Source organism: Acinonyx jubatus, chromosome D4, assembly GCF_027475565.1.
Source record: "Acinonyx jubatus isolate Ajub_Pintada_27869175 chromosome D4, VMU_Ajub_asm_v1.0, whole genome shotgun sequence".
In the NCBI taxonomy this organism is placed as follows: domain Eukaryota; kingdom Metazoa; phylum Chordata; class Mammalia; order Carnivora; family Felidae; genus Acinonyx; species Acinonyx jubatus.
In genome coordinates this window covers 30,176,991-30,249,079 of record NC_069391.1, presented here as the reverse complement: position 1 = coordinate 30,249,079, position 72,089 = coordinate 30,176,991, and positions in this window count along the sequence as shown.

Below are 72,089 nucleotides of genomic sequence, written 5' to 3'. Positions count from 1 at the left end.
TCCGACTTCGGCTCAGGTCATGATATCGTGGTTCGTGACTTCGAGCCCCACATTGGGCTCTTTGCTGACAGCTCAGAGCCTGGAGCCTGCTTCAGATTCTGTGTCTCCCTTTCTCTCTGTCCCTCCCCTGCTTGTGGGCTCTCTCTTTCTCACACACACACACACACACACACACACACACACACACACAAATTAACATTAAAAAAAAAAGAAGAAGAAGACATGAATCAGGATGTCCAGAACACAGATTAAGGATACCTAATCCATACAGTATGTATCAAGAAATTCTTCCTACAGAAGGCACATCTGAAATGAATCTTGAAGGATGAACTGGAGTTAACAGGATGAGAAGGGAGGAGCAGATAGGTTCCTGGAACTAGATAAGATGTACCTAAATATCTGGGTAAAAGGAGAAAATGGGAACATTTTGGCATATTATTACATAGCAGACGGGAAAGTAGAAAATAAAATGAGCTTTCCTGCCATATCTATTTTCCTAGCCCAGAAAGACTTGTTGGGAACTGAATACTAAAAGCATCAGGATATTCAGAATTTTAATTGACTTTAATCAAAGCATATGATTTGTATTATAGTACCCACTAATTGTTTGGAGGTAGATGTATCTTATTTTCCCGAATAGACTAAGTTGAGACAGTGTTAAATGCTATTTTGTGTCCATCCACCACCACCTTACAAAAGTACACATAAAAACTTAACAGATGCATATGGCATAAATAAATGAAAAAGAATAAATGAAACCTCTAAAATAACATTACGTGTCATGAAAATGGGTCACTGAGACCAGTAGTCTATCTTGGAGAACACCATGTTTTTTCCCTTTTATGACGTTGATCTCAAAAAGTAAGGAATAAATCTACAATTCCCAGGGTTTCCCTATAATACCTTCTTAACAAAATATGAATTTAGGTCATGATGGGGTCAGGAATGATTTTTCAAATACAACTGGAAGACAGTTTTTTTCTGGCTGTCATATAGGGGTTTGATTTATGGTAAAATAAAAAAAAATTTTGCCATTTGGGGGATGTTTGGCTTCCAGCATGCTTCGTAGTTGTACTCTTACATTAATTCAGAGACCCTTCCTTGAAGGCAGTGGTTACCTTCTACTGTATGAACTGAAGGAGATATGTCCCCTTTCTCTTTTTATCCCAGTAAAATCAGACAGTAAAGCTATGACATGCACTTGGCCAACAGGTGTTATCTGGTAGGACTTCCAATCTTGAGACAGTGATGGCACAATTCAGTGAGACTGTTAGAGTTGTGTGACCTTCCCTGGTTTTCTTCTGCATAGTTCTCTAGAACTCACTTGGTAACTGTCAAGTTTACAAGCCTGGTCCTCCAGTCTTTTGATATCATTCCAATAAATTCTTTTTGCTTCAGACTATATATGTCATTTTCTTTTGTTTGCAACCAAATGCCCAGGTGATATAGATGGTGTTGCTAAAATTGTAAGAAAACATATCACTCTTTATCCTCACTCAAAACGGATTGCTTTAAAGAGCAAATAAAGTGAAATTTTGACCCACAAAAGAGCATTTCTGTTCTAAATATCAACCATTTGCAAACAAGTTTCTCACTGGATACAAAGATTTTTGACAGGTATTGTAAATGTCTTCGAGTGACACACACATTTTTGGATAGAGATTTCAGGGTTTCCCCAGTGAATGTGATGAGTTGTCCAGATGGTGCCCTGATAGCCACTCAGCAGAGTCCTTTAACGATAACAATTAACAGCTAATTACATTTAATGCCTTGAAAGGAGTCCAGTAGCATTCATCTGATCAGAATCCATCCCTGGGTAGATCCAGAAGAGAGAAAAGACTTCCAGCATAGCCATCTGGATGCTCTTTTTTTCCATTGCTCTTGCCATTGAAGAGGCTTTAGTGATGTCCATGACTCCTTATGGAGTACATATTCTGCTTCTGGAAGCTGCTTAAAGGTGGGCCTTGCTGAATTAAATTGGCTTTTGTCCTATCAAAGGCAAGAATCAAGTTGGACGCAAATCCTCTGTTTGGATGGAGAGGACAAGAAAGAAAGCTTGGAAAACCTGCACCAGACCTTTGTGGTGGCTCTAGGAGTCAGGACATATGAACAACCATGCCAAAAAAAGTTGGAACGAAATGCCTCAATTTATTAATTCAAAGAAATGTATGTTGCTTCTCCTCATATTTTCTCCCTCAACATTATTTCTCTTTGTATAGTATGTACAGAAAATTAGCATTATTATACAACTTAATAAATTTGTAGATTCTCAGTTTAGAATTCATGACAATTCTGATAGAAACTGGCATGGAGCATACATTTTTCAAAATATGTTATTTACTTTCTAATTAAAGTGATAGCCTGTCCACCTGACAGGTATAACTAATGCTAAGTTCTTCTTCAGTGGGAGACTACTGGACATGATGTAGCAATCTTCCATCTAGCAACTATATCTTGGTGTCACTGTTTACAAAGTCCAGGATCTACATGGCTGAGTCACTGTAGGCAGCAGGTGGTCAAGCAGTGAAATGTAATAAAATAATAATTTTTCCCCTCTGGAAATGGCCTCAAAACACAATAGAGTGCCTCCTGCCTCTATGTCCATATATTCCATGGGAATTTTCTTGTCAAAAGCAGAACCAACCATCTACCTAGTTGTAAATATCAATTGGCATCTCATTAAACACTACTTATAATTTTGTTTGATGTTTTTGTGCAATCAAAAGGAAGAAGAAAATACATATGACAGTAAGAAACAATGTTAAAGTTTGATTATATTTTCTCCTTCTCTGGTATGGGATTTTCTTATTTCTTCTTTTGTATTTTCTTATTACATAGCTATTGGCTTTTTTGTCCATTTTGTGAACATTTTGCTCTCTTTGTGCTATTGAAATGTGATTATTTGCAATAACATATTCACGTAGATATATCCAAGTAAAATAAAATACTGGCCAAAGAAATATAATGAATATAATTAATTATGATATTAATAGTGATTTTCTTCTCAAGTGTTTTGTTATATGTGAAGTTATTTTGACTTCATCACAGTCTCATGAAACATTCTGGGCAAATGCTATCCTTTAGATTTTACAATGGAGGACACTGATGCCTAGAGACATTAAATGGCTTGTTAAAGGTCACAGTTTATTTATTTTTTTAACATACATTACAGTGAAGGCTGAGCACCCCATACTTCCCACTAAGAACTTCCATTTTCTTATTCAAGTGGATGCTGAAAACTTTCATTGGGTAGAATATTTTAATTTCTACAACAGAACAGAGTTTGACCTACTGAATTGGCCTTTATGAAAGCTAATGAAGAATTAAGCTGCCTGAGAGCCTTGAGATGAAAGATCTTCCCAGGTCCTTCATATATTATAAACATATAGCAGGCAGGGACCAGGACTTGCCTTTGTACATTGTGAGGTACAGGGAAGGGATTAATAAACAAGGAGGAATGAATTGTCTGCTGGACACTTTTAATATTGAAGAGCTTCCAGTAATTGTCACACTTCTGCCCTTACTTCAGTCAGGTACACAGGGTTCCTTTTAGTCTCTAATCATCCTGTCAGTGATTACACATCTGTGGTCTTGGGGGCCACACATATCCAACAGGAGGGAGAGAACAACATGAGCAGAGAATACCACTCACTGCCTTGGGCCCAGAGCCTCTTTACTGTTTCTACTCATGAATGCTACTGCTTCAGATTCTTGAAGCTGTTGGGATTCTGAACCTGCTGTGACCTTCAAGATTCTATTGATATCTCCAGTCTTTCCTCAAACTGTGGACTTAACCCCTTCTTGCTCTCTGCTGACTTCAGACTTCTGTTTTATGAGTCCCAGTTTGCAGGACATCTTGGATTCCTGGCTGGCCGCCTCTCCTGACTTCAGATTCATATTTGTTCAACTCTGGTTAGAATTCAAAACTTCTCATTTTGCTTCTGTCTGATGATTGCTACCCTCTTCAATGCTTGGGCCTGACTTCACGCTTTCATTTGGTTATTCTACAGTTTTCCTAATAATTCTTCATTGCTCTCTTCCAAAGTTATCTAAGTTGGTTACCTGAGGATGAATGTTCAATATACAGTAAAATCCAAGGTGACTGCAACAACAGGAGGTCTGGGATGATGTTTCTGAGCAATAAAAGCATAATAAAAATTTCTGCCTCTTAGAGATTGAACTTTTTTCCATGTTGAGTTCATACCGTGTTTGAATCTGGGAAGTACACTTATTTAACACAATTCAGACCCTTTCCTATTCCTCACCCAATGGATGTAGTAAGGGGAAGACCCTAAAGAACTTGGTAGGAGTGGCAAAAAGTCAGAGCAGTGCTTTAGCCTCACTGGGTAGCGAGGACAGTCTTTCTCTGACTAGTAATTTCTCAAATATGGCTGTGCTTTTGACTTCAGGGCTGGAGATCTTGCTAAAGTACAGTTTTGTAGGTTCACCTAGAATATTCTATGGAGATACGAATATTTAACAAATTCTCCAATTGATTCTGATGCACAGGGCCAAAACATTAGTATTCGAGAACCACTGCTTTTGGTAACTGGGGATAACAATTATGAAGATCATAACTGAGAAAAAGAAAAATCTTAAAAGACATAGTTGATAAAGACTCTATATTTTAATTAAGTCTGAGAAAAGAGCAATTGAGAGGAGATAGAATTCTCTGCGATTATTATGCAAGTTCTTGACACAAGAAGTTGAACAACCTCCAAAATTTTAGAGTTTGAAACATGGTAAAAGAGGATCGGTGAATCATTATGGTGAAATAAAAATAGAAGATAAAGTAAAGTAGAAGAGACACATTTCCCTTATCAACACCTGGCCGATGGTTTCACCAGTTGTGACTAGAGATGGACTGTGAGTTAATGTTAGTTCACAGTGTTTTGTAGTTTATGTTTATTGTGACATCTTTATAGTTCTTTTCTCATTGCAGGTGTTTTATTGTTCTCACTTAATGATGTCATTTCATCATAATTGCTTTTTTTCTAAAAAAATGAAGTCCCAAAGTAAACTATCACTCAGCTATTTTTATAAATGGGCAAGTTATCAGTGGGTAGGTCTTGAATGGCATCAGTAATTTGATGTCTAGAGTATGAAAAGTAGAAAAGCAGCTCTTCTTACAAAATTCTAACTTAATAAGACTTGTTCCTATCTGAGAATGATCAGGGATGATATTCAAAATATGAAACAACTGCCACGCTCCTTGTATCCTCTAAGTTAAATATCCACGTATATGTCTAAAGCCATATAACTATTTACCTAGTGACATAAATCATTCATCCAATTTAATACTTTTCAAATCAGTTGTTGATTTGTTTAGAAATTTGAGAGCATGATCTTTTATCTGTCATGTCACAGACTAAATGTTTCCCCTGGCTGAGTCATGATTTGATTTTGGGAAGCACATACGCTATTTCAGTGACTTCTTCATTAAATGGATAGTGAATACATTCCTGGTACTTGTACTTTTAGCATTTTGAAGGCAGCTGGCTGCCCTCCCTATATGTGAGGAGAGCCTGAATTTCAACCAGTCGGGATAATGTTGCCACAAGTGCTACCAGCTGCTCTGCCAACTTGCTTCTGCAAATGTTGGGCTCCCTCCAGACAGCAGGTGGGCCTAAGAACATGACACTGCACTGTTGCTTCTACCAGCTTTGTCCACTCAACATCCACCAGGTGTTGCCCATGTTGGTACTAGCAAGATTCACAGGTTCAATTTCCTGCCTCTGCTGTTGCTGAACAACATTTTTAGGTGGAGTTTATCCACATAACCCATATAAAAGAATTTCATAACTGCATGCTTAGCATGGCTATACTGACATAGACTGGTTGAAAAGTTCAGGGCTGGTACGGTGGCTTGATAGTCTTTAGGAATCTCAGTTCCTCCTCTTCTTTTCTGATGCTCTGTCATACTCAGCATTCTGTCTTACAGTTCAAAACAGTGATTCAAGCTCCAGTCATCATGCCATATTCCAGCCAGCAGGAAGGTAGGAGAATGGAGGGAAGAAAGGTATGGCACCTTTTTAAACAAAGACTTCCTTGAAGACCCATGCAACATTTTTCTTTACACTTCTTTGTCTAATATTTAGCTACAGCATCACATGTAGGAGCAAGCAAGCCTAGAAAATCTAGTCTGTCAACTGAGAGGCTATGTTTCTATCCCACAATCAAGATGATGGCTAAAGACTGGCTGCTGAAGCGAACTTGCATCCTGCCACAGCATGTTTTAATTTATTCCCTTGTTTCCTTAAGGATGAGAGCAAAAGCCCAAAAACAAAGAAACAGATGGAAAATATAGAATGCCTATTCAAATTATCATCTGAAGGTATTTTGCTTCAGGCTTAGTGTGTTGTTTAAAGGCTTTAGGGGAAGAAAACAGAGATTGGCAGCTCTGGATATTGCTGACTATGTCTTGGGTGCTGGAGAGAAACAAACTGAGAGCAGCCCTGAGTTCATAGTTGATGCTGTCCCACCACTCGGCTACATCCAGTTGCGAAGATTTTATGAGAAGAAACTACATCTTCCCAAGAACTCAAGTCTGAGGGGGAAAAAAAACCAAACTCACATACATGAGAATGGTAAACATTTTCAAGCGGTCCCTTTTTTGATATGTTTTAATTGCCTCCTGTTCATGCTGTTGGTGAGGGAAAGATTCCATCCCGGGGTGATGGAAACGGCCAAACACGTGACACCTGACACTGGACAAATGAGTTTGACAGCAGTTTACTAGTCACACAAGCCTATGGTCTGGTAGGAGTGGATACGGTATGCCATCGAGGGCCATACAGAGCAAACAGGCTGTATAGTAGTAAGAGGGTGAGATGCTCCTTGGTTCCTTTGGGAGGATGTGACTGGCTTGTTCGAATCATTCTGTAGGTTGGCAGGAAACTGAAACTCCCTACCCAGGGATGAGCAGGAACTGTGCTGGTTCCTTTGATAAGAAGAACTGTTTGGCTAGAGGACCTTATCTCAGGGAGTGGAGTTGAGAGGGGACTTTGTAGTCCATTAGACCATTCACAGCCCTTCTGATTTTTGCCAGATGTCAAGGCAGCATGTAATATTGAGCCTTAATTTTAGGCCTTACACCACATGTTGCAGATTTCCCTGGGCTGGGGGTTCCTTCTGCTCCTTATTGGAGACTTAAGCCTTTGTAATTTTACCCTCCATTTGCTCAAGTGCAGTGAATAGTCAATGCTCGACTGAAATTCCTTTTCTTTGAAAAGTGGTATTTTTTCAGAAAAAATACTTATAGGTTCATAGCCTTGGTACTACAACAAGTAAAGAGAAAATATATTGCTTCTTTCTTTCTCCTCTGCAGAGGACATGTCATCAATAGGACAGCCCCTGCCATGCAATTTGCAGAACGATAGTAGTATGGGTCTCTGCCAGAGGAAAGGGTAGACTGGGTTAGGGAATCTGACATAGGTCTGTAGCTGGTCCACAATGGGGATAGTCAGATAACTACGATATCCATCCATCTTCAAAGCTAGAATAATATCTTCAAATCTTTCTCTGGCTATGAACCTCTGCTTCCATTACCACATTTTCTCTATGACTCTTCTACCTGCCTCATACAAGGACTCCTATGATTACATTAGACAAAGCTGTGCAATTCAGGATAATCTCCTCACATCAAAATGCTTAATTTAATCATAGCTGCAAAGTCCCCTTTTGTCATGTAACATAACATATTCACAGGTTCCAGAGATTAGGGTATGGACTATGGGGAGGCCATCATTCTGCTTATCATACAAGGATAGGAAATAAATCAGTAAATAAATGCATGCATACATACATACATACATAAATACGTAAGTAAAAATTTGTGTTTACTAATTAGACAAAAAATATCTATTGTCTCTTTCTATGCATGATCTCTCGAAGCTATCTATTTCTAACTTTTCATTCCCATCGAACCACGCTTCACTTTGCCACTTTTGTATTTTTGCTAAGTGTTCACTTCATCTAACAATTACTTGCTATATCCTCTTCTGCTTTCCAAAATTTGCTAATTCATTGTCAAATTACATTTCATCTTGTGGGTAAACTGAGGTGAACAATATTTAGACTATTTTCTTCCCTGTCCTATGAGACTTCTTTTGAGTTTTTATTGTTTAGTTCAGTTAGTTTTCAGTATTAGGCTTTTCCACAAACATGGCAGGTGATTGGACTGAGTTTGTTCATTACAAACCATAGAGGAAATTCATCCAAGTGGCGCATTTTATTGAAAGAAAGAAAGAAAGGAAGAAAGAAAGAAAGAAAGAAAGAAAGCTAAAAGAGAGAAAGAAAGAAAGAAAGAAAGAAAGCTAAAAGAGAGAAAGAAAAAGAAAAACTCCAACTGAATAAATTTCCAAATCAGGCACTTCTGTACAATCTAAGCCCTAAATAATTTTCAGTTGCTCTGTCTCTTTCCTCTCCTCTAGTCAACAAGAATATTTTCATTAAAATAAATGAAAGAATCCAAAAGGACAGTTAGCTACATCATTTTAGAAAGGAGAATCTAGAGTTCAGAGAGATGTCATGATGAGGTCACCAAATTATTAGATGGCAATGTAATAGTATGTGAAACCCAGGCTCTGGAGTCATTTTTGTAACAAAGGTCTTGCTATTACACCACACTGCCTGAAGTCTAAATCACAGAAAATCAAACCTCTGTATATCCATCAAGGAACTGCTTCTTTCTTTTTTTTTTATTTTTAAAAAAATTTTTTTTCAACGTTTTTTATTTATTTTTGGGACAGAGAGAGACAGAGCACGAACGGGGGAGGGGCAGAGAGAGAGGGAGACACAGAATCGGAAACAGGCTCCAGGCTCTGAACCAACAGCCCAGAGCCTGACGCGGGGCTCGAACTCACGGACCGCGAGATCGTGACCTGGCTGAAGTCGGATGCTTAACCGACTGCGCCACCCAGGCACCCCATGGAACTGCTTCTTTCAAAGCTTTGTGAAAAGAAGAGAATTTATAATAATCTCTATTTTTTTTTTTTTTTTTTTTTTTTTTTTTACTTTCTAATCAGTTGCTCTGGTATAAATATAAGGCACAGTATCTAAAAATAGGGAGTGGAAACAAAGTTAAACCTTTCACTATCTAGTGAGCTTGTGTCCTGTACAAAGGGGCTGGTGAAAGTAATTTGACACCGTTCTTCCTCCTTCCCACCAAAATAAAGTAACAAACTGCGTATTTACTATTGAAAGAGGCAGAAGTTTAGGAGATTTATCAGAACAGACATTTCAGGTTGGTTGGACTCTGTGACGTTCCTTATCTGCCCCTGAAATCCAATGGTGCCTGGGTTCATGGGTCAGTCTGGTCCCTTCCACAAAGTGCAGTCAGATAAAAGGTCAGAAGATGAGTCTTTGCTGGTTGGCTGAGACGTGGATATTATTCCTCTCACTCATTAAAAAGATTTTACCAGATCCAATTTCATAGTGCTTTTAAAACTGCTAGTATGAGGTTGAGATAAGGTCAAGCCTTTAATTACAACATGTATGAGAAAGGGGCAGTAAAGTCAGGGGTTGGGTGAAAACAGGCTTAGTGGGAAGTCTAGGGTTGGCTGCCTTCTTTTTGAAGCAGCAGAAAGGCAACAAACAGCTTAAAGAGGGAGGCATAAGAGACCATGCATTCACAATTTGTTATTGGCGAATATCATCCAGGACATCTATCTGATCACAGACTGCATCTAACAGCTTTTTACCTTTATCTCTCTAATAACATACCCATTTTCTCTTGGTCTGGAATATGGAATATGGGCAGTGCCTGGTGACTAGGTTTCAGGTACAAGGAAAAAGCATAGAATGTTAATACACGTAGACCCTGAAACATGACTCTTGAATTATTATAGTGTGTTCCAGTCTTCACAGAAAAGACAGATTTCACACTATGTCACTTACTGTGAATGTACCAACACCGCAGAGTTCAAAAGTACAAATGTTACAGCCAGAAACAATGGGTTTCTTGGAAATGTATTTGGGAAATCTTTTAAGATTATAGCTGTCTAAAACTCTGCCTACAAGGAATTTTCACAAAGGCTCTGTCACACCCTGTAAAAGACTAGCTCGTCATAAACGGGGGAACAAGTGTTCTGATAAAGGGTGATTACATTTCAGTATTCAATGTGAGAACAGGAATAAACAGGTAAGGAACTAGCAAATCTTCTAGGACAGTGCTTTATTGCTACAAATACCTACCCTAGGCTAACTTCAACCTGAATCACTGTGGCAAATGACTGCAGAAAGTCAAAAGGAACAAAAACTTACTGAACAATTGGACACTTATAACTAACACAATATTTTAACCGATGAGAGGCTTAAGGGTGATGAAGTGTAATTGTGACAGCTTGACAACTTTGCTAACTCAAAAGTTCTAGTCAGTAAAATGCAGACCCACTCTATGAAATGAAAACACGAGGCAATTCCACCGTGAAAGATATAGTAAGCCAACAATAAAGTGATAACTTGTAGTGAGAAATGGAAAGCTGAAGGACACTTGGAAAAATCCATGACTCTGGGAGTCAGGAAAATCTAGGAAGGAAAGAAAAAAGGGACATAGTGATCACCTAACATAATTTAAATGTGGCCTGTGCTTTGCAGGGTATGAACCTATCACAATCCCTATGGAACTAAGAAGGGGGTCCAGTGCTTGTAGAAACAGGAACTGATAATCCATTTGAAATCAAGCTGAGATCAAATTTGTGGTTCTTTTAAACATTCTGTCCATGTGGAAGAATTCTAAATTATTTCAAGGTTAAACAAGCAAGCAAGTGTAACCAAAGCCTTGCTTGCCTAGTAAGAAAAAGGAATTAAATCAATGGTGCTAGGGACTGTTTCTGCCTTATTATTCTTATCTATGCTCTATATGTTGAAGAAAGAGTGATACAGAAAATATTTTTTGAATAAGCAGAAGGAATTTGATGCTTGTAAACTGAAATCGATTAGGAATTCTTAATGTTTATATATATTAGACACACCTAAAACTGTATGTGGGCATTGTATATAACTCTGGTAATAATTTCTAATTGGTGGTGGTTGTGTGTGCATATGTTATACATAATTATATAATTATATATTGTATATATAATTGATATAATTGGAGTTTTGAGTGGGAGAGACTATGCTTATTAAAAATCGTCATCTGGGGGCCCCTGGGTGACTCAGTCGGTTGGGTGTCCAACTTCGGCTCAGGTCATGATCTCACAGTTTGTGGGTTCAAGCCCTGCACTGGGCTCTGTGCTGACAGCTCAGAGCCTGGAGCCTGCTTCAGATTCTGTGTTTCCCTCTCTGTCTGTCCTTCCCCTACTTGCTCTCTCTCTCTCTCTCTCTCTGTTTCTCAAAAAGGAATAAACATAAAAAAAAAATCATCATCTGAGTTCACAGAATTAGAACAAATAACACTGAAATTTGTACATAACCACAGAAGACTCCAAATAGTCAAAGCAATCTTGAGAATGAAGAACAAAGCTGGAGGCATCCAACCCCAAATTTCAAGATATATTACAAAGCTGTAGTAATCAAGACAGTATGGTACAGATACAAAAATAGACACATAAATCAATGGAACAGAATAGAAAGCCCAGAAGTAAACCCACAATTATACACTCAATTAATCTATGACAAAGGAGGTAAGAATATACAATGGGGAAAAGACAGTCTCTTCAACAAATGGTGTTGAGAAAACTGCCCAGCTACATGCAAAAGAATAAAACTGGACCACTTCTTTACATCATACAAAACAATAAACTCACAGTGCATTAAATATCTAAATGGGAAATCTGAAACCATAAAACTACTAGAAGAAAACATAGGTAGTAATTTCTTTGACATCAGCTGTAGAAACATTTCTCTAGATATGGCTCTTCAGGAAAAGAAAACAAAAACAAAAATAAACTATTAGGACTACACCAAAATAAAAAGCTTCTGCAAAGTGAAGGAAAAAATCAACAAAACAAAAAGGAAACCTACTGAAAGGGAGACCATATTTGCAAATGATATATCCCATAAATTGTTAGTATCTGAAATATATAAAGAACTTTACAACTCGACACCAAAAAAAACCAAAACCAAAACCAAAAACAAATAGTCCTATTAAAGAGTTCCAGACAGAGGACCTGAATGGGTATTTTTCCAAAGAAGACATACAAATGGTCAACAGACATGTGAAAGATGCTCAACATAACTAATTATCAGGGAAATGCAAATCAAAACCACAGTGAGATATCACCTCACACCTGTCAGAATGGTTAGAATCAAAACGACAAGAAATAACAAGTGTTGGCGAGGATGTGAAGATAAAGGAAGCCTTGTGCACTCTTTGTGGGAATGCAAACTGATAAAGCCACTGTGGATAACAGTATGGAGGTTCCTCAAAAAATTAAAAATATAATTACCATTTGATCTAGTACTTCTACTACTGGGTATTTATGCAAAGACTAAAAAAATACTAATTTGGAAAGATATATGCACCTATGTTTATTCCAGTGTTGTTTATAGTAGCCAAGATTTGGAAGCAACCCCAGTATCCACCAATAGATGAATGGATAAAGATGATATGGCGTGGACGATATTCCACACACAATGGAATATTGCCCAGCCATTTAAAAGAATGAGATCTTGCCATTTGTTTTTTTTTTTTAATTTTTTTTTCAACGTTTTTTATTTATTTTTGGGACAGAGAGAGACAGAGCATGAATGGGGGAGGGGCAGAGAGAGAGGGAGACAGAATCGGAAACAGGCTCCAGGCTCTGAGCCATCAGCCCAGAGCCTGACGCGGGCTCGAACTCACGGACCGCGAGATCGTGACCTGGCTGAAGTCGGACGCTTAACCGACTGCGCCACCCAGGTGCCCCTGAGATCTTGCCATTTGTGATAATATGGATGGATATAGAGGGCATAATGCTAAGTGAAATGTCAGTCAGAGAAAGACAAATACCGTATGGTTTCACTCATATGTGGAATTTAAGAAACAAAAGAAAGAAAGAAATAGAAAAAAAGAGACAATCAAACAAAAGACCAAACTTAACTACAGAGAACAAACTAGTGGGTGCCAGAGGGGATTTGGTGGTGGGGGGTGAGGGGGGATAGGTGAAATAGATAAAGGGGATTAAGAGTACACTTATCATGATGAGCACTGAGTAATGTATAGAAATGTCGAATCATATTGTACACCTGAAACTAATATAACACTGTATATTAATTATACTTCAATTAAAAAATTGTCAAAAAATCATGTGAAGAAAGATAAAAATGTGTATATATAAATGTATTATTTGAAGAGCTAAGACAAAATTGTCATTATGCTGGTGGAGGATTGAGATGGAATTTGAAGAATTTAGTACCACTTGGTCAATAAAAAATTATTTTCTTTGAAGATTTAAGCAATGAAAAACTAATTAATACAAGCCTTCCATCTTGGTTGCCTTCCATTGTGTGGCTCCTTATAGAAGTTATTCTTGGTCACATTTTATATTATGAACTTCCTTCTAATATTTCAAATTTGAGTTAAATTAGTACAAATACAAGCTGGGTTAAGCAACTGACAAGTGACTATTTGCTTTGTCTCCATTAAATTTGTAATGGATTAAGGCATATTAGATAAAATTAGGCCAAAGACCAAAGAACGGCTCTATCCTGCTTCAAATCACTGCTTCTCCTCTTTGTACAGTTTTAAAAAGCTATAAAGACATAATGAACTATCTCTACATCATCAACTGGGTGTGTGGCCCAAATCCACTAATGCAGAAAACTGGGCTAGAGCATGGGCTTTTCAGCTTCTGCTGGCAGGACCCCTCCCTAGTCCAAAGCAGACTGGGTCTCACTACCTCCTGGCAAGTTGGAGAAAGGATAGAAGAAAGAGAGAAGTGACAGGGCGGTTTTCAGGGAAGGCAAGCTCTTAGGGAACCCTACGTTTCCAGCAGTGGGAGAATGGGGCTTTAACCGTACATGCATGAGACCTTTTAATATATAGTTATTTCTGCTAGCAATGATAGTCGGATCATTCTCTTTGTTTCTGATCAGAGTCATAACATTCTTCTTTCCAACATGTGCAGGACAGAGTAAGAAGGAGAAAGAATTTAAGCGAGGAAGAAGTCTGGAGCATGTCTCATTCTTAGTGGCTTACAGTGTTGATTAACTACAAATAATTACAAATTAATTTTTATTAAATATAGTCACAAATTCCAATTAATATTGCCACAGTCACAGAAATATATGCATTCGCAACAACATGCAGAATTAGGAATATGTGGCTAATTCTCTACCAGACACCAGGAAAGATTTCCAGTTATATTAGCATCATGGGCACTAGGGCACAATATAGTCAGACAAAGCATGAGTGATTTCCCTTCTCCTCACTGAATGCATCTATAACAAAGATATAAGATCTTAGACAACAAAATGTCAGAGGTAGCTGGGGCCAATTCACCCTACTATTACATCAATCTTCCCAGTGAGCTTCTCTTTTTATATCCGTTGAGGGTGTAAAATTCTTAATAATTTAACATTGGTTGGGGCAAAAAAGAAGTGTCAATGATGTTTTTCATTCTGAGACTGATGGTGTTAGTTACAAAGGGTGGCCATGGCAGGTTGCTCTTTGTCAGCACTGGGTTATTTTCCGCCACCGATTGTGCAGGAATATGTGTCCATCTACACATGTGGCTGACCAGGTACAGGAATGGTAGCCCCCTTCTTGATCCAGCTGAGACACTACATAAGTGATTGCTAAGTGCTAGAATGCACCGAGGAGATGTGCAGATCGGCTGGGGTTTCCAGATTGACACCATCTGAGATGGAGATTTTAAGAGCAAACAGGTGAATAGTAGGGAATCATGAAGACCTCCTGCCTCCATCCGCACTATGGGCAAATATTATGTCTGATTTCAAAGATGAGTACATAGGAAAATAATATATACCAGCATGAGATCTATGAACAGATTTTGTGGCACGAAAGGAAAAGAACATTCAAGATGACTGTGCAAATATGACAATAACACATTGTAGTACATGGAGGTAAAATTTAAAGCTATTGTTTCATAATTTCAATAATCCAAAATGTGAAGGCTATGAAGCAAAAAGAACATAGAGGAAATAAGGCAAGAGGCCGAGATGAGAACAGAGCAGACAAGGTAATTAAATATTAAAATGATAGTAAAAACTGCCATATGAGAAGCAAAAGGTGCATTGACTATAATCCAGATAAAAACCGACACCACAGAGAAGGGAATCAGTGATGTGAGACACACATTTGAGAAACTGCTCCAGGATACAGCATGAAAGAATTAAGATATGAAGATGATGACAGCAAAGACGGCATGTGAAAGATTCAGGAGAACCGACATTGCAGATAAATGAATGAGATAGCAGCACCCACGGTAAAAAATCAGCAACCAAAGTTGCAATTGTAGAAAACTTCCTAGAAGTTTTCTTTCCTAAAAGAAAAGTGCTGAGTTTGCAGAATGAAGAGTCTCCCTGAGAAGCAGGCAGCGCTAATGAAATGAAGCCAATACTTAGGTGCATCCTGCTGAGAGGTCGGAGTTTCAAAGGATGAAGAAAAAATATCTTACAAACATCCAAGTAGGAAAAATCAGATTATTTGTGTTGAAAAAAATTAAGTGGATCTAGGATGTTGCCACTGCTAGATGGCAATGCTAGAAGCAATATTTAAAGTGGTGAGGGAGACAATGACAATATTGTGACTAAAGATCCCACATGCGGGGAAATTGCCTTTCTTGCACAGTGACAACAAAAAGACATTGTATAATATGCACAAATCATGAGATGTAGTACGTAAGTTCCATCTCTGATGATATTGCTCAGAGATATTCTCTGACAAAAAGATGAATCTGAATAAAGAGCCACTGAGAATGGTGAAATTATATCGTAGGAGCACTGGCAGGGAGTAGTAACATCAGTTCAATGAATAATGCAAGTAATTATAATGATTACAATCATAATCAAAATATAAATTTCAAAGCAAATTTTAAAGGGAGGATTAATAGTATAAATTATTAAAATGTAATAATAAAAACCTGGGTATAAAATTCTGGAGTAGGCAGTGAGTGGGGGCAGTTGGTAGAAATAAACGCATTAACATTAGAAGGGTATTGATTTTTGTATGCATTTTTGTATCTAGCCATCCTGATGATGATCTTAGAAAGTTCACTTGCTTGTGTTTTTAACATACACAACCATTTCATCTGTAACTGTCCATAAAATCTACTCCTTTACAATGGTTTTGTCCCTTATTTCTGCTTTTCATTTCTCCCCAGGTTTTGCAGAAATAAACACAAAAACCCTCTGTTGCCACGGAAAGGAACAAGCAAGTCCTGCATTTCAGAACTTCCAGTTACCAAGATTGGCTTATTCTTTCCTTTAGCAAGATCGACTGGGTTGTTCAGTCCAGTCAGCCTCTTATAATTATCACTGGCGGCTGTTTCAGGCCTGAAGGATCCAGAGCAGATTCCTAATGATTGATTTCCTAGGACTGCCAAGGTGTTCAGATGCAGTCAGCTTTAGACTGCTCTCTGTGTGGCAAAAATATTCCCTTTGATTGTTAATTAGTTCTTTGATCTGTATTAACAATGTCAGTCTAGTGAGTGTCAATGTCATTTTGGGAATGCAACTCTATTCTTTCACATACACACTTGTTGGTAATTTTAGAAGCATATAATGGTCACTGTTATCCTGGTCTGTGAGTGACACATGGTCCTAATTAGGAACCGGACTGTGCATTCAAAACAGCAGAAAGAAAACTCAGGATGGTTCCCTCAAGGCAATTTTGCATTGGAGGCAAGCTGCCTTCCTAGTTCCAGCCTGTCCTCTCTGATCAGAGGATCTCACAGCCTCTGCCCAGCTGGGCTTACACTGTGCCTCTTCTCCATTCATGGCATTTAGGCCTCTTCCGTCCAGAGATGGCTGTTGTTGTCTCCTCCAAACCCAGACTTACTATGGTCACCAAGCTTTCTCCCTTCATCGATTGTATGATTTCCCCATTTCCCCCCACTATTCAGGTCCTCGTGTTTGGAACCACTTAGCTTCTAAGCTGCAGCGTTGGTCCTGCCCAATAATTCCTACAACTAACTCTGCTTAGAGACAGGAAGTACGTCATTCTATCTGCAGAAGTGTCCGTCTTGCTGTTGGTCTGTTCCTTACATGTGCCCAAGTTCTCTTAATTGGGGTCCTGTTTTGATGTTATGTTCCTCAGGTCCTGGGATGCTAGCATGCTCTCTCTCAGGCTTTTCTCAAGGTCAGAGCCTATTCTGCTGGTAGCTGAACCCTGACTTTCCTGACACTAACTGATGCCAGGTATCTGTGCTTTGCTAACCTACTGAGATACACTGCTTTTTCACTTTCAAGCTTTTTTGTTTAATGCACATATGGATTAGGGCCTGGCATTATAGTATACTTTGCTCTTCTTGAGTATTTTGTTCTTTGTCTTATAGCACAGCTCTTATGTGTAGCTTTTTAAGGTCTCAGGTGAATGCCCTTGATGCTTAGCAAGGTCTGTCAACTCTGTTTGGGTGAGAACTCAACATTTCCCACCACTGTACAATATTCTGACCTCTCAGTTCAGTTTTACCCCAGAGCCACTATTTTCCGTTAGTGCGGAATTTTGTTCTGCACATGTGCAGCCCAGCCCCCTCCAAGGATCTATGGGGACGCCAGACCTGCCTCTTCTAGCTCTGGCCCTTCTTGTGGCCTGCTCGGCAAAGTCTACCCATCTTTAGCCCTCCACTTTCCAATCTGTCTCTTCAGCTCAACGAGACCATTGCTTTCTGCTTGGGCCTCAACTCCCTGCTTCAGGAAGGGAAAATGCTCTCTGATAGAAAGCCAGGGCAAAAGGGGGATTCACCCCTAGTGCTTTCCTTCTCTCAAGAATTACAATCCTTATGGTAGTCTAATGCTTGAAAGCAGTTGTGTCACATATTTGTCCAGCTATATGGTTGTTTTTTATGACAAGGTGAGTCTGAAGCCAGTTACTCTGCCGTGACCAGAAGCACAGAATTTGGGTTTTTGTTTTTATTGATAACGTAGAAAAGTGTCTGTCACTTTCACAACTTGTTATTGGTTATGTTATGTACATTTTTAGTAGCTGTCAAATTTGGGAAAGTTCTATATCAAGTCTCCTTTATATATGAGCTAAATGTAACCACTAAATATCCCTTTAGTTGGAGCTCCAAAGTGGCCACAGCTGATCTAATATCACCAGATAAAAGGCAAAGTAGGGGGAAAGCCAGAGCAGAGAGACAGGGTCTTAATGACTACTTTTAAAATGTCTAACTTGTGAAAATTTTACAAAAATAGAGGAGCATGTGAATACTGTGCTGGGGATTTGCCTAGGCTTTGGATGGTTTTTGTGCAAAAAAGAGCCCTTCAGCCCTTTGATTGCATTCGCTTCATAGTATATCAGCTTCTTCTGACCAAGGATGTCTGCCTTTACTACTTGCCCTTTTTGTGGAGGCCACCCCCTGGCCACATCCTGAATCTTAAACTTCCCTGACTCAAAAGATCAATTATTTTTTCTGGATTTTTGACATACCATTTTTAGCCACCTCCTTCTCCCAAATAACCATATTCAGCTTCTGATTTCTTTTTATAATAGCAATCCAGGCAGACATTAAGCTGTCACCCATGGGTGTCTAGCCTTGCCTGATGAATTTATTCTCTGATTTGACTTCTTCATGTTGATCTCTGAGAGTCCAGACGTCTCAGAAGAGGTCCCACAATTTCTGGGACCCACAGATCTTAAAAGTAAAAGAAATTGTGTTGGAGCCCACAGAGTATTTTAATTAAAATAGTATGTATTTTAAAAACAGAGATTGTACATCCTGGCAAACACTCCTTTACAAATACGAAGTTATTTTGGCATATCTTTTTGATACCTATTTGTGAAATGAGCTAGTTATTCAAACTTATTTGATTTAAGAAATTGAGGGGCACCTGAGTGGCTCAGTCGGTTAAGCATCTGACTCTTGGTTTCAGCTCAGGTCATGATCTCACTGTCCATGGGTTCGAGCCCCACAGCAGGCTCTGTGCTGACAGCACAAAGCCTGCTTGGGATTCTCTTTCTCCCTCTCTCCCTCTGTCCTCCCCTCTCTCATTCTGTCTCTCTCTCAAAATAAATATATAAACTTAAAAAAAATAATTGGATATAATCTCTGGGATTAAAACCCTAAAATGGTGGGAGAAAGTGGGAAGACATAGAGTAAGAAAATCCTAAGCTCACCTCTTCCCACAGATACAGCTAGATAGTACACACGTCAGTGTAAATAAGCCAGAAAATGACGGGAGGATTGCCAGAACAAACTCTCCACAGGTAAATGTGGAGAGGGGCCACACTGAAGAGGGTAGGTAGAGCAGAGATGGGTTGAAAGTCCAACAGACCTGAGGGGCTGTCAAAGGAAGGGAGGGACACAGTGGATGTAGAGAGAGAAGAGAAGCAGATCCTCAAGCCACATACCCCAAGCAAGGGTATCCTACATGGACATGGGGAAGACAAACGCCCACAACGTTTGGCTTTGAAAACCAGAGAGAGGCAACAATCAGTGGGGCTTAATACCAGCAACTAGTATTGCTTAATCCAGGCTTAATACCTGGAACTTTAAAAATCAGCATGCTTGGCTCTGGGAGAGCTGGGACTACAATAGGAAACTGAGTCCCCACCTTTAAAGAGATAGCAAAACCAACAGTCCCAAAGAGATACAGCATAAAAGTGGCAGTTGGGAAAACACCTGGGGTATATGGAAGGGAGATTTGTTTACTAATCTAGGAGCATGTATTGGAGGGGCAGGGATTATTGGGAGACTTTCACAGGAACAAAGGAGCTACCATTTCCCATTCCCCATCCCCAGCATAAACACACACCCACCTGCCAAAAGCAGTGTTGCACCCACACTCTCCAGCTAACTTGCTAACAGTGTGCCTCACCTCCTTGCACTTCTGCAGGTTGCCCTCTACATCGTGGCCTTGGCTCCAAGTCTCCTTCCACCACAGACCTCTGCAAACCTTGCTACAACTGTATGCCCCAATCTGCATTCTTCTGCAGAAATGCCCTCTTCTCCATAGGAGTTTTCTCCAGCAGCTGCAGGTGTCCTCCCACCTCGCTGGCACCACAAACCCTGCCCTCATGTTCTCCTGTGGAAATGTCCCCTGCATCCCAGCCTGGGAAGGAGTTTTCCTGGGAAGCTATAGCTCCCTTCCCACAGCAGACCAGTGCTGCCCTGTTGTGCTCTCCTGAGGACTTGCCCCCTCCAATACACCCTTGGCCTGAGCATATCCAAAGCCATGCCACAAGCGTGGCAGTGTGCAATAAACTTTGGCAGGGCCGGAACACTCCAAAGTGATCCTTGCCCCAAGGACAGGGGAAGGTAATCACACATGCTTGTTTGACTGGACCTAGCAATGGGCTCAGGGCAGGGATCTGGTGTGACTGCAAGCCCCGTCCAGCAATGAAAGCTTCTCAAGGGATGACACAGGGAAAACACCTTGCAGTTTGATGCTACTGCATCTCTGGCACACCTGATATGACTCAACTCAAGCCCAAGGTGGCCCTTGACTGGCCCACTAACAACATGGGGACCAAACCCTGCCCACAACAGGCAAAGAGAGCCATTGCATACAACTGGATTGAAGGAGAACATGGCTCAGCCATAACAGTATGGCACATGCAATACACATAGGAGACACCTACGAAGTGCCAGGTTCTGGTGAACAGAGGACATTGCAATGCAGGGGCACTACATGACGCTTCTTTAAAAGGTCACTACTTTCAAGGGCAGGAGACATAGCTGACTTTCCCAATACACAGAAATAGATACAGATGGTAGACAAAATGAGGAGACAGAGGAAATATCCCCAAATGAAAGAATAGGACAAAATCACAGCAAGAGAGCTAAACAAAATCAAGATAAGTAATATGCTTGATAGAGAATTTAAAGTTACAGCCATAAGTATACTCACCAGACAAGAAAAGAGTAGAGGACCTCAGTGAGATCCTCAACAAAGATACAGAAACATAAAAAAAGAACCAATCAGAGATGAAGAACTCAATAACTGAGATTAAAAATACACTAGATGGAATAACAATAGACTAGAGGAAGCAGAAGAACAATTAGCGACCTGGAGGACAGAGTAATGGAAAGTGCCCAAACTGAACAGGAGAGAGAAAAAAAAAATAAATGAAAAATAGACTAAGGGGACTTAGTGGCACCATCAAGCATAACAACATTCACATTATAGGGATTTCAGAAGGAGAGCAGAGAGAAGAGGAGGCAGAAAATGTACCTGGGGAAATAATAGCTGAAAACTTCTCAAATCTGGGAAAAGAAACAGAAATCCAGATCTAGGGGGCATAGAGAGCCCTCAAGAAAGTCAACCCAAGGAGGTACACACCAAGACATCTAGTAATTAAAATGTGAAAAAGTAGTGATAAAGAAAGAATTTTAAAGCAGAAAGAGAAAAGAAAACAGTTATGTACAAGAGAAATCCCATAAGGTTATCAGGGAATTTTTCAGCTAAAACTTTGTAGGGCAGAAGGGAGTGGCATGATATATTCAAGTGCTGAAAGGAAAAAAAAAATCTGCAGCAGGGCTAGCATTCAGATCAGAAGGAGAGAAAAAGTTTTCCAGACCAAAAAAAAAAAAAAAAAAAAAAAGTTAAAGGAATTCATCACCATGACACCAGCCCTATAAGAAATGTAAAGGGGGCTCTTTGAGTAGAAAGGAAAGACCATAATAGTAAGAAAAGTAGGAAGCATGAAAGCAGTAAAATTAAGTTATATCTATAAATATCAGCCAAGGGATTCACAAAAAGAAGGATGTTAAGTATGACACCATATACCTAAAACATGGCGGGAAGTGTAGTAAAGAATTGATTCAAACTTAAACAACCATCAACTTAATATAGACTGCTCCCTGTATAAGAAAGACATTATGTATAAGCCTAATAATAACCACCATCAAAAATTGTAAATAAGTATGCAAAAAATAGAAAAAGTAATTCAAGTATATCACTAAAGAAAAAGATAGGGTGACAGAATGGCCCATCTATATGCTGCCTACAACAGACTAATTTCAGATTTAAAGACACCTGCAGATTGAAAGTGAAGGGAGAGAAAAGCATTTATCATGCAAATGGAAATGTAAAAAAAGTTGGGGTAGCAATACTTACAATAGACAAAATAGACTTTAAAACAAAGACTGTAACAAGAGACAAAGAAACAGTCATAAAGGGGACAATTGTAAATATTTATGCATCCATCACAGAAGCACCCAAATACATAAAGGAGCTAATAACAAACCTAAAAAAAGTAATCAATAGTAATACATAAATAGTAAGGGACCTTAACACCCTACTTACATCAATGGATAGATCATCCAAACAGAAAATCAACAAGGAAATGGTGGCTTTGAATGACACATTGGAGCAGATGGATTTAGCAGATATATTCAGAACAGCTTAAAATAGCAGAATACACATTCTTTTCAAATGTATAGGGAATATTTTCCAGAATAGATCACATATTAGGCCACAAGCAAGTCTCAGTAAATTGAAAAAGATTGAAGTAAAACCATGCATCTTTTCTGACCACAACACTATGAAACTAGAAATGAACCACAAGAAAAAATCCAGAAAAAGCAGAAATATGTGGAGGTTAAATAACATGCTACTAAACAATGAATGGGTCAACCAAGGAATCAAATTGGAAATAAAAAAATACATGAATATAAATGAAAGGAAAGCACACCAGTCCAAAATCTTTGGGATGCAGCAAAAGCAGTTCTAAAAGGGAAGTTTATAACAACACAGACCTACATCAAGAAGTAAGAAAGATCTCCAACAACCATAAGATTACACCTAAAGGAGCTAGAAAAAACAAACAAAACCCCAAACCAGTGAAGAAAGTAATAAATATTAGAGTGGAAATAAGCAAAATAGAAACTAAAAAAACCCAATAGAACTGATCAGTGAAACCAGGAACTGATTCTTTGAAAAAAAATCAATAAGATTAATAAACCTCTAGCCAGACTTACCAAGAAAAAAAGAAAGAAGACTCAAATCAATAAAATCACAAATGAGAAGAGAAATAACAACGAACACCACCAAATACACACCATTATAAGAGAATATTATGAAAAACTATATGTCAACAAACTGGACAACCTACAAGAAATGGACAAATTCCTGCAGACATACAAACTACCAAAACTGAAACAAGAAGAAATAGAAAACTTGAATAGACTGATAACCAGCAAAGAAATGGAATCAGTAATAAAAAAAACTCCTGACAAACAAAAGTCTAGGAGCAGACAGCTTTGTAGGTGAACTCTACTAAACATTTATTTGTTTATTATTATTTTTAAATGTTTATTTGGTTTTGAGAGGGAGAGAGAGAACGAGCAAAGGAGGGGCAGAGAGAGCTGGAGAGAGAGAGAGACAGAATCTGAAGCAGGATCCAGGTTCTGAGCTGTCAGCACAGAGCCTGGCATGGGCCTCAAACTCATGAACTGTGAGATCATGACCTGAGCCGAAGTCAGATGAGCAAAGTCAGTCATGACTGAGCCACCCAGGCTCCCTCTATCAAACATTTAAAGAAGAGTTAATACCTATTCTTTTCAAACTATTCCAAAAAATTGAAGAGGAAGGAAAGTTTCCAAATTTATCCTATGAGGTCAACATTACCCTGATACCAAAGCCACATAAAGACATGACAAAAAAAGAGAACTACAGTCCAATATTTCTGATGAACATAGATGCAGAAATCCTCAACAAGATACTAGCAAACCGAACCCAACAATATATTAAAAAAATCATTCATCATGATCAAGTGGGATTTATTCCCAGGATGCAAGTGTGGTTCAATAGTTGCAAATCAATCAATGTGATACATCACATCAACAAGAGAGAGTATAAAAACCATATGATCATTTCAACAGATGCAGAAAAAGTATCTGACAAAGTACAACATCCATTCATGATAAAACCCTCAACAAGGTAGATCTAGACGGAACATATGTCAACATAATAAAGGCCATATATGAAAAACTCACAGCTAATGTCATCTTCAATGGGGAAAAACAGAGCTTTTCCTCTATGGTCAGGAACAAGACAAGGATGCCTATTCTCACCACTTTTATTTAACATAGTCCCAGAAGTCCTAGCTACACTAATCAGACAGCAAAAAGAAATAAAAGGCAGGTAAAGAGGAAGTAAAACTTTCACTATTTACAGTTGACATGATACTCTATACAGAAAACCAGGAAGACTCCACCAAAAAACTGAAAGAACTGATAATGAATTCAGCAGGATACAAAATTTGTAGGATACAAAATCAATGTGCAGAAATCCACTGCATTTCTATACATTAATAATGAAGTAGTAGTAAGAGAAATTAAGGAAACAATCCCATTTACAATTGCACCAAAAGTAATGAAATACCTAGGAATAAACTTAACCAAGGAGGTGAAAGATCTGTACTCTGAAAGCTATAAAACACTAATGAAAGAAATTGAAGATGACACAAACAAACAAATGGAAAGATATTCATACTCATGGATTGGAAAAACATTGTTTAAAATGTTTATACTACCCAAAGCAATCTACATAATTAATACAATCTCTATCAAGATACCAACAGCATTTTTCATAGACCTGGAACAAACTAAAATCCTAAAATTTGTATGGAGTCACAAAGGAACCCAAAGAGCCAAAGCATTGTTGAAAAAGAACACAAGTGGAGGTATCATAATCTCAGATATCAAGATTTACTATAAAGTTGTAGTAATCAAAACAGTAGGTAATGGAACAAAAATAGAAACATAGATTAATAGAACAGAGAACCCAGAAAGATTATACATCCAATTAATCTTTGACAAAGGTTGCAAAATATGCAACAGGAAAAGGACAGTCTTTTTAACATATGTTGTTGGGAAAACTGGACAGGTATATACAAAAGAATGAAACTGGACCATTTTCTCATACCATATACAAAAATAAACTTGAAAAGGTTTAAAGACCTAAATGTGAGACCTGAAACCATCAAAATCCTAGAAGGGAGCCTAGAGAGTCAGTGATTTCTGACATTTTTCTAGATATGTCTCCTGAGGCAAGAGAAACAAAACCAAAAATAAACTATTGGGACCACATCAAAATAAAAAGCTTCTGCACAGTAAAGGAAAAACAACTTAACTAAAGACAGCCTACTAAATTGGAGAATTATTTGCAAGTGATATATCCCATAAAGTGATAGTATTTAACATATATAAAGAACTTATATAACTCAACACCAAATCACAAATAATCCAATTAAAAATGGACAAAAACAGACATTTCTCTAAAGAAGACATATAGATGGTCAACAGACAGTTGAAAAGATGCTCAACATCACTAGTCATCGGGAAAATGCAAATCAAAACCACAATGAGGTATTACCTCACACCTGTTAGAATATTTATAATCAAAAACAGAAGAAACAAGAAATGTTGGGAAGGATATGGAGAAAAAGGAATGCTTTTGCACTGTTGGTGGGAATGCAAACTGGTACAGCCACTGTGGAAAACAATATGGACCTTCCTCAAAAAATTAAAAATAGAATTACCGTATGATCCATTAATTCCACTACTGGGTATTTACCCAAAGAATAAAAAAATACTAATTCAAAAATATATGCACCCCTATGTTTATTGCAGCATTATTTACAATAGCCAAATTATGGAACCAATCCATGCATCCATCAATAGATGAATGGATAAGGAAGATATGGTGTGTATATATATATATATATATACACACACACACAACGGAATATTATTCAGCCATAAAAAAGAAGGAAAGCTTGCTATTTGCAGCAACATGGATGGATCTAGAGGGTATAATGCTAAGTGAAATAAGTCAGAGAAAGACAAATACCATATGATTTCCCCTACATGTGAATTTAAGAAACAAAACAACACAGAAAAAAAGAAACAAACTAAAAATCAGACTCTTAACTATAGAGAACAAACTAATGGTTATCAGAGGGGAGGTAGCTGGGGAGAAGGGTGAAGTAGGTAAAGGGGATTAAGAGTACACTTGTCATGATAAGCACTGAGTAATGTATAGAATTGTTGAATCACTGCATTGTACACCTGAAACTATTATAACACTGTATGTTAAGTACTGGAATTAAAATAAAAAAATCTAAAGATGGTATATGTTGAAATTAAAAAGTATCTTCTTCATTCATCATTTAGTACAAAGATTGCCATACAGAGATATTTTTCAAATTGAGAAGACACTATATGTACACACACATAAGGATTTTCTTATATACACTGTAAAGTCAATATGGTATACATCTCACACAGATTTTCATTTCCTTGGATTACCTAATACAAGCCTTCTTAGATAAAGATAAAAATATAAGCTGTGTTGTATTCTACCTGTATTCCTAGACTTAGGAATTCTACCTTTAACAGTGTGAAGAACTTGAAAGATCATTTAATTAGAAAGATACTAACTAGGGGTGTCTGGTTGGCTCAGTTGGTTGAGCATCTGACTCTTGATTTCAGGGTTGTGGGATTGAGTCCCATGTCAGCCTCTATGCTGAACATGGAGCCTGCTTGGGATTCTCTTACTCCTCTCTCTCTGCCCCTCTCCCCTACTCATACTCTCTCTCTCTCTAAACAAAAGCAAAACAAAAACAACAAAAGAAGGAAAGATACTAACTAGTAGATAACCCACTACATATATAAGAAAGATAGGTCAGAGTAACTTACATATAGTTTTAGTTCCCTGATAGAAATTCAGATTTATGGTGATTATTTCTAAATATATAGGTAAATCTTTCATGTATTACACTTGTTTATACATCAGAAAAAGTCTCTGGGGAGGCGCATGAGAAGCTAATTAGAACAGTAGGAAATCTCTTTATTTCAGTAAACATATTTAAAATAATTTTAAAAGAGAAAAATGAAAATTTTACATTCCAAAAGGAATTGACCTAGATAAGGCATTTTAGCATAGTAATTTACACTAATGAAAAGATAATTTTTATTCTCTAGCCTTTACAATCCATGAAAGCTTTGAGACATAATGTGGCTTTGATCATGCTTGTTGGAATGAACCTTTCTTATTTACATCATACTATCCATTGTCCACTTTGCAAAGACCCCATCTCTCATTTTTGTCACGTGATTCAGGGGGATTACCTCTACCACTGGCCATTTTGAGTTATGTCTTCTGTCACTTGCAACTGAAAGACTAACTGTTAATAAGACTTAATTTTGTTCCTTTTGTGGTAATAGGTGATATTCTCTTATATTTATACTTACATATCTGGATAAAAAGGAAATGTTGGAAAATACTGTATCAACATGCTTCTGAAAGGCACAACTTGGCAGGAAAATCATACCTTTTTATAAGAGAGTGAGGTTTCATTATAACATTCACAATACATCCCTGGCTCAACAAAGCATCTATTTTACTCATATTCCATAATTTTGTCAAACTTATATAAAAGCTCAGATCCATAAAATTTTGGTGCTTAACATATACGTTTAATTAAAACCATAAGGAATGTACCTTCATGCTTCCTCAAACTCTCACAGATCTTAAACGATCATTCATGCTGATTCTGCTTTATAATTGAAAAGTGCTTAAGTCATGTCTCAATTTAAGCATCTTGAGAACAAGTATTTTAGCTTAGCACTTACTGTGCTCCTCAGTGACTCCAAGAAACTCTTAGTTGAATTGTATATATGCTTTCTGTTACTGACATAAAAAGGGGTACATATATTTTATCTTTTCATAAGGTTTTATTAGTATAGGCTAGCAATTTTCTCAGTAGACAATGAGTCCTTTCTTTTAACTACTGACAGAAAAATGACCTAAGATCAACTGTTTTGAAACCAAAATGATCATTTTTTGGATATTCTTTTACAATTATTTGGCTAAATGGCAACAATTCTGTATGTCAGATCAAGTGATTCCATTACTTAAAAGTACATTTTGCAACTCATATATCTTGAAGGGATCATCAGAAAATTTCATTGCTAAAATTAGATATTCTTTGCTTAATAAATTTAATGAGCAACACGAATAAAGGAATCAAATGCATGAATGGCCCTTCTACTGCTAAGCGTTTCCAAAGAGTTCTCTAAGTGCTGTGTCAGGAGCTCTTCATTTGTCAAATCTGCTCCAATCTGGTTTCTGCCTCCAACATTTCTTCCAAAGCATTCTTGTTAGGACCTCTGACATCTCCATGTTGTGAAATCTAGTCTATGCTTCCTTTTACTTTGACACTGAGGATCCTCCTAGAACATCCTTCTCTCATTTGGTAACATCTGTCTTTCGTAGTTTTCTTCCTATCCCTTTGTTCTTCTCAGCCTTTCTTATTGATTCCTCCTGTCTGTACTGAGCTTTAAGTGTTTGAGCTTTTCAGTGTTTGGTAATAGACCCTGCCCCCACCCCCAGTACCGCCTCCCAAAGGCCTTATTCAGTAGTAGATCTTATATATGTCCACTATCCATACACTGGTGACTTATGATTTATACCTCTGAGTCCAACCTTTTCTTAGACCTCCAATACATACATGACTGCCCATTGGACATCTCCATTTGGATGCTTTAGAAACATCCCATATTTAGCATTATCTTGGGATTCTGTTCTATCCATAGTCTTCTTCATGTCAGTAAATGGTACATCCTTTCTCCTCAGCTGCTTATTCTTGAGACCTAGGAAAAATTCTTAGTTCTTTCTTCTTGCAACCCCCTCACTTCCAATCTATTAATAAGTCCTGCATACTTTACTCACAAATTACATCTCCTATTTTTCCACTCTCCACATGCACTACAAGCACTTCAATTTAAGCCATATAAATATATTCTTACTTGGAACTACTTCAAGAGTCTCCCAAGTTTCCCTTTTGTAATACTCTGTTTACTGACCCCTTCCCTGCAATCTATTGTTCTTGTAGCCTCCAGCATGATCTTTCAAAAATAAATTTTGCTACTTGTCTGCTTGAAAATATTTCAATAGATTTCCGTTGCACTTTGACTTAAATCCAAACTTCATATATTGGCCTAAAAGGCCTGGTATGGAATGATCCCTGCTTATTTCTAGAATTTTAATTTACATCTTTATGTTCTGGTGATATTGCCTTTTTTTTAAATTTTATTTTGTATTTTTAAAAATTTATATCCAAATTAGTTAGCATATAGTGCAACAATGATTTCAGGAGTAGATTCCTTACTGCCCCTTACCCATTTAGCCCATCCCACCTCCCACAACCCCTCCAGTAACCCTCAGTTTGTTCTCCATATTTATGTGTCTCTTCTGTTTTGTCCCTGCCCTGTTTTTACATTATTTATGTTTCCCTTCCATTATGTTCATCTGTTTTGTCTCCTAAAGTCCTCATATGAGTGAAGTCATATGATTTTTGTCTTTCTCTGACTGACTAATTTCACTTAGCTTAATGCCCTCCAGCTCCATCCACGTAGTTGCAGATGGCAAGATTTCATTCTTTTTGATTGCCAAGAAGTACTCCATTGTGTGGACATTTGTGATGGACATTTGGGCTCTTTCCATACTTTGGCTATTGTTGATAGTGCTGCTATAAACATGGGGGTTCATGTGTCCCTTCGAAACAGCACATCTGTATCCTATGGATAAATGCCTAGTAGTGCAATTGCTGGGTCTTAGGGTAGTTCTATTTTTAGTTTTTTGAGCAACCACCACACTGTTTTCCAGAGTGGCTGCACCAGCTTGCATTCCCATGGTGATATTGCCTTTTACTTTCACTCCCATTTTCTTCTTTAAAGTTCTAAGTTCTAAAGTTCACCCACTTCAGAATATTTTTTCATTCTATTCTTTCTTTATGAAATGCTCTTTCTCTGGAATTTCACATGGCTGGCTCCTTCTCAGTGGCTGGCTCCTTAATTATCACTTCCTAAGAGTGATATGAAGATTAATTACACTTTCTAAACAGGCTCCTTCTCCACCTTATTCTCTATCATAGTATTGCATTTGATTCTTTCATTGCATTTTGTATTTAATAATTTTAATTTATTAGTGGGGTTTGCTTGCTTATTATTTTATCTCCCCATTACATTGTAAACTCCATTAAGTTTTGCTCAGTGTCTCACAGATAATAAGTATTTTAAATATTCTAAAATATGTATTGTATAAACAGATGAATAGGTGATGTTTTCACCATCTGGCACATGTGTATGCAGTGTAAGCATCTCTTTTCTGAATACAGCATTAAGTAACTCTCAAGTGATCTTCACTGACATACAGATCTGATTGTTTGAATAGATGTTTGGCAAGAATTATCTGGTGTGTGAACAGTAATGTGAGGTTTTGTCTCCCTATATAACCAGCCTAAATGACCAAAATAGAGAGAGAGGCTGGCCAAGTACATTAGATACGGACACTTATGAAAAAAAATATGGAAGTATGTGGTGTGAAAACTGCATTCTTGACCTGGTTTTCTTTTCTATAAAATAAATGATATTTAGCATGATTTCAGCTACTGATCGGTTCCATATTTAAAGTAGAGTTATTAATACCTGTCTCTACTCATCTTTGAGGCCACTGGTGAAAATAACAGAAATATATGATGGCTCTTTGAGGAAAGGCACTGTGTAACACTAAGCATGTCCTAGTGTAAATAGCAAGTAAATGAAAGTTCATCCTCTGCCTGCTCTACATTCACTATTGAAGGTATGTTTTATGAAAATTTAAATGATATCTACCCTTATGGTTTTTAAACATTTAACTCTCTAAATACACATTGAATACCTGCTGTGTAGAAGGCAACATATCAGGGCCCAAGTAGCATGACAAGGTTTGTATCTTTAAGGTGTCTGTGAACTAATACAGGAAATAACGCATGCAAAAATAACTATCTTAAAAGAATAGTATGTGATAAATACTAGTACAAATATCAGAAACAACTGTAGAAACCTACAAGAAGGTGGGATAGGAGTGGGGGTTGAAAGGTTTCCAACTATATTACTTTCCTCTTCTCTAGTGGAGACAATAAAGCCATTCATCATATTTTCCTCGACCTAGAATAGCTTGGCACATTGCAAAGCCTTAGTAAATATTTGTTGAAGGAATAATGTGATGAAAGAATAAACTGGAGTTTCTACCAGACAGAGGGAAACATTGGTTCCTGTGGAAATCTCACACTTTATTACAGTCTATACTCCTTTGAGTCTTGTTTCCCAGTTAAGACTCTTTTCTTCTTTTTTAGTTTATCATCTCAGCTGAACAAGATCTATGAAAAATCTTGGTGTCATGAGCCAAAATCAATGTTGAAAAAATAACATTTTCCACTTTAAATATCTAAATCAAAGCTTAAAGTGAAAGCATATTTTTGCATTTTTTTCCTTTAGACTTTTAGCTCTTTATATATATATGTATAATATATGTAAATAAATATAATATATATGTATGCATGTATATAATATATATAATATATGTGTATATAATATATATGAATATTTTAATTCTTGTCCTTAGGAACTATAAAGACTACACATGATTTGGAAATGAGACTGTACCAAAAAATGGCCAAAGAAGGCCACTCTATGCCTTGTCTTTGGTCTGGTCACTTAGAAATATAATGTCAACAGCTACGATTGTGGTTGCTTGTCCTCTCACATTATTTTTATCTGTGTATTCACCATAGTCTACTTTCCCTTCTGCGTAAATTTGGGGCTCCCTTTTCACAGACTGATAACACCAAATCTCTGAGACCTGGTCAGAGTACTGAAATTCTGTGCCAATTCTGTGTCTTAACCGACATCACCCACTTGGTATGTTTCACTTTCCCTCGATTGCCACATCTCATTCATTACTAGAGAAAACATTGGCTGGGTTTTTCCCTTCCACCTGTCTCATGATGAGATCCTGACTCACTCACCCAAGTAGCTGTGAATGATTCAGAGATCTTTGAGAACCAAACTGCTAGCTATTTTAGATTCATGTCTTACAAACTGATGAATACATGTCTTCGAAACACAGCTTCTCTTTGATTTTCCTATATAGTTTTTTAGTCTTTCCCTGATGCGCTAGCCTGAACAGCTTTGAGAGAGGCCTGGACTTTTAGCTTTTATGTTCTTTTCCCTTTCCCTACAGCTTGATTTACTTTGCTAGTCTTCTTCAATTTTATCTCTGTTTCTTAGTATATTAAATTACTTAAAGATACAAATGTATTTTTTTTTTCTTGGTCTTTATTAGTCCCTTTTTCATTTTGAGGGTTGATTTATTTTTTTTTTTTAATTTTTTTTTTCAACGTTTTTTAATTTATTTTTGGGACAGAGAGAGACAGAGCATGAATGGGGGAGGGGCAGAGAGAGAGGGAGACAGAATCGGAAACAGGCTCCAGGCTCTGAGCCATCAGCCCAGAACCTGACGCGGGGCTCGAACTCACGGACCGCGAGATCGTGACCTGGCTGAAGTCGGACGCTTAACCGACTGCGCCACCCAGGCGCCCCTTGAGGGTTGATTTAAGTAGCCAGTTAAGTCTATACTAAAATTACGTTTTGGCTAGAATGTCAAAAGAAGTTAAAAAGATAAATGACTGACTTGACCTATTCTTTACTTTGACTATGAAATCGTCATTAAATTGTTAACAATAGTTTTACCAGTGGAACTCAGTTTTATCCCCTGTGAACCCCCAAGAAAGAACTTTCAGATGGAAAGACAACCTATAAAACAGACAAACATGGCACCACTTGGGTGGAAAGTAGTGGGAGACCTCGGATCCTTGAGCCTCTGACCTCCCTCTGCTGTCATCATAGTTGGTGATGTACTTCCACAGAACCCTACGCTTTCTCTCAACAGTTTGAAAACCATTGCATTTTATCACTGATCAGCTATTCAGATGCCCTATGGGCTTATCATGGGGAGCCCAATATACTGTAGAGTTGGAAAAGAACAGAAGACTTCCAGGGATTTTATTCCAGAGGCAAGCCTCAGAGATGATTTAACTATTTCTGTAACTGATCCCCTCTTTTCTATTTTCTAGAAAATAGAATTTGAAATTTAAGTCATGACAGAAGTATCATGCTCTACAGCATGATAAAACTATGATAGAGTATTTTGCTCTACAGATTATGAAAGCTATAGAACTTGAGAAATTATCTAACAGTAATATTTAATAGCTTCTAACTCACTTGTTATTGACCATCAACATTGATGTATTGATATTTTTATATTCAGAGGTTTTCACAGTATATTTCTATTTCTTACCTCCCAGCTGGTTACAATTCATGTTTAGTTGCTACACAAAATACAGTTGTGAGATAAGCAAATTTAAAGTTCATAATTAAATATTGAAAATGTTCAAAGTGGCAAAGACACAAATAGCCCTAAGACATAGGTTTTCTCAAGAACTCGGCTCATATTTTGCATCAAATAATGAAAGCTCCTGGCTGTGGCTGAGATGGATGAATATTTACCTCTATCCTGGCATCGACACTTTAACTCCAATTTTTTTTAACTTAATAATTTATTTTGGAATAAGACATTATGATGACCTTATTTTTTCTAAGTCAGAGTGCTTCCAGAAAAATATAACCCTGAGAAGAATGTATAAAAAATAGACCTTTGCAAAATATGTATTTTCAACCTATTTATGTAGTGAGATTAATCAAAAATAATTCTTTATCAACGCTGTGCAGAATATGTTACCTATCACTTTTTCAAGGTTATTTTTATTTTTAAAAATCAATATTTCACTTAGTGAAAATGTTATGGAATGAGAAAGGATAATTAGCATAAATAGATTACTTCTGCAATGCAATCCAAAGGACACAAAATCTCCCCATAATCATCAATCTTTCATTTTAGGGAAAGTGGTTGTTTGAGTTAAGTAACTGTAAAGCATAAGGCACACCTCCTGAGCAACATATGAAGACATCAATTAATACTTGCATACCAGCTATGTAAAAGGCCCACAATAAGACCCAACCAAGATATAGTTTCTGTTCCTAAGGGATTTATATTCTAGAAGATAGATGAGGCAAGACTTATAAGACCAAGACTTTGTCTTGGTGACAATATTAAGAGAGATGCCCAACTAATTACCGGGCATATGTGCTTTTGAGCCCAACCGGGCAGGCACAGTTAGGGCAGGTGCTGGGGGCTTCGGGCAATTCCAAGAAGTATGTTCCTATTCCCAGAGGTAGTATCAATCCAAAGCCCAGCCTTGACAATTATTCTTGAGATTCAGGCTTGGGTCCTTGCACAAAGAAGCCACAGGAAAGCTGGCACCAAAAAGGAGAAGGCCATGTTCCAGCTAATCGTAACTCTGCCACCAAATGGGTGGCACAGTTTGATTTGCTGAATGCCTCTGAAGGAGCTACAGAGCAGAAAAATCCAAATCTCTCCAGGCAGTTCACTTTACAGGGGCTACTGGGAAAGTGTCTATTGCTATTGCTGTCTGTAAGGAGATGATGCTCTGTTTTCTGCATAAGGTTGAATCATTGTTGGAAAATCAAACAAAATGAGAGATGCTGTTACATTGCCATTCCTGAAAGAAGAGTCTAAAAAAAAATTATATTGTACAGATTGTTTTATTGTGACATTTACTTGTAACAGCAGAAATATATTGTTAAAAAAAAACCCAAAATTCAGCCAGGGTGTTTTAGTACATTATGATTCATAACCTCAGGGTACTCCTGGGCTGCCAACACAATGATAATTATAAGAACCACCTAGTAACAAGGGAAAGTGCTTTTGAATTACATTATATGAATAAAATAGGAATATACAGATCATATGTTGTTTTTAAACTATGTTGAAAAAGTTGATTGCCAATAAGAGGCAGATAAAAAGGAATGTAAACAAAGAAGTACTGAACTTAAAGTCAGAAAATCTGGAGTTATCACCTGGATTTGTCATTTATGAACTGCCCTTGGGCAAACTAATCAGTCATCTTGAACCCCCAAATTGTAAATGGGCATAATGATGTCAACCTCGTTCACAGGCTGAATCAGCTAGGGTAAAGCGTCAATCATCTGTGCAGTGCAGTTAAGAGGGTGGGCTCAGGACCAGGTGGTCTGCTCAAACTCTGGTGCCACCACATATTGTTTAAGGAACTACTGGCAAGTTAATTACATGATGCCCCAGTTTCCTTACTGGTAAATGGGATGCTTGGTTCTGGGGTGAAAGCATGGGTGTTGGAGCCAAATGCTTGAGTTTGAATTGATTATTTACTGCCTTCTGTGAGTTACTTAACTTCTCTGGGCTTCTGTCCCCTCATGTGTAAATAAGGATAAAACAGTATCTACTTCATGAGCTGTTGTTTAGATGACATGATTTAATTTGTTTAAGTGTTTTTGGGACAGTGCCTGGCACACAGTAAGCACTTAATAAATGTTAGCTATTATTATTCAGAAAAGAATGGGAAACGCTTGAATTAAAGCTGATTTTTGAATTTGAATAGGAGCTGAAAGGGAACCCAGATAAAACAATTAGTACATTACTACAGTAGGAACATGGGGAGAATTTGGTCCTTGTTTTAGACTTTTTTTTATTGCTGCTGCAATTTTTGTTTATATAATAAATCATAATCTAAGATTGGGAAAAAGTAACAAATCTGCCCTACATACCATTCCCTGAGGCACTGCTTACCCAGTGGCTGACTGATACACTAATTTGTGTTGTTGTATTAATGGCTACTGATGGATTAATATGTTACTCCTCCAAGGTAACATATTTGAATTTAAACAGACACCTTACGCCGAGGCTGCCTGATGCCGGAACATCAGAGCCTTGGCACAGGCTGATATGAGGAAATTTTTGATTCAAAGGAAAGTTTGGGCACTGCTGCAGTCACCAAGTCATGGTATTTGAGAATCGCACCAAGGACAGCTCAATTCTGCAGGGCCCTGAGGCTGCCCACAGCCATTTCTTGTCTGATCAACGAAGTGGAAGGGAGACAAGAGAGCATCCTTCTAACATGTAAAAACGGAACTACTGCCCAGACTTCCTGGATTTGCCACTGCAGAAATCACACCCACCCTTTTTGCCCTAATTGCCTCTCTCCCCCTTCCCTATCCCAAGAGAAAAGCCTCTTGCACAGAGTGACCCAAACTAAATTGCTCTGTCCACAAAATAAATATCACCCACTCCTTCGTGTCTACAAAGTTATGTCACAAATATTTAAATGATCGAAGGATGCTAGCTTAAGTACTCATTGAACTGATTACTGGAAATCAGTTTCCTGAAAGCATCCTGAATGTGTTCCACAATAAACAAATATTTATGGAGTGCCAGACATGGGGGACTGAGAGAGAAAAAAAAAATCCAATTTCTTATTTATTTGTTTGTTTGTTTGTTTATTTATTTATTGAGAGAGAGAGCATGAGTCAGGGAGGGGCACAGAGAGAGGGAGCTCTCTGCTGTCAGTGCAGAGCCCAGCATGAGGCTTGAACCCATGAACCGTGAGATGGTGACCTGAGCAAAAACCAAGAGCTGGACGCTTAACTGACTGAGCCACCCAGACACCCCGAGAAAATCCGATTTCTTACACAGAGTTTTCATTCTGACAGGAGTTATTTCGAGAGTTTCTGAAAGTGGACTTGTTTGTGCCCATCATGAATTGGTTGCAGCCACCTGCATCCAGCAAACATGCTGGCTGTCCTTTCTTGTTCTGTATTCTGTTTCCTCACAGCTGTCACCCACTAATATTGTGGCCCAGAGAACCTACAATGTTGCCAGTTGCCTCACCCGGGAACCCCAGTGTACTTGCTAAGGACGTCCATTCCAGTTGTTTTTAAGATAATCCAGTCCTGAGGGGACCAGACTTGTTCTGAGTCCCATGCAAACTGATGAAGGAGGAAGATCTATTTGCTCCTTGACTATGACCTCCCTGAATAATCAGTGCCTTTAAAGCAGCTCTCCTTGTTTCTAGGTCTCATCTGAATGGATGAATACAATTCTGGCCAACCCTCTTGACTAAAACCTCATGAAGACAGGTCTGTGACAGTCAGTCTTCCACCCTTCCAATAATAGATAGTAAACTCAGGCCTAGGAGCCCCCTGGGGACTTCTTCTTTCCCTTGTCATTCTCCTCTCACTGCTTCTCTCTGAAGCAAACTCCTACATTCTCCAGTTACAAAGCAAAAATTTCCCATGTATCTTAGTAAGGAATGACATGCTGAAAGGAATAATGTGGTCATGATGTCTTCAGTCACCCTACATGTCTGTTATATCCGTAAAGAAACATGAAGGACTGGAGGTGAGAAAACCGAGGTCACTTTCACTAAGAGAACCCCAGCTCTGGCACTCAGGCAAAGGCTAAGTCTAGGGGTAGAAATGACAACTCCTCATTTCTGCCACAGGCCCACGGTGGCAACTGCTGGTAACACCATCGGGTGCTGATGCCATGTGGAACCTGTCAGTGCAAGGGAAGCATCTGTAAGCTTCCTGTCAAACGAATGAAAACTTTAGCACAATCCTGCAGGAAGTAACTTTCATTTTAAATGCTTTAAATGTTATTTATTTTTGAGAGAGAGAGAGAGAGAGAAAGAGAGAGAGAGAGAATGAGCAAAGTAGGGGCAGAGAGAGAGGGAGACAGAGTATCCGAAGCAGGCTCTGCACTGACAGCAGCGAGCCTGATGGGGGTCTCGAAGTCACAAACCATGAGATCATGACCTTAGCCGAAGTCGGAGGCCTAGCTGACTATTTTCAGGTGCCCCATTTTCAGTGTTTTAAGGAGCATGGTGATTCTGGGTCTTCTGTTTGGCTCTCAGCCCCAAACTCATGTTTTGGGCTATCAAGGCTGGGTCAGAAAATAATCTCAGGGACAGGCACTGTTCTGGGCCTAAAATCCTCTCCCCTCTTTGTCCAGTTTCTATCACTGGCCTGTTACTCCTGGATCCAGCCTGTGTGCCATTGCAGCTCTATTCTGAGGATAAAGCCTTGTAAGGGAGACTTCAAAGTTCTTGTAAACTGATCTTTTGACACTAGCTCCAGCAATCTTTTAGAAACATTGGGTGAAGGGGTGCCTGGGTGGCTCTGTTGGTTGAGCATCCAACTTTGGCTCAGGTCATGATCTCATGGTTCATGAGTTCAAGGCCCACATCGGGCTCTGTGCTGACAGCTTGGAGCCTAAAGCCTGCTTCAGATTCTGTGTCTCCCTCTCTGTCTGCCCCTCCCCTGCACATTCTCTCTCTCTCTCTCTCTCTCTCAAAAATAAATAAACATTTAAAAAGTTAAAAAAGAAAAAAGAAACATGGAGCAAATTCTACACTGGGGCCTTTGGAGTAGTGGTGTTGAAACAATCATGTCAATCTAGTAAGGAGCTCTCTGACTCCATAAACACTCTCTCAGCCTGCTCTCTCTCCCCTCTATATATACCCCAAGCTAATTCTGTTAGAAGGGATGTCTTAAGAACTTTAGCCCTGAAGGAAATCACAGCTAATTACATGGTAAGAAGAATGAGTAGTACTTAGTAAATCTACTGGTTTGAAGAAAGAGGTTGATGAGGACACTGAAGGGGAAGCATAGGGTTCTTTTCTCTAAAATGTAGAAATGCTGGGGATAAATATTTATTATTTTTTTTAGCAGGCAGGGAAAGACTCAAGATTTCAAATTAAACTTTTTTATATGCCATTCTAGCAGGGGCAATTACCTTGACCGACGTGACATTTAACGTATTTTAGGATGGATATGTTTACCTTTCCTTTAAATATTTTCTCTCAGATTGAACAGATAGACAATCTTGGTAGTTCTAGTGAGCTGCATAAACATTTGCAGTTCTGAGTTTAGAGGTAAACTTCATCCATTATAAAGAAAATCATTCCAATTAGCATAATGTCCTAGAAATTTCGCCTCAGGAGTATACTCCACCTTTACTGATTTATCAACCTCTCAACATATTTTTGTGTTGTACTGGGAGTGCTCCCCCATGCTGGCATCATTGTCTTTAATTTATTTTATTTATTTCTACATGGCCTAAATAAATGCAGGATGTGCACATTTATTTAAAGAATACTCATTTTCATAAAAATGGGAAAAAGACAAAAATATTCAGGGCTATTCCTTTCTAGTTCTTGTATAGTTTAAACAATGCATTCTTTAGGTAGACTGCCTTGTTACTATGGCATTTGTAAATTCTGGAATTTTCCTGTGTGATGTACCTTCCCACTACTCTGTAATGGGTGGAGAATATTAGAAGAAATTCTTTTAGATAGGCAGGGAAAAAAAGAAAAAAGAAAAAAAGACGAAGAAACCAGTAACAATAGCCAGTTATTCTGCTGTTTGAAACCAAGAGGAAGCCTGAAATCTTTAGAAGCGAAATCATATGCTTTTAAGAAATATTGTAAAATGTTTTTGCTTTCATCTCCAAAAGGTATCCATCTACAAGTTTTTCACTGCATATGACCCTGTTCATTTCTACTTTGCATTTAAGCCTTTGTTCATAGCTGTGGAAAATCAAGTCAAAATCAAAGGCTCTCAGGAGAGGACAGGAAAGATGAACGTGTGATATGTGCAGGACAGCCACACCAAGAAACTTGGTGGTTCCGTTAATGAGCCACACGCTCTTACATCTCCCTGTCTTTCTATGGGGCTGCTTCCTCTCATGCACTACGTGTTTTTGCTGTTGTTTTCTAGACAATTCCTGCTTTTTTCCAAGACTCATCTCAGGCATTGGTTTACCAGAAAGTTTTTCCTGGCCTCCCCAGTCTGGCTAGGAGTCCTCCTCTGGGCTCTCCAGTGCCCTGTGCTTCCTCCATCGCAGCAGATTTCTGTGTTCTGTGATGGCATCTGTTACCTTTCTGTTAGAGAGGCCCTTCTGTTATGATGGTCTGGCTGCTTTTCATCTCTGAGATGCCAGGCCTGGACCAGCGTCTGTCATGCATGATTTGAGTGGATTCAATGAATGTGGGCAAATGACCTCTTGATCTTAGAAGGGAGGAAGGAACAGAGTTAGGGCTGCACCTTTGAGTTCTGGAACATTTTTGTTGTTGTTTTTGTTATGGTAACAGATCATAACAAAAAACTCTTTAGCTACCGTTTAGCATCTTTCCATGTTTAATACATAAATGTTGGGAATGAGAGGACTCTTGATTTTCTCTTTTCCCGTTAAGGCTCAGGCACAGGGAAATGTTTGAGATAGTTCAGAGTGACATAGAGCAAAGAGCACAGTGTGGTCAGGAGGTGAGCTGGTGGGGTGTGAGTGGGAGCCTCAGAGACCTCTGAGGTTCTTGCGTGGAACTGATGCGAAGCTGGGGGAGCAATAGGCCTGTGTGGCAGGACAAGGGAGGCCCTGGAGAAGGCTGGTATGGGCTGCAACGAGGGCTGGGTGGAAGGAGGCCCTGTGAGGCTGGCTTGCTCAGTGATAGAGAGCAGGCCCCACCAAACTGAAAGAATCCAGATCGAGAGTTCTACCAACAGTTGCAGATGCAAGAAGGTGAGCCCCCGTCAGAGTGTGAGAGCCAGCGCAAGCCCGAGGACAAGCATGAGGTCAGTGGTCCCTTTTACTACCTCTCTCCAGCCCTGCCAGCCTGGTCATACCAAACCTCCTCCTGTAGACTGCATATCATCCTGGGGGAAAGAAACTGGGAAGTGGAAACTGTCTGAGAAATCAAATATATTTACTTAGAATATACTTAAAATTACCTAAACAGGCTCTTTATAATATTAGTTTAGACTAAAGTTTAAATTGGATAGGAATAAAAGTTATTAGCATTATAATTTTTACTAACAGCTTGGGGCTTTAGATAAACATCAACCTAGTTAAAAAATTATATATCTCTCCAAATCCAACTTAGGGTATCAGTGAATTTTGTAAACTTGTTGTGCATTTATCCTTAATTTAATTGAAAGCTGTTACAATGATGTAGGACTTCTCTTTTGCTATCTAAAACGTAATTTGGTGCCTTATAGGTAATTTCTGCTCCGTGAACACGGATTTGATATTCGACATCAGGTAACACAGACTATACATGTAACAAAACAACCTAATATTTCCTGAAGGTCTTATGCGTTTGCTTGCAAATGGAATGATCAGGTCCATATGAGCTTTGTGCAGTTATGGTTACCAACATCTTCCCTGTACACCTGAGAGAGTGAAGGTAAAAGAAATATGGTAGCATCTTTAAAGTCTACAAAACTTTTGCTTACACCAACAAAGTAATGAGTAGAATGGTGTCAGTTACCTCGATTATTCAGAAAAGCTGTTATTTTGGTCAATTTATACATAATTTCCTCTTAAAAAACATGCACGTTTGCCTAAATGGGCAACAGCTGTCTTCGTCCCACCTGTGCCCCATTGAAAATTTCATGGACTTATTATACCAGTGCAATTTCCCCTAGACAATGCACATTCCTATTTTTTTACTGAAATTCTCCAAAAGCAAAATGAAGAGTAAATGGGAGAAGGGAGAATAAATGTGTTTTCAGGAGACCTAAGTTAAATTATTCTGCTCATCATTTCCTTCCTCATTTACAAAAGCAAAGCGAAATAGAAAATTGAAGCAATTATGATTGAGGCTCTCTGTCTCGGGCCCTCATGTCTTCCCAAAATGATACGACCAGAATTCTTTGTTTAGAATCCTTTAGGCTTCTGTGATTTCTCTAAGCTCTGTCAGAAGCACAGTTTTGACTTGTCTAGATGCAAAGCCTCTGAGAACTACACTATTTCATTTGAAATTCTGGATGAGAAGGGGTGAAAAGGTCTTGGTTTCAACACCTTGTGTGTTTCTGGATTACTGCTCAGGAATAAACTTTTCAGAGCTCTTTAAAGGGTTCTTGAATTCTAGGATCCAGGGCTGTGCATGAGCTGGTATCATGCAACTCAGGAAAACGCTGAACGGTCAGTATAGACTCTGATCCCAAATACTATTGTCTATTTATATCATGCTTTGGAATTTATAAAACGCTTTGTCCTGTTAGTCACACCTATCTTCCAGCTCTGTATGTGATTCAATCTCCCCTCCTGCTAACTGCCCAGGAGCTGTGTCTTCTATACTTTTAGAAGTGCTCCAAATTAGAGCATATCTTTTCCTTTGGTATCTTCATGTTTTCACATATCCTGTTTCCCCATCAATTATGTGCCATGTGAACTATTCCTGATCTTTCAAGACTCATTTCAGGAATCATCTTTTCCATGATGTTTTCCTGACCTTGCCTTCCCTACCTGCCCACTCTGGAGAAATGGGACACATTTCTTCCTTTTCTCTCCCCTGGTATTCAATAACTCCTATGGCATCAACCCATCACACTGGGTGTGCATGTGTTTACTTTTCTGTACCTCCACTCTAGACACTGGATTCCTTCAGGGAAATAGTTTCACCTCATTCATATCTGCATGCCAATATCCAGCAACAGTGCCTGGCACATGGTAGGTTGTATCATGAAGGATTTTTTTTTGAAGTAATGTATGAGATAGGCAGGATAAATCTTCACATCCTTACTTTCACACTAAGAATTGGAGACGTGGCAACATAAAAGATGTCCACACAGGTATAAAGCTAACAGGGAGAAGTGAGAACTTGGATGCTAGTAACCTGACTCCAAGGAGAATGGTTTTTCCACCTGGGGTGTTTGCCCATTGGAGGAAGTCATGTCTTTTCCTGATTCCATTTTTCTGAGAGTAAAAGAGGTACACCTTTTCACAGATCTCTGCTAATTAGACACTACAAATGGGAAACAGCACATGCAGAGGTTAAGAGCATCGATTCCGGAGCTAAAATGCCTGTGCTCAAATCTCAGCTCTCAGCTCCTGCCAGTTGTCTAACTTTTCTGTGCAGCACATGCAAAATGAAGATAATAGTATTCATCTCCCATAGAGTCAGGAAAGTTAAAGAAGTTAATTATGCAAATCATTAGAACAGCACCCAGCATATCAAGTGCTCTATGCATTTGCTGTCATTTTAGTACCACATATATATATTTATATATATGTGGTACTAAAAATGGGAAAATAATGAATTCCTTGGTAAATGTGAAGTTTGGCAGGTGAAATATTTCAAATCAAGGAGCAAAGTAATAAAAGTATCCTTAGTGGTGAAAAGATTGAGAATCATTGGATGTGCTGTTTGTCCTTTTGGCTGAACTTTAAAGATCATCAAGAAAAATCAAATACTTCAGGCAGTATACAAACAGAAAATGTCTCCTTTCCAGGGAGGCTACTGATGGAGAGGTACAAGCAGATTTTCTAGTTGCTGGGAGCAATTTGGGAAAGAAATAATATAAGCAGACATCATTTCAAGTAAATACTCCCTTTACAATAGTCACTGAAAAGCTATTAAACATGCCTCCGGATCAAAATTTACAACAGAACCACAGATAAGATTCACAGCTTTTTGGTTTGGAAGGGGCCTCCTGTGGTTGCACAGGGGATATCTAGAGAACTCTCATTTTGCAGCACTATGTCTTATTTAAGTGATATTACGCATGCTAAGGACTGCTTTGAAATGCAGTAGAAATAAAGCATAAGGGTGATACAATAAAATTCAAATAAACTGCAATAATATGCCAGTTTCGGGACTCACCAGTACATCTTGGAGTCGCACTGGTAAAATAACATGTCTGGGTTAGACAATTAAGTCAGGGTCCTCATTAGAGAATGTGGAAATACATAAAGGGAGTGCTAATATTGAATGACACTAAATGGGGCGTTACTAAGTCCTGTCGTGTGTTTGTGGAATCCCTGAGTGAAAAATAATAATAAAGCAAGTATCCCTAGGATCAAGAAAGAAATTGAGAATGCCTATTGCTGACAGTTAAAAGGCGGCATGGAAGAAGAGAAACAGCATCTGACTTAAGTCAGAAAATTTGGTTCTTGTCTCAGTTCTGTTTGTTCTTAGCAACACGATTTTAAAAGTTAGGTGATCTCTGAATTCTGGTCTGTAAATTGGGGGTTATAACACCTGTCAAATGAAGCAATGGATATGAGAGCACTTCTGAAACTTTGAAGTGTCAACTTCAAGTTGCTCCCAAAGACAATTTTTAAAGCAAACTCCATAACTACATATTTCCCATACACAGAGCCTACATTTCTTATTTCAAGGAAGATTGAAAATGGGCTGCTTATTTGCATAAAAGGGATAAAGTTAAAAAAAAAAGTAATGGAGCTAGGAACAAAATGGTTAGTGTTTAACAAGTGAGCAAAAACAATTGTCTTTTGTTTTTCCTTAAAATGTATCCTGGGAGGCTATATAATTGAAAATTTCTGATTCTCAAATGAGCACAGACCATGATTTTTGAAGAGGCTTTGCTTAGCATGAGTTCTTGGGATTGCTCTCTTCAGACCTTAAGGGAAAATTGAATGGAGGGCTTAGGGTTCCATTAGGAGGCAATTTTCCTCTGGCTGAGTAACTCAGGATCATACCAGCTGTGACAGGAAAAACCTTGCCAACCACCCCCGCGGCATGGTGAGAGGATAACCTGAGCTGTGGGGATTGTTTTCAAGTCACTGTGCCCCTAACTCAGGCGGGAATGGGGCCAACAAACATGCAATCTGAGTGAGACGGTAGTTATTTTTTATCCAGAAGCAGTAAGACTGAATCCCTAACTCACGAGTTCTGTGGGACAGATGGTATGTTGGGGGGTGGGGTGGGGTAAGAAATGGTCGACAGGTCCTTCATGTAAACTACAGATTTTGCTAATTCAGAGTATTACCAATGCAGAATGCATGAATAATTAACCACATGGGTTTACTGCATTTTCATAAACTCTGAAACTTTTGGACAGATAGTGGGCTAAAAGCAAATTTGTAAACTTTCACATATTAATTTAATAAATTGACCAAAGAGATAGGGAAGAAAATGCCTGCAGTACTGAAACTAAAGATACTGTCAATTACAAACATTTCAAGACCATTTGTCAGATATAATAGGTTAGAACACTTTCAAAGATGATGCCTAGATGCAGAGCACAACTTACCTTTCTTGGTGAATGCAGTTGGCTCCCTGCCCTTCACTGAGTGTGTGAAACTTTTCTCTGGTTGCCGTCAGCCTTGGTTGCTATGGACTCAGCCTGTCCATCCAAATCTCTCCAGACTTTTCAGGATAGCCAGCAACCAAAGACTGATCAGTACAGGGGCAAAAGACTGGGCCTCTTGCCTAAAGTTGGAATCAGTTCTGAGGTGCAGCTTTTGCTCCAAAGATTCCTAAGGGAATAAAATTAAAGTTACTCTCCAGCTGAGAGACCATATCTTGCTTAGCTTTCTTCCTTTCCTCTCTCCTGCTTTCCTCATTTTTTTTTCTCCTGAAAACATACACTAAAATGCTTTATAATCCCCTTGTAAGTCTCTGCTTCTAGGGAACTAGATGTTTCAAAGGTAGCTTATGAGTTCATTGTGGAAAGCAGGTGGAAAAATTTCTGGAAAATTCTACCAATATCTCCTAATTGGGACGGTACAGGCATCGGAGATATGAATAGGCTATGGGGAAGATTGACAAAATCCATTTGGGGGTTTTCCCCCCTTGACCTAGATCTATTAGATTCCAAGGTAACAATGACTCAGTCAAAATAATTTGTTTTCATCTGAAATGTTTTTTCCAATAGCAATGTTCTGATTTGAGAAGGAAACCCACCATAGTATTTATCTATTGTTGCAAAACGAATCATCACAAATGTAGTGACATTAAACAATGTACATTCTGTAGGCCAGGAATCTGAGCATGGCTCACCTGGGGCTTCTGCTTCTGGGTCTTTCACAAACATCAATCAAGGTTTTGTCTAGTCCTATAGGGTCTCACCTGCGGCTCGACTGGAGAAGGATCCATTTCCAAGCTCATGTGGTTGTAACAATATTCAGTTCCTTGCAGACTCCCAGACTGAGGCCCTCAGCTCTTCACTGTCAGTTCCTTGCCACATTGGCCTCTCTAGATGACAGCGCACTTCATCGAAGGCAGCGGGAGTCTGTTAACAAGAGAAAAGTTGCACTCTAATATAATGTAATCACATGCATGACACCCCTTCGTTTTTGCAAGTCATGGATCCTATTAGAAGCAAGTCATGGATCCTACTCACAGTCAAGGGAAGAGGATGATGCTGGGCAAAAATACCAGGAGATAGGGGCCATTAGGGGCCCTATTTAGAGTCTGCTTGCTGTCACATCTACTAATTCAGATTGAAGTCTGGAAACAAGGATGAGTCATTGGAAGGATAGGGGAATATCTACTTAAATAGTCATTTACTATTTTAATTTTTATCTTAGAGAGGGAGAGAGAGAGAGAAAGAGAGAGAGAGAATGAGTCGGGGAGAGAGACAGAGAGGGAGAGAGTGAGGGAGAGAGTGAGAGAGAATCCCAAGCAGACTCCACACTGTGGAACCTGATGCAGGGCTTAATATCACTATCCCAGGATCATGGCCTGAGCAGAAATCAAGAGTTGGATGCTCAATTGCTTGAGCCATCCAGGCACCCCTCATTTAACATTTTTATGTCATTAATAGTAAAAGTATTAATTAAGAAGAAAACATGTAGTTTTATCACATAGAAAGAAATCTGATGGGGTTCCACACCCACACCCCTGACTGTATGGCCAGCCGAATTAGAAGTGAAAGAGAACCAAGTGCCCCCCACAATTCTCCAAACCTAGCTGAGTTGGCCTTTATGCAATGGGTTTCAACAGATGTAGAGAAAGTGCTTTTTGGAAAGATGATATTTTGGCTACAACTTCCTATAGTATTAACTTCTTTCCCATGCTCTTAAAATCACTGAATGATTTAAGGTGACAACATTAACCTATAGGATCATCCTCTAGCTTACTTTCTAGGAGTATACTTTTCAAGATGTTAGGAAAAAACCAAGAAAGTTGAGCCAACAGAAACCCTCCTGCTCTCAACCCATTATACTAAACTGGCAACCCTTATTCTATGAATACAGTGGGATTAACACACTCTAAACCAGTGTGAAAAATTTAGTTGAAGAGCATATATTTAAAGATTACCCAAGAAAACAAAATCAAATTTTAGGTGCTATCTATTTTGGACTAATATTCAGTATAACATGGGGTCTGAAATGAACATGAGTGTTATGTTAAATAATGAGCCATAGAGATTCTTGTTAAAGAAGTAGATTTAATAAAAGTAATAATACTATTAAAGCCTTCCAAGTAGTAAAGAGAAAAATCATCACTGCAGAAAATGGGATCATTAAGACATAGTTGAGAAAATTACCTACAACATGAACCAAAGAAAAGCTACAAGATTTTTATAAAAGGTATTAACAAAAAAGATTAAAGAGGGGCACCTGGGTGGCTCAGTTGGCTAAGTGTCCAACTCTTGACTTGGGCTCAGGTCATGATCTCGCAGTTTGTGCGATTGAGCCCCATGTTGAGTTCTGTGCTGACAGCGCTGAGCCTGCTTGGGATTCTCTCTCTCTCTCCCTCTCCCTGCTCCTTCCCTCGCTCATGTGTGTGCACTCTATTTCTCTCTCTCTCTCTCAAAAGAAAAAAAAAGATTAAAGAGGAGAATGAGATATTGGTGATTCAATGTGCATATACTTTGTGTTCCTAGGAAAGGGAATAGAATAGAGAAGAAATGAAAAAGAATAAAACACAGTAGAAATTAAATATAAAAGAAATGTCCTGAATTGAGGGTAGACCTTAATTTCTCTACCTACAGGGTTTTCCATGTGTCGGGCAAAATTAATGAAAAGCAAACAACACTGAGCTCTCTTCTGATGAGGTTACTATATTTCAAAAACTAAAAAGGATTGTACAAGTATGTAGAAGGGGCAGAAACACATTTTCTAAAAGGGAAAACAAACTTATGGTTGCTTCTCAGTCACAAAAGATATTAGAAAGAGTAGAACAAGACTTCAAAGCAAATTAAAAACTTCTATTTCAGAGAGTTTTTCTTCAATGTAAAAGCAATAGAAAGTTATCACTATAACTTCAAGCATGGAAAGAAAAAACGTTCTGAAGACACTCTAACCTAGGGGGAAATAAAAATAATGAATTTATAAGTGTGTGTGAGGAATATAATAAACAGTTATTAGCTTTGAATCCATTGCAGCCAAAAACTACATCTAAATATGTGGCCTTACAGACATGTACAAAGATCTGCATACCAGTAGGTTCACATGCTATTTTATTTTTATTTTATTTGTTTTTTATTTGAGACAGACACACACACACACACACACACACACACACACACACACACACACAGAGAGAGAGAGAGAGAGAGAGAGAGAGAGAGGGAGAGAGAGAGAGAGAGAGAGAGAATCTTAAGCAGACTCCATGTGGGGCTGGATCCCATGATCCTGGGAGCATGACTTGAGCTGAAACCAAGACTTAGATGCTCAACAGACTGAGTCACCCAGGAACCCATCGCATGCTATTTAAAATCATAACCTATTGTGTACATATCTATTTCCCACTCTGTCATTATTCATTTAAATTTAACTATACAGTTATAAGATCAATTGTATACCATTGTAGTCTCTTGATTTCATCTTTATTTTAAAGTCTGTATTCTGATTCATTGGCAGTTTTGTTATAATCCATTCTCCATTATGTGCTTCAGATATAGTACCTCACATGTACTCATTTATTTATGCATTTTGCATTTATGCAGGTGAGAAAATTTATACCTTGCCTAGGTATAAGATTCTTACATTGCAGTCTTTTAAAAGTCTGTAGATACTAGTTCACTAAATTCTGGCTTCTGGTTTTTCAGACGAGAAGTCCAATTGTTTTTTTACTTTGTTAGTAATTTCTCCTTTTTGCAAAAGAGGGTTTATCTTTGGAAAGAGAATTTGTTGCCAGGATATATATGTCTAGGTACATGTTTTTTATAGTCAGTACTGGAAGTCAGTGATACCTTTCAATGTGAAGCTTCAAAAATTTCTTAAACTCAAGGAAATAAAATTTTTGTCTGTTAGTTGCTATTTTAGTTTTCCATTTATATGTTGGGTTTTCTGGATTTGTCATCTGCATTAGTTTCCAAGAGCTTCTGTAAGAAAGTTCCACAAACTGGGTGGCTTAAAACAATAGATATTATTCTACAATAGATCTGGAAATTAGAAGTCCAAAATGAAAGTATCATTTCATGTACCTCTTCCAACTTCTGGTGGTTCCTGGCAATTCTTGATGGTTTTGGGCTTGTGGTAGCCTAACTCCAATTTGTCTCCTTATTCACATGGCCTTCTTCCTTGAACCTTCCCTGTGTCTTCAAATATCTCATTCCTTTCAAGGACATAAAGTCACCATATTACAGTCAACCCTAATCCAGCATGACTTCATTTCAACTTGCTTACATCTATAAAAACCCTATTTCTAAATAAGGTCACATTCACAGGTATGGGGTTGGGACTTCAAGATCTTTCTGGAGGACACAATTCAACCCACAACATCATCTATGTCTCTAAGTTCATGATATCCATCTCTTTGTGAGATACTTATACTTTATATACTTACACTTTATATTCATGGACACATATTTGGGGGCACCTAGCTGGTTCAGTCAGTAGAGCATGCCACTCTTGATCTCAGGGTCATGAGTTCAAGCCCCACATTGGGCACAGAGATTACCTAAAAAATAAAAAAGTCAAGGACATATATTGCAACAGCTAACATCACCTCTAATTAATCTATTAAAATCTAACATTAAAAAATGTTTTTGTTGACAAAAATATTTTTATTTTTCTAGAAGCTGCCTATTCTGGGTGTTCTGCTTGGCTGAAGCCTTATAGATGTGTCTTTTTTTCTTCATCTGCTCATGTCTCATCTTTTGGGCATGGGGCTCCTTGCCTGTCTTATGTGGAGTCTACCCTTATGGGGAGACAGGAACTGCAGCATTTCCCTGATGGCCAATGATAAAGCAGTAAATAATTTGTCAATATCCCATTCGGGTCCCAAAGGGAAAACTTTTCTCCTGCTCTTGTCTCCTCAATTGCAATGTCTAGGGCAGGAGTCTTCAATCTTTGTGCACATGGGAATTACCTTAGGAGTATTATTCCCAGTTAGGCATTGGGTAGTAATGGCTAGTCTCCATCCTTGGTTTATTTGGTCTGGATTTCTAGTCCTTGGGCTAGATGCAGAACTTTTTATTCTTTCATGTAAAGGTGAATCCTTTGGCCATCTTATTGAACTGTAGATGCTGGTTCCAGAAGTCTGGAATAAGACCAGATTCACCATTTCTAACAAATTCCCAGGTGTTTCCACTGTTGGTGCTGCTGCAAATAGCTAGAGCACTGGTTCTCAGACTTGGCTGTGCTTTGAGATCACATAGTGAACCTCAAAAATACTAATGATTCTATTCCCACCCCTGGAGACTCTGATTTAATTGGTAGGCCATGTGGTCTGGGCAATGGGATTTTTACAAGCTTCCCAGATGTTTCTAATTTGGAGAAGCACTGAGCTGGATAAAATTTTACCAGCCTCATGGCCAGGGTCAACTCAGTTGCCTTATTTAGTTTCCACGCAGTTCCTCAGGAATTCCTCTCCTTTTAGGAATCCTTGGCTGGCAGGGGATGCACATCTCTTCATGTTACCAGGTGTTGTACTTCATGTCCCTGGGCTTTTTGGTGCCATCCCTGGCTCATCTCCATCCTGCGGGGCATAGGTTGCAGATCTGTTTTCTCCAACCAAACCCCAGCAGAGCCCAAGAACTTATTTATAATGTCCAGGCTTCTCTGGCATTTTCTGCACTCAAGAGGCTGATAGTTAGATTGGAACTGGGATGGCAGGGCAGTATGTTTAAGTGGTTCTCTTTTCCAACTCTAACTCTTTAATTTTCAAGAATTCTTTCTTATTCTCTGACTTGTTTAATGTAATGTTTTATTTTAGAGAAGTGATATCTTCCTAAACGTTGTTGAGAACTCTAACTTGAAGGTCTTTCTTTCTTTGTAATTTCTTATTTCTCTTACTTTTTCCAAAGGTTATTTTTGTTTTTAAATCTTGGTATTTCTCTTGGATCTTGTAGCCTTTCTGGAAATGTCTCATTTGCTTATGTTTAGAATTAGGTTACGATAAGTCCAACTGCATGATCTATGCTGCTAATTATGGTTTATTGACTGCCAGATTTTCTTTGGGGTAAGTGGCAGAACTGGGTATCAGGTCAGAGTATGTCCATATAATAGAATGAGGAAGTGTTTATCTTATGGCGCCAACCATAAGCCTTAGCTGCCTTAGGTTTTTCCAGGTGTTGTTTGGGGTTGAGGATAAAGTTTCAGGCCACTAGAGGCAGGCAAGGGAGGGGGACAAATTGGAGCATAAATTTCTCCAGAGTTCATCTGCCATTTTTAGCCCTTTTTACTATTTCTTCCTTTTGCCATACTTGTGCTTGCTGGGTGGATCAACTTCTTTCTTTACTGATGTTCATAGCACATGAGTTCCAGACTGTGGCTTCCTTTGATATGCCTCATCTACTGAGATTCTTCCATTTACCTCCCATTGTTTATTGCTGGCTATTCTCTTTTCCTACTTGTAGGCTTATACCTTTTAAACATTCCCTTCGTATCATGAAAGAGTCTGAGAGAGAGAGGAAGATTTGCCTCCTTGCATCAGAAACAGTATAACATCATTTTAATGAAGGCAGGATATTCTATTTTGCCGATGTATCATATTTTAAAAATTTATTTAGTAAGTATTCTGTAGTTGAAATTCAGTTTTCCTCAAAATTTTATTACTATAGACAATTGTGCAATGAACAACCTTAGGAAAAACTCTTGGTGCAAACACTTTAGATAAAATCCCACAAATATAACTGTAGGTTAATTTATGTGCATTTAAAATGTGTTATGCCTATGTTCTCTTAATATGGTTTGTTTCAATTTATGGTGCCTATTATGCAGCACTCTCTCCAACAATGGGTAAAATAATTATTTCCTTAATCTTTCTTGGTTGTATAAGTTAAAGATCTTATCTCATTTCAATATTACCCCTTTGAAAAGACTAACCACCTTCAGAAAATAGCATTTCTCTTGTGCAAACCATTTCCTGTCTGTAATTTTACCCTATTATATCATCTTCATAACATTCAACTAATCTGAATTTATCAGTCCCTCCTACTCCTTTATAAGCTCCATGAGGTCAGGGGCATTGTCTTCACCGCTGTACTCCCTGAATATAGGAAACTTTCCCCATGTCTTCACACAGTTTTTCCTCTGTGTATATGGATGTCTGTCTTCTCTTATAAAGACACCAGTCATGTGGATTAGGTCCCACTAAAGTGACCTCATTTTAACTGAATTACTTCTCTAAAGACACTTTATCCTAAATCATGATGCATAGGAGGTACACAGTAAGTATTTTTTTTTAAGGAATATGGGGGAAAGCATATTCTGGAAAGCATTTTTGATAGGTATCTTAACCAATTATAAATGACTCAGTTTTTAAGTACTTAACTTTTGCTTTAATTTTCATAGCCAAAACAACTCTACAACCTGGAACATATATATATACACACACACACACACACAAAGTAAGGGAAACTTCCTTTCTGTCTGTGAATCCCAGAATTTATACTTATAACACTGATTTCATTGCAAGAATATTCATACTTAACTGCCTTTTGTCTTTATTTTAGGCTCTTTCACCCCATACTGATCCTAGGACTTGTTTTCCTGTGATTTTAATGGTAGGAAATGGAACTACCAATTCCATACAGATGTCGAAGAACCAGCCTTGCAGACAGCTGGAAGAAACAGGTGTACAGAAATCCAGGGACTATTAACATATCTAATTGAATAAGTGTTGGTAGTTACAAAAGTAATTAAGAATAAAAGAAAGCTGTGTGAAGTTCCTAACAAAAACATTGCTGGTAATCACTGCCAACTTAAAACTCATTTTGTGAAGCTTTCTGAAAAAAATAGGAGCATTTTATATTGAATATTACCTTTTGTCTTGTAATTTACATAGGTATCTTTAATGAACAGCTCGTTTATAGTTCCACTGAGTCTTTCCTGTGTTGCAGGCGTCTTTGAAACAGCAGTATCAGCAATTTAGAGTCGGCAGGCTTCCTCTTGAATATTTATAGAAAGATTTCAAAAGTATACTTGCCAATTTTCTTTAAGTTGTCTTTTTAAAATTACCATGTTTTCTCCTATACTAGAAACATTCTTCCTTTACAATAAGAAAATGGGATATTTTCCATCTTGGCTTCTTTGTTATTAGGATTTTCAGATTGAATTTCACGAATGGTTCCATATAACATTTTATGGCTATTTTTATAATTATAACAGAAACACATAATTATTGTTAAAAAAAAAAAGCAAAGGAAATCACTCATTTAGACAGAAAATAAATCACTCCCACATGGAGAGCATGTGTTTTTTATATAAAGTCCAACCAGATGTATTAGTTTGCTGGGGCTGCCCTAACAAAATACCATGGGCTGCGTGGCTTAAACAACAAAAATTAATTTTCTTGCAGTTCTAGAGACTAGTAGAGTAAGATCAAGGTGTTGGCAAGGTAGAAGGTTTCCTTTTGAGGCCTCTTCTATTTTTTCCCTGTGTCTTTACATGATCTTCCCTGTGAATATAATCTCTTCTTATCAGTATGTCCTAATTTCTTCTTATAAAAATACCAGTCATATTAGATAGGCTCCACCTTAATTATTACAGAACCAGGCTGGATCGCTGGCGGAGAAACCAAGGGGAACTCAGAGATCTTGGTGGATCAGAGGTTTATTTACATGGATGGGCTCAGAGAAGATAGTCTCTCCCAAGGTCTGAGCCCCGAACGCAAGCGGGAGGGGTAATTTATGGTGTTGTCCCTTCTGCATTCGTGACACTTTAGCGCGGAGCATGTAGAACAGGGAGAATCCGGAAGAGGAGTCTCTAAGCTAGGGACTAGAGCTTATGTTAGTCCTGAAGGCCATCTTATGGTGCATAACTTATTTTCCCAACATAATGATCTCCATTTAATTTAATTATTTCTTTAATGATCCTATTCCCAAATACAGTCACATTTTGAGGTACCGGGGTTATTACTTTAACAAATGAATTTGGGGAAGATAAATTCAGCCCATAACATCATGCTTTTAAAAAATGTGTGGTGTGAGAGAAGGGAAGATGGTGGCGTAGGAGGACGCTGGGCTCACCGCGCGTCCTGCTGATCACTTAGATTCCACCTACATCTGCCTAAATAACCCAGAAAACTGCCAGAGGATTAGCAGAACGTAGTCTCTGGAGCCAAGCGGAGACGAGAGGCCCACAGAAGAGGGTAGGAAGGGCAGCGAGGCGGTGCGCGCTCCATGGACTGGTGGGAGGGAGCCAGGGCGGAGGGGCGGCTCGCCGGCCAAGCAGAGCCCCCGAGTCTGGCTGGCAAAAGCGAAGGGGCCTGACGGACTGTGTTCCGACAGCAAGCGCGACTTAGCGTCTGGGAGGTCATAAGTTAACAGCTCTGCCCGGAAAGCGGGAAGGCTGGAGGACAAAGGGAGGGAGAGCTGCTGAGCCCCCGGACGACAGAGCTCAGTTTGGTGGGGAACAAAGGCGCTCGCCAGCGCCATCTCCCCCGCCCATCCCCCAGCCAAAATCCCAAAGGGAACCAGTTCCTGCCAGGGAACTTGCTCGCTCCGCGCAAACACCCAACTCGGTGCTTCTGTGGAGCCAAACCTCCGGCAGCGGATCTGACTCCCTCCCGCTGCCACAGGGCCCCTCCTGAAGTGGATCACCTAAGGAGAAGCGAGCTAAGCCTGCCCCTCCTGCCCCCGTGCACCTTGCCTACCCACCCCAGCTAATACGCCAGATCCCCAGCATCACAAGCCTGGCAGTGTGCAAGTAGCCCAGACGGGCCACGCCACCCCACAGTGAATCCCGCCCCTAGGAGAGGGGAAGAGAAGGCACACACCAGTCTGACTGTGGCCCCAGAGGTGGGCTGGGGGCAGACATCAGGGCGGACTGCGGCCCCGCCCACCAACTCCAGTTATACACCACAGCACAGGGGAAGTGCCCTGCAGGTCTTCACCACGCCAGGGACTATCCAAAATGACCAAACGGAAGAATTCCCCTCAGAAGCATCTCCAGGAAATAACAACAGCTAATGAACTGATCAAAAAGGATTTAAATAATATAACAGAAAGTGAATTTAGAATAATAGTCATAAAATTAATCGCTGGGCTTGAAAACAGTATAGAGGACAGCAGAGAATCGCTTGCTACAGAGATCAAGGGACTAAGGAACAGTCACGAGGAGCTGAAAAGCGCTTTAAACGAAATGCAAAACAAAATGGAAATGACGACAGCTCGGATTGAAGAGGCAGAGGAGAGAATAGGTGAACTAGAAGATAAAGTTATGGAAAAAGAGGAAGCTGAGAGAAAGAGAGATAAAAAAATCCAGGAGTATGAGGGGAAAATTAGAGAACTAAGTGATACACTAAAAAGAAATAATATACGCATAATTGGTATCCCAGAGGAGGAAGAGAGAGGGAAAGGTGCTGAAGGGGTACTTGAAGAAATTATAGCTGAGAACTTCCCTGAACTGGGGAAGGAAAAAGGCATTGAAATCCAAGAGGCACAGAGAACTCCCTTCAGACGTAACTTGAATCGATCTTCTGCACGATATATCATAGTGAAACTGGCAAAATACAAGGATAAAGAGAAAATTCTGAAAGCAGCAAGGGATAAACGTGCCCTCACATATAAAGGGAGACCTATAAGACTCGTGACTGAGCTCTCTTTTGAAACTTGGAAGGCCAGAAAGAATTGGCACGAGATCTTCAGTGTGCTAAACAGAAAAAATATGCAGCCGAGAATCCTTTATCCAGCAAGTCTGTCATTTAGAATAGAAGGAGAGATAAAGGTCTTCCCAAACAAACAAAAACTGAAGGAATTTGTCACCACTAAACCAGCCCTACAAGAGATCCTAAGGGGGACCCTGTGAGACAAAGTACCAGAGACATTACTACAAGCATAAAACATACAGACATCACAATGACTCTAAACCCGTATCTTTCTATAATAACACTGAATGTAAATGGATTAAATGTGCCAACCAAAAGACATAGGGTATCAGAATGGATAAAAAAAAAAACAAGACCCATATATTTGCTGTCTACAAGAGACTCATTTTAGACCTGAGGACACCTTTAGATTGAGAGTGAGGGGATGGAGAACTATTTATCATGCTACTGGAAGCCAAAAGAAAGCTGGAGTAGCCATACTTATATCAGACAAACTAGACTTTAAATTAAAGGCTGTAACAAGAGATGAAGAAGGGCATTATATAATAATTACAGGGTCTATCCATCAGAAAGAGCTAACAATTATAAATGTCTATGCGCCGAATACTGGCGCCCCCAAATATATAAAACAATTACTCATAAACATAAGCAACCTTATTGATAAGAATGTGGTAATCGCAGGGGACTTTCACACTCCACTTACAGAAATGGATAGATCATCTAGACACATGGTCAATAAAGAAACAAGGGCCCTGAATGATACATTGGATCAGATGGACTTGACAGATATATTTAGAACTCTACATCCCAAAGCAACAGAATATACTTTCTTCTCGAGTGCACATGGAACATTCTCCAAGATAGATCATATACTGGGTCACAAAACAGCCCTTCATAAGTTTACAAGAATTGAAATCATACCATGCATACTTTCAGACCACAATACTATGAAGCTTGAAATCAACCACAGGAAAACGTCTGGAAAACCTCCAAAAGCATGGAGGTTAAAGAACACCCTACTAACGAATGAGTGGGTCAACCAGGCAATTAGAGAAGAAATTAAAAAATATATGGAAACAAACGAAAATGAAAATACAACAATCCAAACACTTTGGGACGCAGTGAAGGCAGTCCTGAGAGGAAAATACATTGCAATCCAGGCTTATCTCAAGAAACAAGAAAAATCCCAAATACAAAATCTAACAGCACACCTAAAGGAAATAGAAGCAGAACAGCAAAGGCAGCCTAAACCCAGCAGAAGAAGAGAAATAATAAAGATCAGAGCAGAAATAAACAATATAGAATCTAAAAAACTGTAGAGCAGATCAACAAAACCAAGAAGTGGTTTTTTGAAAAAATAAACAAAATTGACAAACCTCTAGCCAGGCTTCTCAAAAAGAAAAGGGAGATGACCCACATAGATAAAATCATGAATGAAAATGGGATTATTACAACCAATCCCTCAGAGATACAAACAATTATCAGGGGATACTATGAAAAATTATATGCCAACAAATTGGACAACCTGGAAGAAATGGACAAATTCCTAAACACCCACACACTTCCAAAACTCAACCAGGAGGAAACAGAAAGCTTGAACAGACCCATAACCAGCGAAGAAATTGAATCGGTTATCAAAAATCTCCCAACAAATAAGAGTCCAGGACCAGATGGCTTCCCAGGGGAGTTCTACCAGACGTTTAAAGCAGAGATAATACCTATCCTTCTCAAGCTATTCCAAGAAATAGAAAGGGAAGGAAAACTTCCAGACTCATTCTAGGAAGCCAGTATTACTTTGATTCCTAAACCAGACAGAGACCCAGTAAAAGAAGACAACTACAGGCCAATATCCCTGATGAATATGGATGCAAAAATTCTCAATAAGATACTAGCAAATCGAATTCAACGGCATATAAAAAGAATTATTCACCATGATCAAGTGGGATTCATTCCTGGGATGCAGGGCTGGTTCAACATTCGCAAATCAATCAACGTGATATATCACATTAACAAAAAAAAAAGAGAAGAACCATATGATCCTGTCAATCGATGCAGAAAAGGCCTTTGACAAAATCCAGCACCCTTTCTTAATAAAAACCCTTGAGAAGGTCGGGATAGAAGGAACATACTTAAAGATCATAAAAGCCATTTATGAAAAGCCCACAGCTAACATCCTCCTCAACGGGGAAAAACCGAGAGCTTTTTCCCTGAGATCAGGAACACGACAGGGATGCCCACTCTCACCGCTGTTGTTTAACATAGTGCTGGAAGTTCTAGCATCAGCAATCAGACAACAAAAGGAAATCAAAGGCATCAAAATTGGCAAAGATGAAGTCAAGCTTTCGCTTTTTGCAGATGACATGATATTATACATGGAAAATCCGATAGACTCCACCAAAAGTCTGCTAGAACTGATACATGAATTCAGCAAAGTTGCAGGATACAAAATCAATGTACAGAAATCAGTTGCATTCTTATACACTAACAATGAAGCAACAGAAAGACAAATAAAGAAACTGATACCATTCCCAATTGCACCAAGAAGCATAAAATACCTAGGAATAAATCTAACCAAAGATGTAAAAGATCTGTATGCTGAAAACTATAGGAAACTTATGAAGGCAATTGAAGAAGATTTAAAGAAATGGAAAGACATACCCTACTCATGGATTGGAAGAATAAATATTGTCAAAATGTCAATACTACCCAAAGCTATCTACACATTCAATGCAATCCCAATCAAAATTGCACCAGCATTCTTCTCGAAACTAGAACAAGCAATCCTAAAATTCATATGGAACCACAAAAGGCCCCGAATAGCCAAAGTAATTTTGAAGAAGACCAAAGCAGGAGGCATCACAATCCCAGACTTTAGCCTCTACTACAAAGCTGTCATCATCAAGACAGCATGCTATTGGCACAAAAACAGACACATAGACCGATGGAATAGAATAGAAACCCCAGAACTAGACCCACAAACGTATGGCCAACTCATCTTTGACAAAGCAGGAAAGAACATCCAATGGAAAAAAGACAGTCTCTTTAACAAATGGTGCTGGGAGAACTGGACAGCAACATGCAGAAGGTTGAACCTAGACCACTTTCTCACACCATTCACAAAAATAAACTCAAAATGGATAAAGGACCTGAATGTGAGACAGGAAACCATCAAAACCCTAGAGGAGAAAGCAGGAAAAGACCTCTCTGACCTCAGCCGTAGCAATCTCTTACTCGACACATCCCCAAAGGCAAGGGAATTAAAAGCAAAAGTGAATTACTGGGACCTTATGAAGATAAAAAGCTTCTGCACAGCAAAGGAAACAACCAAGAAAACTAAAAGGTAACCAATGGAATGGGAAAAGATATTTGCAAATGATATATCGGACAAAGGGCTAGTATCCAAAATCTATAAAGAGCTCACCAAACTCCACACCCGAAAAACAAATAACCCAGTGAAGAAATGGGCAGAAAACATGAATAGACACTTCTCTAAAGAAGACATCCAGATGGCCAACAGGCACATGAAAAGATGTTCAACGTCACTCCTTATCAGGGAAATACAAATCAAAACCACACTCAGATATCACCTCATGCCAGTCAGAGTGGCCAAAATGAACAAACCAGGAGACTATAGGTGCTGGAGAGGATGTGGAGAAACGGGAACCCTCTTGCACTCTTGGTGGGAATGCAAATTAGTGCAGCCGCTCTGGAAAGCAGTGTGGAGGTTCCTCAGAAAATTAAAAATAGACCTACCCTATGACCCAGCAATAGCACTGCTAGGAATTTATCCAAGGGATACAGGAGTACTGATGCATAGGGGCACTTGTACCCCAATGTTTAGAGCAGCACTCTCAACAATAGCCAAATTATGGAAAGAGCCTAAATGTCCATCAACTGATGAATGGATAAAGAAATTGTGGTTTATATACACAATGGAGTACTACGTGGCAATGAGAAAAAATGAAATATGGCCTTTTGTAGCAACGTGGATGGAACTGGAGAGTGTGATGCTAAGTGAAATAAGCCATACAGAGAAAGACAGATACCATATGTTTTCACTCTTATGTGGATCCTGAGAAACTTAACAGAAACCCATGGGGGAGGGGAAGGAAAAAAAAAAAAAAGAGGTTAGAGTGGGAGAGAGCCAAAGCATAAGAGGCTGTTAAAAACTGAGAACAAACTGAGGGTTGATGGGGGGTGGGAGGGAGGGGAGGGTGGGTGATGGGTATTGAGGAGGGCACCTTTTGGGATGAGCACTGGGTGTTGTATGGAAACCAACACAACCAATTTATTTGACAATAAATTTCATATATTAAAAAAAAAAGGTCAACACAAGAAAAAAAATAAAATAAAATGGCATAATTTAGGGCTATGAAAATGTATTTGTGATAGATCGAACATTCTATTCTATGCCATATAACAACATTGCCACAATACAGTTACTTGAACTAATTTGGTTTCTTTTAAGGTAACATTGAAAAATTCCTTTGTTGAGCACATATTGTATGATCCCATTTAAAATAGATTCAAGACCAATATATGTATTATATGCTAATGGAAATCAGAAGAGTTGTCATTTATGGGAAATTGAGATTGATTGCAAGGGGAGAGGAAGAAACTCGCTGGGGTGATGGGAATGTTCAATATCTTCATTAGTTACATGGATGTATACATTTGTTAAAACATATTGAATTATATACCTAAGATATATGCATTTTACTCTGTAAATTTTATACTATTAAAATGTGAAAATTTGCTTTGTATAACTCTAATATTAACTCATCAAAGGATCAGTTGAGTATCTTCTTCACTATGCTATGTCTTTTTAATTGCTTTAGCCATTTGCAAAACATTGGAAAATTTTCTGTTCTTTATTTGGATTTGAAACAATTGAATTGGACGCAGTATTTTCTCACTAGTTCTTTATTCTGTTTAAAATAACAAATTAATGTAATTTTTATGTATTATTTAATAAATATTACAAGTATAACAAAAAAAATAAAAAAAATAAAAATAAAAAAAATGTGTGGTGGGAATGTATGAAATGGTTTGTTGAGGTGTTACTGAAATACAATAGACTGCATGTGAATAGTATATATAATGATATATAAGCTCTGACATTTATATATGCCTGTGAAACTTACCACAATAATCAAGATAAGACATTTGTCAGTCCTGACAAGTAATATCCAGCCACTAGAAATCCCTTTAAGGGTGCCAGACTGTATGGGAGGAAAAACTTTCCCTTCTTCTCTTCTAGGTTCTCTGACTGGTCTAATAATTTTATTATTATTTAAGTAGGAGAAACATTAATTTTATACATATGAGAGCCTCACAAAGATAGGACACTCAAAGGCAGCCAGGCAATTGAGGCTTATATACCCTCCTGAACTAAGGAAAGTTACAGAGCTCTGGGGCTCCAAAGAGGAGGAAGGCAATTCACAGGAAGCTGAGAAGAGGAAACGTTTGATAAACAAATGTTTGCAGTGTCATGCAGAAAAGTTTCTTAGATGAAAAGTTATTTCTGGTAATGACACTCTTCCTGATGTAGGCCTCCTTTCTAAATTCTTTTAGGCAGTTAAGACAAGAGGTAAAAAGCTTTTCTTGAGTCTTAATTGCCTTCAGCTCCACATGCCAAAGTGGCATATTTTGGGGTAGCACGTTCTGCTACCCTTCACCCTGAAGACTTTAAGCAAGTAACAAAACACCTTTGTGCCTCATTCTTCTTCTTCTTCTTTTTTTTTTTTTTTTTAGGATTTTTTTTATTGCTGTGTTTTCAAATTTCACAATGATGGACCTGGATGGGGAATCTTTATTTCCTGTGCTGGTATCTTCATTTCATCTTGAAGACACAGGAATTCAGCATTGAGAAATTCTGATTATTTACTTAGTAATTTGTTTTTCTTCTCTAGGTTTTCTGTAATCTGTTTTTGAAAATCCTATTACTTGGGTAGAGATACTGATATTTTTGGTTTGGTATGTCTTCAAATTGGCTCTTATATTTTTCATTTCTTTCCATTCTTGGTGAGGTTTTCCTAATCTTATTTCCCAACTTGACTATTGAAATTTTTATTTTATTAATATTATTTTATAATTTCCCAAGAGGTCTTTCTGGTTTCTTTTACTGTTATTTTTTCCACGGCAGCCTGTTCATGATTTATGGATATCATATTGTCTGGGCTATTCCTTAGAATACTAATTATAATATTTTAAATTTTTTTTTTCTTCCTTGATTTATCTCTATTTACTCTGGGGTCATCTCCTCCTCTGTTGTTTGTTTTGGTCCTTCTTTTTTATGCCATACATTGTTTTCCCTCAAAAGTATGCTGATTCTCAGGCACTTATTTTCAATAACAAAGTTCTCCCTAGACACTTTATTAATTAATTTCTTAAAGTTCTTTCTTTGAAAAGAACTCTGCTTCCATCCCTTTATCTTGATTGAGGTAAATGCCAGAACCATATGCCTGATTATCTACTATATGCTGGTGAGCAGGGATTAAAGATGGTGGAAAGGAAGTTCTATACATGTTATACGGACTGTAAGTTAATTTTCTTCCTAGTCCCACTTCTAACTCCTGCTCTACATTGTATTGAGAATGTCAAGATAATCTTTCTAGGGCTTTGTTGGTTGAATAAATGCTTCTTTGCTGCATTCTCTTCAAATCTTTTTGAAGTTAGAGCATTCTTTCCTCTGCTTCATTAGTTAATGTTCCAACACCCATCTTCCAGAAATTTGTTCAAATCTACCTTCTGCTAATGCTCCCCTTTCTTTTATGGTCTTGGCGTGATCTCAGTTTACCATCTTGAACTCTATACAGAGGAGCAATACTGCACAATTTTAAAATATTCTGAAGTTCAGTGATATACGCCAAGTTTCTCATTCACATGTTAAATAGTTCCACTTTGCCATCCTGTAAGAATGTCTTCTTACAGATGCTCTGCCAGGTAGAAGTAATATTTAATTACCTCCAATATTTAGTTTTGAACTTCCTTGTCACAGGGAGCAGATACACTTCTAAACCATTCAGAAGACGATTCTATAGGGTATGGATGTTTTAGAAAACTGATCCTAGTTCCACTTTTCTTCCTGATACTGCTTGTCCTCTAGTCAGTATTCCACTTTCTTGAATTTTTCCCCCTAAAAACATGTTTGCAAAGAGATTTAAGTTGTGGCTCTTGGGGAAAAAATACTTCAATCTTTGGCCAGACTCGAGTACAGGAATTGATCATTCAATGAGTAAATACTTACTTCAATCCTCAATGTAGAATCCTAGGAGTTATGGAGAATATTATACTATACATATCTAGCAGGAGGTCAGGATCTCATTGGGTAGACAGTGTAGAGGCATGGAAACATGCACATGATATAATCCATGGTATGAAATGCATCAGGTAAGTGCCACAGTTAAACACTTCAGTCTGATAAGGAAAGATTTGCCATGGATTTGTGATTAGAGAGGACTTTGGTCTCTCCTCCTTAGAATATAAGCTCCACAAGGGCATGGGCCTTATCTCCACTGGGTACCATGAATTCTTTAGGCCTAGAACAGTGCCCGACATTTGCTATACAGTCAATAAATTTATGTTGAAGTAATGAGTAATATAAAGTTTATGTTTCCATTTAAAGGAATCAGACAACTTGAACAGATGGAGAGAAGGTAGGAGAATATCACACGTATAAAATAACACCCTAACAAACTAATAAAGGTAGAAATAATCAACGTGAATTTGCAAAAGAGAATTTACCACCCTGAATCAAGAGTTCATTTTGGAAGTTAGTGACAGGTTAAGTTATGCAGTAGCTGGTCTAAGTAGTGTGTGATGGTTTTTCTAAAACAGGGAAAATAATCTGGATTTTATCTCACTAGCTTTAGTGAGACATTAAAGATCATTGAAAAAAAATTAATTCAATATAAGCAGTCATTTTACAATTCATTTTGCATATTTTAAGTCTGCAAAAGGATGCCATAGTAAGTAAAGTTTCTAAAATGGCCTTCAAAGATTCCTTCCTTAATCCCTGAAACCTGTAAATATAATGAGATATCATCCTTGTTATTACATTATGTTATATGGCACAATTGACCTTAAGATAGGGCTACTACCCAGGTGGGCCTGAGCTTATTACACAGGTCTTTCTTATTTTTATTTTTTAAAATTTATATCCAAGTTAGCTAGCATATAGTGTAATAATGATTTCAGGAGTAGAATCCGGTGATTAATCCCCTACATATGACACCCAGTGCTCATAACAAGTGTGCTCCTTAATGCCCCTTGCCCATTTAGCCTATCCTCCCCCAACCCATCCTGCAACCCTCAGTTTGTTCTCTGTATTTAAGTGTCTCTTATGGTTTGTCCCCCTCCATGTTTTTATATTAGTTTTGTTTCCCTTCCTTTATGTTCATCTGCTTTGTATCTTAAATTCCACATTTGGGTGAAGTCATATGATATTTGCCTGACTGACTACTTTCACTTAGCATAATATACTCCAGTTCCATCCACGTTTTTGCAAATGGCAAGATTTCATTTTTTTGATTGCTGAATAATATACCATTATATATATTTTTTTATACACATACCACATCTTCTTTATCCATTCATCATGCGATGGACATTTGGGCTCTTTCCATACTTTGGCTATTGTCAATAGCGCTGCTATAAACATTGGGGTGCATGTGCCCCTTTGAAACAGCATACCTGTATCCTTTGGATAAATACCTAGTAGTGCAATTGTCATAGGGTAGTTCTATTTTTAATTTTTTGAAGAACTTCCATACTGTTTTCCAGAGTGGCTGCACCAGTTTGCAATCTCACCAGCCATGCAAAAGGGTTCCTCTTTCTCTGCATCCTCGCCAACATCTGTTGTTGCCTGAGTTGTTAATTTTGGTCATTCTGACAGCGTGAGGTGGTATCTTATTGTGGTTTTGATTTGTATTTCCCTGATGATGAGTGATGGTGAGAATTTTTTCATGTGACTGTTAGCTATCTGGGTGTCTTCTTTGGAAAATTGTCTATTTATGTCTTTTGCCCATTTCTTCACTGGACTGTTTGGTTTTTGGGTGTTGAGTTTGATAAGTTCTTTATAGATTTTGGATACTAACCCTTTATCTGATATGTCATTTGCAGATATCTTCTCCCATTCTGTTGGCTGCCTTTTGGTTTTGCTGATTAATCACATGGGTCTTTAAAAGCACAGTTTCCTCTAGCTGGTGTCAGAAGAGGAAGTCAGAAAGATCTGAAGCATGTGAAAAACTCACTGTGCTGTTGCTTGTTTTGAAGATGGAGAGGATGAAGTCAGAAAATGTGGGTAACTCCAGAGAGCTAAAGGAGAATTCCTGACTGACAGCTAGCAAGGAAATGGTGACCTGAGTCCTTTAACTGCAAAGAACTGGATTCTGCTAGTAACTTGAATATCTTGGAAATGGATTACTTCCAGAGGCTTCTGGTAAGAGCTCAGCTGGCCAACATCTTGATTTTGACCTGTGAAATGCTAAGTGGAGGACCCTGCTGGACCCATCAAGACTTCTGACCTACAGAACTGTGAGATAATTAATGGGTATTATCCTGAGTTGCTTAACTTTGTGGTAATTTGTTGTGCAACAATAAAAAGTGCTTATAGCAAGATTGGAGGAGGATGAGACTGGAGTCAGAGAGACCAAGTTATCTGTGTATGTCCTCTATACTTGTTTACCTACTAGCAAGGGTGATATGACTTGAAGGTCCTTAGTAATTAAAAGGGGATAGTTGCATATTTTATTGTATTCCAAACATCCATCATACGTCACTGTCACAGTCAATGATTAAATAAAAATGCCTTATCTATGAATAATGGTATGTCAGATTTAGTTTTGTTGAAGGTATTTACTGCTTCTCCCAGTAGGAAGGTTATCTTTCTTTGATCTATATGATAGAAGAGTAGACCTTGTAACTGTTTGAAAATGAAATATGAACAGAAGTGGCACATACCTCTTTCCACCAGAAGCTTTCAGAGCCATTGCATGGTTCTGCCCACCTTTCTCTTCCTCTTTTCACGAGGCCTGGATGTGTGGATTGGGCTTCCCCTTCAGCCTGGGTCCTGGAGTGAACATGTTGTGAGGCAGAACTAAAGCTAACCTGTGATGGACATGAAGGGTGAACAAGAAATCATGTTTGTTATTGTAAGCCAATGAGAATTTTGGATCACTTATTCCCACAATATGTCTTGCCTAAACTGACCAAGTCAATTCTTGGTATACCAAGTAGAGACCTGCTGTAACAAAAACTGAGTTGGTATTGGCTTTTAGGTGAGCAGTAGATCATGAAGAACTTGTTACTGAAGCTAGAAAAATGGAGCCCTAGTTCTGCAGTGGTGAGATATTCAATATAAGGTTTGCTACAATCACTTGGAAGGCAGAATACCAAATGACCTCAGGGCCTTAGGCAGAGATGTAGGAAACAGTGCGTCAGTAGTGCTTCCTGGTTACTATGGCTGAATTTAACAGACGATTAATGATGGTTTTCAACCTGGGCTATAAAATAGAATCAACTGTGAATAAAAAAGACTGATTAAAACTCAGCCTTTTGATAAGGATATAGGCATAAATATAGCTTTTCCATCCTTTACTATATATTTATTATTATATATAACGTATATTATGCACACACACACATATATATATATATATATACATGTATCCACACATGACACACACACTTAATTTTTTTTTTTACATTTATTTATTTTTGAGAAACAGAGAGAGACAGAGCATGAGCAGAGGAGAGGCAGAGAGAGGAGACACAGAATCAGAAGCAGGCTCCAGGCTCCAAGCTATCAGCACAGAGCCTGACGTGGGGCTCGAACCCATGAACCGTGAGATCATGACCTGAGCAGAAGTTAGACGCCCAACCGACTGAGCCACCCAGGCACCCCTGACACACACATATCCACATATATAAATATACACACATATGACCTACTCTCAGAAAATTTCACGTATAACACTATATTATTTAATTATAGTCACCATGCTGTACTGGAAATTATTTATCCTGCATATCTGGTATTTTGTACCCTTTGAGTAGTATCTCCCTGTTTCCCTCAGTCCTCAGCCTCTGGTTACCACTACTGTACTCTCTGTTTCTAAGAGTTCAACTGTTTTAGATTCTACACATAAGTCAGATCATGCAGTATTTGTCTTTCTGTGTCTGGCTTATTTCACTTGCATAAGGTCATCCATATTCATCCATGTTGTAGCAAATGACAAGATTTCTTTCTTTCTTATTATTCTATATATGTATATACCACAGTTTTTCTCTACCACTTATCTGTCGATGAACATTTGAACATATGATATTTTGGCTATCATAATCATATCATAATCACTATCATAGTGAATGTGGGGGTAAAGATATCTCTTTGAGAGACAGATTTTATTTCCTTGGGTATAGAACTGAGAGTAAGATTGCTGGATCATGTGGTAGTTTTATTTAAAAAATTTTAAGGAACTGCCATGCTGTTTTTCATAATGGTCAGGAAGGACAATGGATTGCAGGCTACTGTAGGAAGCAGAATTGAGACCTAGTTAAGCAGCATTCCCCACCCAGGTAGGGGACTTTCTGGTATCTGTTCAGCAGGGTTTCAAAACTGCTATGAACAGTGAGTAACGTTAAGCCTTCTCCTTCCCAAAAGGAAGTGTTTATTGTGGTTTCTAGGACTTTTTACCTTCATTGTATGTTGGGTGTGTAAGATACAAACAAGTTGTTTTTTCCAGATCACAGATCTCTGGATCAAGAGAAGATACAACCAGTTCTAATGAAAAGATTATCATGAAATCTTGAACTCTGAGTATGATGTTATGATTGAATGGAACTTTGGGACTTTGATCCCTTGAATAGGCTTATCCTGGTGACTAGATATGGTCCATTGAATGTAAATGGAAGTGATGTAAGCAATTTCAAAGCAGAAACTTTAGAAGTCATTGCATGGTCTCACAATGTTTTCTTTTCCATTTATCATGAAACTGGTAGTCCCAAATTGAGCAGGGGTGTGCTCTTTTAATCTGTATCCAAAGAAGTTATAAAGCAGAATTATGCCATCCCACAGTGGACATGTAACAAGAGCTAGAAATAAATACAACTCTCTGAGATTTTAAATGATTCTTCTCCCTCCCCCTTTTCCTTCTTATTTTTAAAAAAATTTTTTTTAAACGTTTATTTATTTTTGAGACAGAGAGAGACAGAGCATGAACAGGGGAGGGGCAGAGAGAGAGAGGGAGACACAGAATCTGAAACAGGTTCCAGGCTCTGAGCTGTCAGCACAGAGCCCGACGCGGGGCTCGAACTCACGGACCGTGAGATCATGACCTGAGCCGAAGTCAGACGCCCAACCGACCAAGCCACCCAGGTGCCCCCCGCTTCTCCTTCTTAACATTAGCAGTACTGCAGCAGTAGCAGCTGAAGCTGACTGATATGAATGGTGATCATTTTACATAAATAAAAATAATTAAATACCACCATAGACATAAACTAAAAATATAAAAATTCTGCTGAGCAGAATGAGGCCTTTCATTTAAAAAGGTCAAATTTTCATTTTTTAGAAGTAAGAGCTGATGAAATTGACCTCAGGCTTATCTCCCATCAAAGAGTATTTAATAGATGAAAGAATCTCTGGGGTACCTAGAACATAGGTTGGAAGAGATAAAATACTATTTCAATAGGTCAGGAAGATGAGAAAATTGGGAGAATGAAGCAGCATTTAGGAAGTGTAGTGCCTGAGTTTTATCACTGTAGAATACTTTTCATACATTTCTGTGTGAGAGAGATTACCGACCAACTGCAATTAGCACCTAGGATGGAATTTACCTGAATTCACAGTTCTATTCCTAATCATTAAACAGAATAATTTCAAAAATCTGAGTGAAATTTATAAAACACAAAGAATTTTCATCTTTTCAAAAAAGAAAAAAACAAAAACCTTTAGTTTTCTTTTCTATAAGAAGATTGCCCTCATACCAATGCAGTGAACTTAGATTTTGCACAAAAGTAGGGTAAATTGACCCCCATGTATAAAGTAGCACTTTGGACAGGCACACAGTCGATGGGCTGGAGGCCATATTTCATAGCAGACATGTATATGTTACTACCCAGTGTCAACCAAACTGTGAGGTTTAGGGGCATAGTCCACAAGATTGCCCTCACTTCTGACACCAGCTGCACATTTGGAAGTTTTCTCAAACACTCTTAGGTCAGATAACCTTCTAGAAGGTCTCACAGAACTTACTGAAGTCTATTATAGTCATGGTTACGGTTTATTACAGGGAAGGGATATAGATAAAATGAAAACTAATGAAAATGAGGTGATGGATGTGTTAACTAACTTCATTGTGGTGATCATTTTGCAATATATATGTATATCAAACCATTATGTTGTACCCCTCAAGTTTGTACAATGTCATATGTCAATTACATCTCACTGAGGCTGGAGGAAAATTCCACTACAGGAAGAGACACATAGGATAGAGTCTGGGAGGGTTATGAAGAAGCTTCCATTGTCCTCTCCCATGGAGTTAGGAAGTATCACCTTCTTTGCCTCAATATGTGGCATATGCATGAAGTTTTGCCAACCAGGAAAGCTATCTTAAGCTTTAGTCCATAGCTTTTATTTGGGTGTCATTATATAGGCAAGATTGATTGCCTGGAGATTGGTTGAACTCAGTCTCCAGGTTGACTGATACAGAATAACCCAAAGCCCCTACCGTATATCATATGGTTGGTCTTTTTGGCATATCTAACACCACCCCCCCACCCCCGCCACTTTAAGACTATTTGTTGTGGCCACACCCTAAAATACAGTGTGGCCAGCCCTTACCTAAACAAAGACACTCCTATCAAGTATGATATTAACTACCTTCCAGAACTCAAGGGAAAAAGCCAGTATCTCCCTTTGGGCAAAGTCAACTTCTTTAGTACATACTTGCCTATAAGAAAAGATACTGTTATATTTCAGGGGACAGAAAACAATGTGTGGTACTTCCAACATGCCTGAGAGAAGGCAAGGAGAAAGGTGTGAGGATGAGCTTGCTCTCAATAAGGATAACGTGAAGTCAGTAAACAGGAGACTGTGCATGGCTGGCATGCAATACAAAGGTATCTTGGGATCCTTTGCCTCACAATGTTCATTGCGTATACCATTTCCCCAAACCCCCTCCTGAACTAGATGCCTGACCCCTGGCCTCATTTTTCCCATTTAGGGTCCAAATGGGAACTTTTGGGATCTGGAATGTGTCATCCAATATATCCGGTATCCTTTCAAGCTCTTTGTCTCACATTTATGAATGTGCCTTCTCATTTGTTTATATATAAAACTTTGGAGAGAGAAGATCAAGGATGTACTTGTGGTTTGCATTGAAATTTATTTATGTGCAAACTTTGGGGATATTTGTTTAATGGATATTTCTTATTCCATCTTCTTTGTAATAATAGCAGGAGAGAAAATAGAAAAAGTGTTTGTATTCCTAGGGACTGTTTCAGGCCTGCCCCAGTCCATTACCAAAGATTCACAGCCATGGGTATATGACCCTGAAATTTTTCATAATTTTGTTCTTTATGAAAAGACCTTGGGACTATACTCTTGTGTTTCCTTCAGATTTTAGTGGCAGCCAAAGGCATAAACAAGATTCCTGCATGTTATAACTCTACCTTGGTCTCATTTATTGTTTGCACTGGTGGAATCATAAAATAGCTTTAAATAGATTTATTAAACCCACTCAGCTCTCTAAAAATTGCCTTAATTTGCACTTTAAAAAACCCCTCTGGCTATTCATCAGAGATCACAAAAGTTGAAAGATAACCAATGTGTTTGATTTTGCCTAATTTGCTATCATAATAATAAAGAATGTTGACATAAGGAAATTCCCAATATACCCAAAACAAATCCCTTTAGAATCTTCAAATTCATTGCATATTCATTGAATACCTTTGTCCTAGAAAAGAATAACCTCTATTATCACAAGACTACATAAATGTATATACTAGGCCAGGTAATATTTGGCTTGAAGTATCTTGCCTAGATGTTTATATCTGAGGATATTCAGAAGGCTTCCATCACATAGAAGCTTGCAGGGCTATCATAGCAATGTGAATTAAAACGGTTTGACTGTATTGTTACATAACCATTACACTCACAAAATTTAATGTTCATGATAAAATCCAATGGTGATAGGAGATTAGGCAGTATACTTACTGCTGGTGGTACTGTTAGAAGATTTAGTCTTTCTATAAAACAATTAAGTATTATCCAAAAAGGGTTAAAGTTGTCCATATCCTTTGACTGAGAATTTACCCCAAAGAAAAAAGAAATACAATTCTAAGTCATTAACTGAATTGCAGAGTTTTTTTTTTAATATTGAAAAATTGGAAATAACACAAATTTCACTTAAAGAGAATAGTTAAACCATAACACATAAGCATCATAGGACTCCAAACAGTAAGAAGGTATTTGAGGATAGCTTGCATTGCTTCCCAAATTTGACTGTGTATCATAATCACCTGTCCTGGTCTCATACATCTTCATTCCTTGTCTGATACACCTTTTTTTAAAAAACTTCCTTGCCTGATACATCTTCTCCACAGATGGTGTATTTATCTGGAACTCATGGCATAGAGGTGGCAAATAGGATGGGGAACAAAAATGAGGGCCATTGGCAATATTTGCCCTTCTAGGTTTTGTGAGGAACTGCACATAAATGATAATTTGTTTAGTCTATAAGGCTGCTCACTACACTTGAGCCCGTAATTATTTTCACATAAATGCATGTCCCTGCTATACTACATCAGTATGAAGAGAATCCTTTCATTATGCTTTATGACATGGTGATGAGAGGGCAGTGGGTTCCTGGGTAGAGCCAGAGTTGGTCATACTGGCTGTCTACTCTATATAGCCTCCTTCCTCCACCCCAGAGTAGTTAATAGAACTTAGCCTAGAAAGTGTGAACTCCGTGTCTTTTCGTTTTTTATCTTCAAAGAGGTTAGATAACAAAGGAAGAGGTGTTAAGAGCCCATATTTAAATGCATTCCAGAATTGAGACCACAGGACTAGACCATTTTCTTTCAGATTCTCTATAAGAAGTCATAACTATATGACAGGTGGAGCTACAGGCCTTCCCCCTTCCCCTTATCAATGTCTGTGGCTAATGGCAGTGGCATTATTGATGATATGGTTTACTCAGTACTATCTGACAGATACATTGGTCTTTGATCAGTGAATTTCCCAGTTGAAAAAAGTCTGACTCATTCTTTGCAGTCTTATCCTTATTTCATGTATCCATATATCTGTGCAAGACAGGGAACTAGAAAGTATCCAGGTCTGAGGTGATTATATCAGGGAGAGTCCCTAGGCACTGGGTAGATACTGAATTAGCTGACCCTTTATGGTATGATTTTTTTTAATTGTCATTTGAATCATCTGCCACTGGAGGGCACTATTAGAATAGCTGTGTTAAAAAGGTAGCTCTGGAATGAAATGTTAGCCATCAATGGC